The sequence below is a fragment of the Triticum aestivum genome, chromosome 1B, assembly GCF_018294505.1.
Source record: "Triticum aestivum cultivar Chinese Spring chromosome 1B, IWGSC CS RefSeq v2.1, whole genome shotgun sequence".
NCBI lineage: Eukaryota > Viridiplantae > Streptophyta > Magnoliopsida > Poales > Poaceae > Triticum > Triticum aestivum.
Window position 1 is genome coordinate 339,422,446 of NC_057795.1, and position 72,089 is coordinate 339,494,534.

Here is a 72,089-nt window from a genome sequence, read left to right on the forward strand (position 1 = left end):
CCGTGATCTGAAGACTTGTTACACTTGAGGACTGTGAATCCTCCAGTCGGTTAGGCGTCGAGTTCTGAGCATCCAAGAGTCATTGTGGATTGCCGGTGAAAGAAGTCTATGAAGGTTTGGAAGTCTACCACGAAGACTTACCAGAGTGATTGGGCGAGGACTGTGTGTCCTTAGCTCAAGGGGAATAAGGTGAAGACATGGCCTTCTAAGTTAAATCTCAGCCTCCCTAACCAGACGTATAGTTGTCACAGCAACTGGAACTGGTCTACCAAATCTTTGTCTTCGTCACGCTACTGGTTCTATCATCTACTCTACTTACTTTACAGTTGTCTTTGTGAAGTCATTGCTCGCCTGTCTGATCTGTTTGACTTCACACGCTGACTATTATCTGTTTAGCTTTGTACTATCTACCTTTCTAATCCTATCTACCTAGTTGCAATTAGTCTTCATGCTTTCATTATATTGTATGTTGGATTAATGCTTGCCCAATGTAGCTTCCATTCCGCTGCTTACTGTGTAGGCTCTGATTGTCTTCAAAGCCACCGTGTTTTGAAGACTTTCATAAAAATCACCTATTCACCCCCCTCTAGTCGATAACTAGCACTTTCAGCAATCCCTACTCACTCGCATTGGTATCTATTGATGGGCATCTCCATAGCCCATTGATACGCCTAGTTGATGTGAGATTATCTCCATATTTTTGTCTTCTCCGCAACCACCATATTCAGTTCCACTTATAGTGCTATATCCATGGCTCACGCTCATGTATTGCGTGAAAGTTGAAAAAGTTTGAGAACACCAAAAGTATGAAACAATTGCTTGGCTTGTCATCGGGGTTGTGCATGCACTACTGCAGGATGTTGCTGATGTGACACTACGATCAGAGACCCTTCGATGAAACTATGTGTGATGTAATAATCACAAAAGGTGGTGTAAAAACCCATCAAAAAGGGTGCAAAACATTTGCGATGACGGATGCATCAAACCCGGTTCAGATTTTTGTTGCGCGTGAGATTCAGGGCATACGGTTTAGTTCAATTAACTGTTTGCGATGAGGAGGAACAAAAGAAATGGGTTGCCAAATGAAGGTGTGTGTGATGTAGAGCATACGGTTCACTCGGGTGAACTATTTGTGATGAGGCAGAACAACAGAAACAGACAGCCATATGAAGGTGTGTGCGATATACGACATACAGTTCACTCGGGTGAACTGTTTGCACTTGAGCCAAGAGAACAGAAATGGTTCAACTTAACAAGATGTGTGTGATATGCGACAAACAGGTCTGTAATCAGAAATGTGTGGGAAGACCGATAACAACACAGACGATTCCTGTTAACAAGCCGTATGTGTTGTGAGCAAATGATTGCTGGTATAGAATTGTCAGTGATTGATGAAAATATCACCGACGGGTTCCATTATTTAGTCTGTGTGCGATGTGATTTGCTCTGTCTACAGAGCATCAACATATATACTTAAAAATATCGCATTGCATAACCAAATTAAGCATACAATTACACAAGTGACTACACACATAACATTTTCACACACCAAAGTAAGCAATTACATGCATACTAAACCAGGAGAAACGAGGATCTAATAATCTACTCCCTCTGTTCGGAATTACTTGTCGCAGAAATGGATGTATCTAGACGTATTTTAATTCTAGATACATCAATTTCTGAGACAACTAATTCTGAACGGAGGGAGTACTTCTTGTTGTGATGTCGCTTGCCATTGCTCTGCTTCCGGCTGGATCCCTGGCTGTTTTGGGGAAGGAGGCACTTCCTCATGTCAATGATCCGCCCATACATGTCGTAGCACGTGTACGCCTCCTTGGCCGCATACACAATGTTAGCTTTGTCGAGTTTCTCCATCCAGGCCGAGTGCCAGGCATGCTTGTCCTTGTTGCAGGAATCCTTCATTTCTCTCTCCTCCACATAGGTAAAATTGCCATGTAAGCAGGCTATAAGCCCACTATTGTAGTACTTGCTCTTAGCGGTGTGGCGGACCAACCGTGTGGAGTGCGAAGTGGCTTCGCTTGTGTGGGGGACGGAGGCCATCCCGCACTAGCTCCAGGTCTGAGAGGACGGCCTTGTCGTCAGTGTGTAATCTCTCTGTGGCAACTGTTCGCTCTCCACTAGCCTCTTCGTGTACCGTGGCAACCGTCCACCGCCTCTTCGCCTTTTCCTCTCTATTTGGAACTGCTGTCGCACGCTCTTCCTCCCTCCATTTGCCTTCACCCTTCCTTCTGCCATTGTTCGATCATCTTCTCCATGGAGGGAACAGGCCAGAAACGACCCCGTTATTCTTGCCCCGGTCTGAAGGAACTCATTGATCGGTGCGACGTCATCACCTCGGCTATCATGGCAGGTTCATTCAAGTCCATTCTCGACTCAACAAATAGGGTTTAGGAGTGTTTGATCTCCCCTATCTTCTTCACCATGACGCTGGTCGCCGGCATGGGGATGACGGAAGCCTCGCCTTGTGCAAATTGATGCCGCTTGATAATGATACGTGTGATGTTAAGATGTCATCGCTTTAGGGAAAGGCTTGGTCAGGCGCCAATGGAGGTTGGGTTTTTATATTGGGTATAACTACAAGTGGGAACTTGTGAATGTGTACACTTGTCACAGGGTTCCACTTCCAAAAATACAGACTGCCCTAAGGTTGAGCACACAGATGATGTAAGTACGTTCAAATATGATCATGGTGACTGTCGTCTATGGAAGATAGCAATTTGTCGAGTTCCCAACCGCTCTTGGGATTACAAGAACTATGAAGTTGTTGCTATCTTAGACAAGCTTGTTGTCGTCCTTACTTCCACGCCTCGATGGATATTGCTCAAAAATCAATTTATGTACATGGATGAGTACTGTGATGCAATTCAATACAAGGGTCTTGTGTTTTCTGCCACCACTCGTGGCACTATTTTTGCATGGAATCCTTATGATTTTGGTACTTTTGTCTTCCATCGTAATTATAATTGTTTCATCCACATGCATGCGGGTTAGCTAGTTTCGCTTTACTAATTAACCTTCTTGTGTTTCCAAGGTCCTGTGAACATTCCACCACCTATACTTGAAATTTTTTATAACCAAGGGGGAGATGACGATGGTGATGATCACGAGCAGGACCTATATACTCAGTGGCACCTGGCAGCTTATTTACATGGATCACCTATTCTTGTATGTATACAGGGCACTGCTGATGTTACTAACGAAGCAGGTGTTGTCTCCCATGGTCGGACTCTCCGGACCTATTCCAACATCTGTTGCAGGGTATTTGGGATGGATACTCGTGTGCTAGTGCCAACACCTTCTCCCTGCTTCAGTATTGATAGTCTTGGAGAAAACTCGCTCTTCCTTTGACAAAACTATCCAATGATGGTGAAGGCGATCCAGCTGCTGTTGACACAACATTACTACCGTTTATGAGACACAATTGTATCTATACCTCGGACATTGCTATGGTTCCCTACCCTCGCTATCACAATATGCATCCTATAGGCCGCTTCAGCGTGGATGATCGGTCCTGCATTGGTCTCGAGATTGACAATAGCAAGCCCTTCCGAGAGAATCAATTATGGTTCAAAGCAAGCGCTTCCAACGCCGAGGATTGGTTGAGCTGAAGTTCATTTCATCGCTTTGCTATTTGTTGTGTGAGAAAAACTTTAGTATTTACAAGAATGTTTTGTTGGAAATAATCTATAATCCAACATGTATCCTCGTTGTCATTGTGTGTTTATGACTTGTTGTATATAATCCAACGTATATTGTTTTTCAATTTGGATGATTAATGCTGCAGCTTTATTGCTTAACCGAAGCATGGCACGTATCCATTGTTGGTCTAATGCTCATGGTTCAAATAAATAATCCATTTGGGATATTGGTTCCCAATTATTAATAATCTCCCGTTTATAATTAGATAAAGATTACATCAAAACTGGTCTCAAATTTGACCCGAAAAAGTACAATGCAAATTTGTATTGGTGTCCATATGACAACACGATAAGTTTTATGAACTTCAAATAAGTTTTGGATGTACTAGAATTTAAAAATCAAGATTCTCATTGTTTGAAATTTGTTGCACGGGGAGTAAACATGCACCCAGTGAGACACATGGGTTTTTGCAATCCATTTAGGCGCACTGTCACATGTGCATGTAGCTCGAATTTGATTTTTGCACATTATACCCGTAGAAAATCAATCAATTAATGTACTAAAACGTATTAATGATCTCTGATTTTTTTCCAAATTAAAATGTCCCTCCTTTGGTAACATATATATGTTCACCACGGGATAATTAATTTAACATGCATTGTATTTGCGGTGGATTCGCGGTGTGTGTGTGGGTGTGTGCGTTTGGGGGTGGCGGGTGGCTCGCAGTACACTACGAGTTGTGAGCCACCGTGTGGGTTGGCCGTCTTGTTTGGCAGGCCAGTGCCATATCAGAGTCGTGAATTCGTAATTTTAAACATTACACAACCCTTTCATACGTACATGTTTTGGCCACATGTAGTCGATGGTTATCCTACACGACACTCGATACTCGCGTGTGACGCTTTTCTGTGGGCCCGCGAGGTCGTCGTCCATCACTTTGATGAACAACCGATAATGAGGTTAATTTAAAAAGCTGTTATCTCAATGTTTGCGGCCGAGTGACGGTGGCAGGGTGTTTGACATTCATTCACATTTCTTGTATGGGACCTAAACATGCAACCAAGGACACATATTTGAATTTTCAACCAATTTATATGCATTAGAGCATGTGCCTGTAGTTCAAATTTGAATTATCCACATAAATGCATTGAAAACTCAATTAATGTATAAAAATGTCCAAATGAACCCCGAAAAATTCCAAATTTTAAGACAACAGCCCTGTTGTTCTATGTTGACACTAGAGAAAAAATTGAAAGCAATAACAGGCAACGGATATCGTTTCGTCCCCAAAGGTGGCACGTTCCCTACTGAAACCATGATGCTCTTGTTGTGAGAAGCTCTAATTTATGATAAGCTTATACCCAAACCTACCCCAAATGGAACAAAAAAATTACCACGACATGTTGATGCCGCTCCATGATAGCATGCCAAGTTTCATGAATTTAAGAAGAGTTTTGGATTTACTAGAATTTAAAAAGCACGTATCTCAATTAGGGATGGCAGTTTTACCCATGGGTATGGGTACCCGTGGGTACCCTACCCAAAAACAGTGGACATGGGTGAGACTTTCTACTAGTTCATACCCATGGGTAATGGGTATCCATACCCAAAAAATTCATGGGTAGGGTATGGGTATGAAATTATACACAAGGATAACCCAGTGGATACCCAGAAAAATTAATAAAAATCAAACCCTGTAATATATGGGTAAACCTACAGTAATTAGCATCGCAAGTTTGCAAACTTGATTTTTTTCGAAGTTCATTTGTAATGGAGATTAAGACATTTGTGTGTCAATCGTCACTGTGAAATTTGGATGTAAGTGCAAACAAGATTGTGATGGCCGAGTACCTAACTTTAGTTTTAGGCCCTTTTCTTGTCTTACCTTTATCATGCCAATTCTATATATTGTACCCACCGGATACCCATTGGGTATAAGATACCCGATGAGTATGGGCATGTGTACCAATTTGTGCCCATGGATATTGAAATGGGTGTGTATAGAAAAAAGTTTTGGGTATGGGTTTGGGCACACAAAGGTCGTATCCGCCTATACCCTACCCATTGCCATCCCTAATCTCAATGTTTGCGTTCGAGTTACGGTGGCAGGGTGTTTGACATTCATTCCCATTTCTTGCATGGGACCTAAGCATGCAACCAAGAACACGGATTTGAATTTTCAACCAATTATTATGCATTAGAGCATGTGCTTGTAGTTCAAATTTGAATTATGCACATAAATGCATTAAAAACTCAATTAATATATAAAAATGTCCAAACGAACCCCAAAAAATCCTAAAACTAACACAACACTCATGTTGTTCAAGATTGTCACTAGAAAAAAAATTGAAATTAAGAAGAGGCAACGGATATCGTTTCGTCTAGAAAGGTTAAACGTTCCCTACCGTAACCATGAGGCTTGTTGTGAGAAGCTTATATACCCCAGCATGCCCCAAACGGGACAATATTTTTACCACTGCATGTTGATGCCGTTCCATGCTAGCGTGTCAAGTTTCATAAATTTCAGAAGCGTTTTCGATTTACTAGAATTAAAAAACCATGTATCTCAATGTTAGCAGCCGAGCGACGGTGGCAAGGTGTTTGACATTCATTCTCATTTCTTGCATGGGATTTAAGCATGTAACCAAGGATGCACATTCCAATTTTGAACCAATTTATATGCACTGGAGCATGTGCATGTAGTTCAAATTTGAATTATGCACATGAATGCATAGAAAATTTAGTTAATGTATAAAAATGTCCAAGCGAACCCCGAAAAATCCAAAAAAATGACACAACACTCGTGTTGTTCTATGTTGACATGAGAAAAATTTACAAAGTAAGAAGAGGCAACATATATCGTTTGTCCCCCAAGGTGGCACGTTCCCTACCAAAACCATCTGGCTTGTTGTGAGAGAAGTTCTTGTTTGCGAGAAGGTTATCCCCAAACCTGCCCCAAATGGGAAAATATTTTTACCACGGCATGTCGATGCCGTTCCATGATATCATGTCAAGTTTCATGAATTTCAGCCGAGTTTTCGATTCTAGAATTTTAAAACCATGTATCTCAATGTTAGCGGCAGAGCGACAGTGTCAAGGTGTTTGACATTCATTCTCATTTCTTGCATGTGACCTAAGCTTGCAACTAAGGACAAACATTTGAGTTTGCAACCCGCTTTTTTGGACTGGAGCATGTGCTTTAGTTTTGAATTGTGCACCTAAAATGGCTAGAAAACAAATTTAATGTATAAAATTTCCCAACGAACGCTGAATAATTCCATTTTTTGTACGACACACATATAGTTGCTTGTTCATTGCAGATAAAAGGTCTAGCAATTCAAACACCGTCCATTGCCGTTGTGACCCCATTATTTATTTCAAATGAAAATGAAAAATCAAGTAGATCCCATGCAGTTTATTATCACCAACCGTGTGAGATGCAGTACAAAATATCCTGGAGCATCGTCGGTGTATAGGACGCCTATGGCTTACGTGAGAATGTGCGTTGGCTATAGTCCACAACCGGCGTGTCAAGCACACTAGCTCGCTCCCCAAATACTCCCGCCTCTGCATCCCTCATAATCTCAAAAATATCTGCTCGCCCTTGATACAAATTTTCAGTAGCCCCGCCTTGTTACTCCCACCTAGTAAAATTTTCAGTTGCCGCGGTATTTCCTTAAACACCACCTTAACCCCCCCCCCTACACACACCACACACTCCCCAAAACCTCCACCCACCGACACACACCTTCCCCATAACCATTGGTACGTCGCCGCCATCGCCGCCTCCTCCATCCTCAACCTCTGCTTGTGTGCCGGGGAGCTCGAGGAGCCAATGGCCCAAGAGAGGTTTATCGTGGCCTCTTTGCCCGACGCTGGCAAGGTGGCCTCTGAGGTGTCCCCGTCGTCCTCCGTGGGCTCTTTATCGATCCGCCGTCGCATGTCCCCCGGTCCTCCTGCCGTCATGGGTCCCATGATCCGCCCGTTGTCGCGCCCCTATGCTGGTTCGAGGACTTTCCCGTCCTCCCTAGGACCCGGCAGCTGACGAGGTCCTACCTCGGGGTCCAGCAGCGGCGTGGGGGGCGTGGGTCACCGAGATTACAGATCGGGAGACCCACAAGCGCCAGTGGCTCGGTAGCTTCCACACGGCCGAGCTCACGGCCATGGAGTACGACCGCTAGCAGGTCCGCCACCACGGCGAGGCATCTAGGCTCAATTTCCCCTTCGGCACATGCCCGGTCCACCTCGTTCCGCCGGAGCCAGGGGTGGTGAGTGATACGTCTCCAACGTATCTATAATTTTTGATTGTTCCATGCTATTATATTATCTGTTCTGGATGTTTAATGGGCTTTAATATGCTCTTATATTATTTTTGGGACTAACCTATTAACCGGAGGCCTAGTGCCAGCTGCTGATTTTTTTTTGCCTATTTTAGAGTTTTGCAGAAAAGGAATATCAAACGGAGTGCAAACGGAATGAAACCTTCGCGAGGATCTTTCTTGGACCAAAAGCAATCTAGAAGACTTGGAGTTGAAGTCTGGGAGTCTACGAGGAGGCCACGAGGCAGGAGGGCGCACCCCCACCCTCGTGGGCCCTTCATAGCTCCATTAACGTACTTCTTTCGCCTATATATATACTCTTATACCCTAGAAACATAAGGGGGAGCCACGAAACCACTTTCCCACTGCCGCAACCTTCTGTACCCGTGAGATCCCATCTTGGGGCCTTTTCCGGCGATCTGCCGGAGGGGGAATCGATCACGAAGGGCTTCTACATAAACACCACTGCCTCTCCGATGAAGCGTGAGTAGTTTACCACAGACCTTCGGGTTCATATTTATTAGCTAGATGGCTTCTTCTCTCTCTTTGATTCTCAATACAAAGTTATCCTCGATGTTCTTGGAGATCTATTTGATGTAATACTCTTTTGCGGTGTGTTTGCTGAGATCCGATGAATTGTGGATTTATGAACTTGATTATCTATGAATATTATTTGGTTCTTCTCTAAATTCTTATATGCATGATTTGATATGTTTGCAAGTCTCTTCGAATTATCGGTTTAGTTTGGCCTACTAGATTGATCTTTCTTGCAATGGGAGAAGTGCTTAGCTTTGGGTTCAATCTTGCGGTGTCCTTTCCCAGTGACAGTAGGGGCGGCAAGGCACGTATTGTATTGTTTCCATCAAGGATAAAAAGATGGGTTTTATATCATATTGCTTGAGTTTATTTCTCTACATCATGTCATCTTGCTTAATGCGTTACTTTGTTCTTATGAACTTAATACTCTAGATGCATGCTGGATAGCGGTCGATATGTGGAGTAATAGTAGTAGATGCAGAATCGTTTCGGTCTTCTTGACACAGACGTGATGCCTACATTCATGATCATTGCCTTAGGTGTCTTCATAATTATGTGCTCTTCCATCAATTGCTTGGCAGTAATTTGTTCACCCACCGCAATATATGCTATCTTGAGAGAAGCCACTAGTGAAACCTATGGCCCCAGGGTCTCTTTCGTATTATATTACATCTCTTTTGTTTACATCGCATCTCATTTACTATTTTGCAATCTTTACTTTCCAATCTATACAATAAAAATACCAAAAATATTTACTTTACTATCTCTATCAGATCTCACTTTTGCGAGTGACCGTGAAGGGATTGACAACCCCTTTGTCACGTTGGTTGCAAGGTTCTTGATTGTTTATGCAGGTACTAGGTGACTTGTGTGTTGTCTCCTACTGGATTGATATCTTGGTTCTCAAAACTGGGGGAAATACTTATGCTACTTTGCTACATCATCCTTTCCTCTTCAAGGGAAAACCAACGCATGCTCAAGATGTAGCAAGAATGATTTCTGGCGCCGTTGCCGGGGAGATCTCCGCCAAGTCAAGACATACCAAGTACCCATCATAAACCCTTATCCCTCGCATTACATTATTTGCCATTCGCCTCTCGTTTTCCTCTCTCCCACTTCTAAAATGATTTTTGAAAACATTTGCCTTTTCTTCGCCCCTCTTCCATTCGTCTCTTTTCGCTTGCCTCTTGTGTGCTCGTTCGTTAGCGCGGGTTGTTTCCATCATGTATGAAACTGGGGAGGTTATCATTGAAAAAGTTAGTAGTGATTATGGGGGAGACTTTGATGCTTTTGATAATCCTCATAAAGAACCTACTATTTTACACACTAAAAAGTTTCGGGTGGGTAGTGGTAATATTATTGGAAAAGGAGTTATTCAAGATTTCTTTACTTGAGCCGGTGCTTTGCCAACTATGGGTGGGTCTATTCTTCATATAACTAGTAGTCTTGCGGATGCTATATCTTTGCTCGTACTTGAACTTGAAAGACAATTTATCCACATACATCCTTTCATACAAAGGATTTTTCTAGAGTTTTCTAATATTGAGCATTCTTCTGTTAAGCGAGCGGCCACTATCTCTTTAGCACATGAGTTTAGATTTATAATGAAAGAGGCCAATGAAATTTTTGCGCATTATAGGGTGGACGCCGGTCGGCCTCCCATAGAAGCAATTCTTTTTAATCAAGAAGACATAATGCGTTTACGATCTTTAGATCATGTTACTTATAATGAAAATCTTAGAAAGAGGGTTCCTACCAATGTTCTAGTCGATAGGATTTCTGAACTTAATGATAATTTTTCTATTCAGAACAATGGGTTAGGTTTTGCTCTCGAACAAAGACTCATGACTTTTTGCCAAAAGAATGCCTATAATGATGAATTGGTTGTACAATATGAAGGGCCAAAGGAGGAACCAATTCCTCCCGAGCTTGATCTTGGGGACTTTTGTCCCATTAAATTTAGCCCTTTTGATTACTTTTGCCTGCCACAAAGAAAACTTGCTGCTGAACGTAGGGAGTATGAGATGAGTTTTCGCGATTTTCCCTATCATTATTACGGCAATACCTAGATCTATTCTTGTTTTTATGCCTAGCTAGGGGTGTTAAACGATAGCGTTTGTTGGGAGGCAACCCAATTTTATTTTTGTTCTTTAATTTTTGCTCCTGTTTAGTAATAATTCATCTAGCTTCTGGTTAGATGTGGTTTTATGTTTTAGTTAGTGTTTGTGCCAAGTAGAACCTTTGGGAAGATTTGGGTGAAGTCTTTGCGATCTTGCTGTAAAAAACAGAAACTTTTGCGCTCACGAGAATACCTATCTTTTTTTTACTGGAGAGTGCTTTTAGGTTAATTCTTTTTGCAGATGATTAATAGACAAATTCCTCACATCCACCAATTTATTTCAGAATTTTTATAGTTACATAAGTATTCGCAAGTTATAGATTGCTAAAGATTGTTCTGTTTTTGAGAGATTCTGTTTTTCGTGTGTTGTTTGCTTATTTTGATGAATCTATGAGTAGTATCGGGGGGTATGAACCATATACAAATTGAAATACAGTAGGTTTAACACCAATATAAACAAAGAATGAGTTCATTACATTACCTTAATGTTGTGGTTTATTTTCTTATACTAATGGAGCTCATGAGATTTTCTGTTGAAGTTTTGTGTTGTGAAGTTTTCAAGTTTTTGGGTAAAGATTTGATGAATTTTGGAATAAGGAGTGGCAAGAGCCTAAGCTTGGGGATGCGCAAGACACCCTAAGGTAATTCAAGGATAACCAAAAGCCTATTCTTGGGGATGCCCCAGAAGGCATCCCCTCTTTCGTCTTCATCTATCGGTAACTTTACTTGAGGCTATATTTTTATTCACCACATGATATGTGTTTTTCTTGGAGAGTCTTGTATAATTTGAGTCTTTGCTTTTTAGTTTACCACAGTCAACCTTGCTGTACACACCTTTTGGGAGAAACACGCATGAATCGGAATTTGTTAGAATACTCTATGTGCTTCACTTATATCTTTTGAGCTAGACAATTTTGCTCTAGTGCTTCGCTTATATCCTTTTAGAGCACGGTGGTGGTTTTGTTTTATAGAAATTATTGATCTCTAATGCTTCACTTATATTATTTTGAGAGTCTTTTAGAACAGCATGGTAATTTGCTCTGATTATAAAGTTAGTCCTAATATGATGGGCATCCAAGATGGTTATAATAAAAACTTTCATATAAAGTGCATTGAATACTATGAGAAGTTTGATTCTTTATGATTGTTTTGAGATATGAAGATGGTGATATTAGAGACATGCTAGTAGAGTAGTTGTGAATTTTAGGAATACTTGTGTTAAAGTTTGTGATTCCCGTAGCATGCACGTATGTTGAACCGTTATGTGATGAAGTTGGAGCATGATTTATTTATTGATTGCCTTCCTTATGTGTGGAGGTCGGGATCGCGCGATGGTTAACTCCTACCAACCCTTCCCCTAGGAGAATGCGTGTAGTACTTTGTTTTGCTTACTTGTAGATTTTTGCAATAAGTATGTGAGTTCTTTATGACTAATGTTGAGTCCATGGATTATACACACTCTCACCCTTCCATCATTGCTAGCCTCTCTAGTACCGCGCAACTCTCGCTGATACCATACACCCACCATATACCTTCCTCAAAACAGCCACCATACCTACCTATTATGGTATTTCCATAGCCATTCCAAGATATATTGCCATGCTACTTTCCACCGTTCCGTTTATTATGACACGCTTCATCATTGTCATATTGCCTTGCATGAACATGTAGTTGACATCATATTTGTGGCAAAGCCACCATTCATAATTTTTCATACATGTCACTCTTGAATCATTGCACATACCGGTACACCACCGGAGGCATTCACATAGAGTCATATTTTGTTCTAAGTATTGAGTTGTAATTCTTGAGTTGTAAGTAAATAAAAGTGTGATGATCTTCATTATTAGAGCATTGTCCATGTGAGGAAAGGATGATGGAGACTATGATCCCCCCACAAGTCGGGATGAGACTCCGGACTAAAAAAAGAGGCCATAAAAAAAGAGAAAAGGCCCAAATAAAAATAATATAAAAAACAAAAAAATGAGAGAAAAAGAGACAAGGGGCAATGCTAATTTCCTTTTACCACACTTGTGCTTCAAAGTAGCACCATGATCTTCATTGTAGAGAGTCTCCTATGTTATCACTTTCATATACTAGTGGGAATTTTTCATTATAGAACTTGGCTTGTATATTCCAATGGTGGGCTTCCCCAAAAGTCTGGGACTCTACGACGAGGCCACGAGGGAGAAGGGCACGCCCCACCCTCGTAGGCCCCTCGTAGCTCCACCGACATACTTCTTTCGCCTATATATACTCTTGTACCCTAGAAACATCAGGGGGAGCCACGAAACTACTTTTCCACCGCCACAACCTTTTGTATCCATGAGATCCCATCTTGGGGCCTTTTCCGCCGATCTGCCGGAGGGGGAATCAATCATGAAGGGCTTCTACATCAACACCATTGCCTCTCCGATGAAGCGTGAGTAGTTTACCACAGACCTTCGGGTCCATAGTTATTAGCTAGATGGCTTCTTCTCTCTCTTTGATTCTCAATACAAAGTTCTCCTCGATGTTCTTGGAGATCTATTCGATGTAATACTATTTTGCGGTGTGTTTGCCGAGATCCGATGAATTATGGATTTTATGAACTTGATTATCTATGAATATTATTTGGTTCTTCTCTGAATTCTTATATGCATGATTTGATATCTTTGCAAGTCTTTTTGAATTATCGGTTTAGTTTGGCCTACTAGATTGATCTTTCTTGCAATGGAAGAAGTGCTTAGCTTTGGGTTCAATCTTGCAGTGTCCTTTCCCAGTGACAGTAGGGGCAGCAAGGCATGTATTGTATTGTTGCCATTAAGGATAAGAAGATGGGGTTTATATCATATTGCTTGAGTTTATCCCTCTACATCGTGTCATCTTGCTTAATGTGTTACTCCGTTCTTATGAACTTAATACTCTAGATGCATGCTGGATAGCGGTCGATGTGTGGAGTAATAGTAGTAGATGCGGAATCGTTTCAGTCTACTTGACACGGACATGATGCCTATGTTCATGATCATTGCCTTAGATGTCTTTATAATTATGCTATCTTGAGAGAAGCCACTAGTGAAACCTATGGCCCCCGGGTCTCTTTCCTATTATCTTACATCTCTTTTGTTTACATCACATCTCGTTTACTATTTTGCAATCTTTACTTTGCAATCTATAAAATAAAAATACCAAAAATATTTACTTTACTATCTCTATCAGATCTCACTTTTGCGAGTGACCGTGAAGGGATTGACAACCCTTTGTCGCGTTGGTTGCAAGGTTCTAGATTGTTTATGCAGGTACTAGTTGACTTGTGTGTCATCTCCTACTGGATTGATACCTTGGTTTTCAAAACTGAGGGAAATACTTACGCTACTTTGCTGCATCACCCTTTCCTCTTTAAGGGAAAACCAACGCATGCTTAAGAGGTAGAAGTGAGCTCGCTATGGCGCGGGAGGATCGCGAGGTGTGGGGGTGCCTCGAGGCCAAGGCCGCCGATGAGGCCTACATGCAAGAGCTCCACCGGCAGCACTCGGAGCTCGTGGAGGCGGAGTAGGGGATCTTTGCCGGCGTGGAGGCCGGCGAGGTTATGGCGCTCTCCTCTGATGATGAGGTCGAAGGCGGCGAGGACGGTGGCGCGGAGGGCGGCGAGGTTATCGCGCTCTCCTACTATGATGAGGTCGAAGTCGGCGAGGACAGCGACGTGGAGGGCGTCCAGGTGAGCGGCGAGGATGAGGAGATCAACGTCAACGACTGGAGGAGTGCCTTCCCCAATGACCCCGATGACACCGGCCCGGATCCGGCTCGTGGCACACCGTACATCACAAGGAAGGATTGCTCGACCTCTACTTCGACCGGAAGTAGTTTAGCTTGGTTTAAATTTATGTTTTATGTTCGGTTATGCAAAACTATCTATGTTTATATTTGAATGCATGCTACTTTCTGTTGAACCTGCTTTGAACTTGATTAAATTGAAGTTTACAACATTAAGTTTAGGGGATCGACTAGAAACGGCCAAAAATTGCTGGAGTATATCCCACATTTCTCATATACTAGCATGTGGTACTATGTATAATATTTTATTATTTTAAATATGTTCATATACTATATCTAAAATATTTCAAAACAAGTTACATGAAAAAATTGCATATAAGCCCATAGTTTTTGTTATATTTGTGAAATGCGTACATACTTGTATGTAAAAAAGAGCATACTCAAAAAATGGTACATACTACCTAAATGTTTTGTATATATACTACCTAATCATTGTTATATACTACATACTACACGTACACACTCTCGGTTTCGACAGATACTACATACAACATACAAAACGCAAGTGGTGGTAACTACCACTGCTTGTAGGGGAAAATCCATCCTACCACCCGGTGGTAGTTACCCCACATGTCTCATATACTACCATATGGTACTATATATATACTATTTTATTATTTTAAATATGTTCATATACTATATCTAAGCTATTTCAAAGCAAGTTACATGAAAAAATTGCATATGAGCCCATAGTTTTTTGTTATATTTGTGAAATACGTACATATTTGTATGTAAAAAAGAGCATACTCAAAAAATGGTACATACTACCTAAAAATTAGTATATATACTACCTAATTATTGTTATATACTACATACTACACATACATACTTTCGGTTTCGATAGATACTACATACAACATACAAAACGCAAGTATATATATATATATTATGGGCTTATTCTCCTAACACCCGTCGCCCACCCCGAAGCTACAGAACCACCCACCAACTCCCCTCTCTCCCCTGCCCCTCCCCCAGTTAACCCACCTTTTCCCGGTCAACCCCCACCTCTCTCCCACATTCCTCCCACTCCACGCCGCCCCCTGGATCCTACCCCGCGCCCCCCCCCCCCCCCCCCCCCCCCCCCCCCACCCACACCTTCCTCCGCCGCCGCACCACCTCCCGCCCCGCGCCGCCGCACCACCTCCGGCTCCTCTTCCTCCCCTGCTCCTCTTCCTTCCAGCCGGGGCCGCCGCGTGACCTCTTCCGCCGGATCGAGGCTGCCACAGGCCGCCGTGATGCCTCTAGCACCTCCCCTAGGACGGATCCGGCTGGATCGAGCTGCCCCTAGCTACCTTCCTCCCGGACCCAGCCGGGCCGCAACAGCGCCCACTCCCGCCGCGGTGCCCCCATGGCCGGATCCTGCGCCACCCCGCCCTCTCGCTGCCTCCCACCTGGATCCATGCGCCATAGCCAACCGCCTCCTTCCCCTCGCCGCATGCCGCCTCCACTACTTCCGTTCTCGCTGACCCCAGCCCAACGCAGCACCCGCTATGGCTGGATCCCGCGATGCCTCGTCCGGATCAAGCCGGGCCGCTCACCGCGCGAGCGCAGGTCGGGCAACAACGGCTTGGCAGTATGGCTAACAACGGTGTGCAGTTCGGGGACCAAGGGCCGCGCCGCCGGCCGCGTGCCTGGTGCCCTCCAGCCTCCTACCCCGGTGCCTCCCCTCCATCCCCTCTTCCCTTCTTCCCTGGACACGCGCATCCCTCCTCTCCTCTGTTTCCTTTTCAACCGGCATCGATGATCCCCTCCGCATGCTACGCCCCCTCCCGGATAGCTGTGCCGCTTCCCACGAGACTCCAAGTGGGACGCCGGCGCTCCACGGCCCCGGGCCTTCCCGAATCACCCACCCCCGCACCGACCTGGCAATGGATCACTGAGATCCACTCTTGGGTGACCCCCACCTCGCGTCGGTGCTCCTCTGCAATAAAAACAATTAGCATCAGCTCTCCCCCAAGTGCAGTTCACCCTTGAGTTCATGGATCCGTGGATGGTGAGATCCCATTGACTTCTTTGCTCAGCGGTGTCCCATCAGCTCGAGGCTGCACATTCGTGGACGCACAGAGACGGTGCTCCCAGGGCGACCCGCCTATTCTCCTCTACCTGGAAACATGGCGATGCCACCAGTGGCACATCCACAACACAGTTTGTGGTTCACCACCCTTCTGCCCCCCTCTTCCACCTCCCATCCTCCATCGCTGGAGAAGCACGGGCATGGTCGTGCAGTGCACTGCCACTCCTCATGTAGTGCAGATCAGGCATCATGCATCATTGTAGTTTCGGTGTGGCGGCTACATGCCAGGATGATTTTTTTGAGTCATTTAGCATTTCACTCGCTTGGGCGAGCGGTTATCGGCCGCATTCCGTGCAGTGCATTGGCAGGTTTTTGCAGTGCGTTGGCATATTCTTTCCAAGAAGCACCATCTATTTTCCTGTGCAGTGCATTGGCATGTTGTTGCAGTGCGTTGACATGTTATTTCCAAGGAAGCACCATCTATTTTCCTAGGCAGTGCCTGGCATGTTTTTGCAGTGCGTTGGCATGTTATTCGAGGACGCCGACGAGGTGGCCGGGGAGGTCGAGATGGAGGTGGAGGAGAGCCCCATCACGCCCGGGGAGGAGGTCATCGGCAACGACAAGACCAATTATTGTCATTACGTGATTTGGCTGGTGTAGAGTGCAGATTCTATATGCTATAAAACTCCTTTGTCTGCAGTGCGGTTTTCCGTTTGAAGCAGTGCATTCTTCTGTCCGGTGAAAGGTCCACTCGCTTGGTCAACGCACGGGCAAAATTAATAAATATGAAAAAATGACAACAAGAACTCAAGAGGTTCACTTTTGGTAGTGTTACGGGTCACTTTCGGAAGTGTTGTGGTCCACTCTCGTTCGAAAAAAAAGTTGAAAAAAAGACAACAAAAACTTGTGCGAGAAAGTTTATGCCCGACAAAAATAAATCATGAAGTTCTCTTACCCGTCTGATGCAGTGCGGTTTTTTGTTCGATGCAGTGCGGTGTTCAGTCGGATGAAGTACCCACGTCGATTTGGGTGTCGCGAAAAACAGAGTGTCCGCATTTCGGTAAATTCGAAATTCCTCTTAAATCGTAAAGAATTAGAGAGAGCGTTCTACATTAAAGAGTTGTGTATCGTCGATATCTTTTCAATGGCGTATCGTTTGAATCATTTCGATCAGCGGTTTGCAAAAAATTCGCCAAAAATGGCCGCTGCCACTCGTCGTCCGCCGCACGATTTTCAAAGTTAACTTAAAACCGTATGGAATTTCAAAAATATTTCAACATATGAAACTTGCGCCTCGTTCTTAGCTTTCCGACGGCGTATCACACGCCTTTTGTCGACAAACGGTTCAAAACTGGAGTGAAAATAGTACCGAAAATTTGAAAAAATTTGAAAAACAGAATTCCGCGATTTAGTAAATTTGAAACTGCTCTTAAACCGTAAGGAATTAGAGAAACATTTATATATGAAAAAGATGCGCCTCGATGATATCTATCCAACGGCGTATCGTTTGCTTCATTCCGACGAGCGTTTTAGAAGAAACCGCGAAAAAAACGCTCGCTGCCACTCGTCATGGGCCGCACTATTTTCAAAACTGCTCTTAAACCGTGTGGAATCTCGAAAGTGTTCAACATGTCGAAGTTGCGCCTAATCCATAGCTTTTCAACGGTATATTACACGCCTCATTCCGATGAACGGTTAAAGAAATAGAGCGAAAACAGTACTAAAAAAATAACACGTGCAGTTTTTTCCGACGAGAAGTTCACTCATATGAGTACTGCAGCACACTTGGTTCAAAGAATGACGTGCACTTGCGTTCAGCGTGCAGTGCGGAAGTGGTATGCAGAATAGTTATTCTGCTAATATTAGCAGAATAGACCGTCGTTATATATATATATACATATAGGTTTTAGTCCTTTAACTTCTAAAGGATCGGCTAGAGATGGCCTTATACCTTGTTTATTTCAGTTCTTCACAATGTGATGCTCTATATGTACAACTATTGTCGTGCGATTCAATTTCATCAATAACAGTTTCAACAATACCACTATGAATTACGATATTTGATTCTTGTGAAGGATATTGCAGTTAACATGCCTTTTCATTTTTTTAACAATAACTTGTGTACTTTAGAACTGCACAATACCAGTTTGAATGACTATTTGCTTGTTTATAAATGATATGCCTGATGTAGTTAATGCACCTTTGGACTTCTTGTTTTTCTTAACTAGCGTGCTTAAGCATGCACACTGAAGCTATTGTTTGTAGATTATGTTGTCTACTATGGATATATTTGGTTGATGTTTAGCCTGTTGTGCTTAACATGCCTTTATATGTACTCATACAGGATAATATTGAGAACAGTGATGTTTTCCATGGAGGTTAATTTCATCGCATTGCTTATATGTACTCACTATTCAGGATCTCGGTAGCTGGTACCATATAGCCTGGGGGCTGATAAGGGATTAATCATCGAATCAGACATTTCACTGAATATATCTGTAATCCATTTATCAGTAGGTTAACTAGGGCCATATTTAATATATCTGAGGCTACATAGCAACATGCATTGTACATAATAACTAAATATGCAATCCCAGGCTACATAGAAACAAGGAAGAGTGTTACCTTAATGTTCGTGTTACCTTAATGTTCTGATGATGTCTAGATATACATATATAAAATATTATATAATGGGGTGGAGGGAGTGTTTTACTACATCATTTTGCAATTGTTTTTTAGCTTCTAATATTAACTTGGTGCTTTTAGGTACACATGTCATTGCCAAAGATCCACACTTCGACCCTTTCTGCATATGGGGTAATGAGATATTCATGAACCAGCATCAAGTGAGGAAACTGATAAAGATTGTTATTAAAATGGGTCAAAAGATCCCAATCGAACTATTTGTTTACACTTTATGCAAGACAACAATGAACTATAGGATGGTAAGTAAGAACCCTATAGCCTTCTTTTTACTGCTCGTAATGAGTTGTGTTAGATGTCAATGTCTGAATCTTTTTTCCTTTGTAGTGGATCCTGAAGCAGTTTACTCAAGATTACCTCTCAAATTAAATGATTGGCGTCCGACCATCACAAGGGATTGGACTAGAGATGCGCGTGCCTTCTGCATCCAGGAGAGCACAATAGGACCATTTCGCTTCACCTTGTTCAGCAACCAGAATGTCTGTCGCCTCTTTCTTTACCATCTGTAATAATACAAGTATAGAACCCCAGTTCATCATTCTTTATTTGGTGCTTATGTAATTCTTAAACATATGTACCTATTAATTGAATAATGCATTGGCTGTTTGAACCTGATGGATATGAATAAAGCTATAGCCTACTTTCAAGTTTAAATTAGGTATAATTTTAAATAGCAGCAATTAAATTAGGGCGAAATTACGGCAAACACGGTTAATAAAGCACAACGTGTGCGATATACATCATAATCCGACACAGTTCACAGAGTGCAAACGTGTGTAACAATGCACACAATTGTTGTTTGCAAAGCGTGTGTGATGTCAGACACTATCACATACGGTGCGGGAACACTAAATGTGTGTGAATGTCTACCTATCGTACATGGTTTATAATCATGAACTGTTTGTGGTGTGTCAGGCATCGTAAACATAGAGCCAGTTTGGTACGTGCCTAGAAAACTCTCGTGCCTGGAATCTGCCTGGTTTTAGGTAAAACCACAAAACTCCGACTGTGATGGTAATGCAAGCACAAACGAGTAGAAAGGATGAAGCATTTCGGATATTCGAGACTTCGGAAACGGTTATATAGGGGCAACTATATGCATCATGGCTCCCTATCCATGATGGTTTCTGGGTCGTGTGGGTAGGACACCCCTATCGCCCACACTCACTTGGCGACGGTTCCAAATGCCGTCGTTGAAAGGGGTTAAAAACCGAACCAGTGATGATTTAATACTTTGTGTGATGAAGATAGAGCATAGCCAGACTATATGATTTTGTAGGGATAACTTTCTTTGGCCATGTTATTTTGCAAAGACACGGTTGCTTTATTAGTATGCTTGAAGTATTATTGTTTTTATGTCAATATTAAACTTTTGTTTTGAATCTTATGGGTTTGAACATTCATGCCACAATAAAGAAAATTACATGGATAAATATGTTAGGTAGCATTCCACATCAAAAATTCTGCTTTTATCATTTACATACTCGAGGACGAGTCCAGAGGGCACCACAATCTCTCAGGGCGCGCCCCCTGGCTTGTGGGCCCCTTGGGAGTCCGCCGACCTCCCTCTCAGCTCTATAAATTCACTAATATTTCAATATCAATAGAAGCGTCCAGCAAAATACTATTTCGCCGCTGTAACCTTCTATTCCCATGAGAACCCATCTTGGGGCCTTTTCCAGCATCCTGCCGGAGGGGGATCCGATCACGAAGGGCCTTTACGTCAACTCTATTGCCCTTCCGATGAAGCATGAGTAGTTTACTACAGACCTACGGGTCCATAGCTAGTAGCTAGATGGATTCTTCTCTCTCTTTGATTCTCAATACCATGTTCTCCTTGATGTTCTTGGAGATCTATCCGATGTAATCTTTGTGGTGTGTTTGTCGATATCCGATGAATTGTGGATTTATGATCAGTTTATCTATGAATATTATTTGAATCTTCTTTGAATTCTTATATGCATGATTTGATATCTTTGTATTTCTCTTCAAATTATCGGTTTGGTTTGGCCAACTAGATTGGTTTTTCTTGCAATGGGAGAGATAATTAGTTTTGCGTTCAATCTTGTGTGATTTCACCCAGCGACAAAGTAGGGTAGCGAGACCCGTATTGTATTGTTGTCATGAAGGGTAAAAAGATGGGGTTTTCATCATATTGCTTGAGTTTATCCCTCTACATCATGTCATCTTACTTAAGGTGTTAATCCGTTCTCTATGAACTTAATACTCTAGACGCATGCTGGATAGCGGTCGATGTGTGGAGTAATAGTAGTAAATGCAGGCAGAAGTCGGTCTACTTGACACGGACGTGATGCCTATATTCATAATCATTGCCTTGGATATCATCATAACTTTGCGTTTTTCTATCAATTGCTCGACAGTAATTTGTTCACCCACCATATTATTTGCCTACGAGAGAGAAGCCTCTAGTGAAACCTATGGCCCCCGGGTTTATTTTCCTTATTATATTTTCAGATCTACATACCAGAAATACCAGAAATACCTTGCTGCAATTTATTTACTTTTATTTTGTTTTACGTTTTAGTAATATTCTATATCTATCTCTATCGGATCTCACCTTGCAAGTGCCCGTGAAGGGATTGACAACCCCTTTATCGTGTTGGGTGCAAGTGTTTGATTGATTTTGTAGGTGAGTATATTGGGGACTTGCGTGTTTCTCCTACTAGATTGATAACTTGGTTCTTAACTAAGGGAAATACTTATCTCTACTTTGCTGCATCACCCTTTCCTCTTCAAGGGAAAAACCATGGCAAGCTCAAAAAGTAGCGGGTTCCTCATGGGCTCACTCTCCCGGGAGGCGGCGCTCACCTTGCGAGAGGGCTAATTTAGATGGCGATCGGAGACTGGCGCCTGAGCCCCACTGTCGGTGTCAAAACCGGCGGATCTCGGGTAGGGTGTCCCGAGCTGTGCGTCTAGGCGGATGGTAACAGGAGACGAGGGACACGATGTTTTTACCCAGGTTCGGGCCCTCTTGATGGAGGTAAAACCCTATGTCCTGCTTGATTAATATTGATGATGTGGGTTACAAGAGTAGATCTACCACGAGATCAAGGAGGCTAAACCCTAGAAGCTAGCCTATGGTATGATTGTTGTTCGTCCTATGGACTAAGGCCATGTGGTTTATATAGACACCGGAGAGGGCTAGGGTTACACAGAGTCGGTTACAATTGTAGGAGATCTACATATCCGTATCGCCAAGCTTGCCTTCCACGCCAAGGAAAGTCCCATCCGGACACGGGACGAAGTCTTCAATCTTGTATCTTCATAGTCTTGGAGTCCGGCCGATGATGGTAGTTCGGCTATCCGGACACCCCCTAGTCCGGGACTCCCTCAGTAGCCCCTGAACCAGGCTTCAATGACGACGAGTCCGGCGCGCATGTTGTCTTCGGCATTGCAAGGCGGGTTCCTCCTCCGAATAATTTATAGAAGATTGTGAACACCAGGATAGTGTCCGGCTCTGCAAAATAAATTCCACATACAACCGTAGAGAGAATAATATTACACAAGTTCAATCTGCTGACGTATTTTGTGGCGTAACGTCACACCACTACCAAGCCTTCAAATTGTTTTTATTGTTCCATCTCAGCGCGTTTAGCGAGGCGGTTTCCTTGGCACGTCTTGTCGAAGCAGAGATCGTGTTCCCCTTATTCCGGGATTCCCATCAATACGGACGTGGGTAACCCAACCGCGCCATTGATTGCGACGCTTGGGAGATAAGCGAGTTTTACCAGGCCGGTGGGGACGCGTGTTTCTGTCCGCCCATATAAGGGGATAAAGATCCAATCCTTTTACCTGCGCCTTCTTCCTCCTTGGCTTATCCATCTCTGCGAACTCGAGCTCTAGCGCCCAAGCCCGCACATCTCACCTCAACCTTCTCCAAATATGTCCGGAGCGGGAGGCAAGTGGATGGCCTCCTCCGTCACGGAGGGGCATATCCAGAAGCTGCGCAGCGCCGGATACTTGTCCAGCGACATCGCGCATCGGCTCCCCGACGAGGGAGAGCTCATCCCCACCCCAGGCCCCATGAGAGGGTAGTATTCCTTCCCCATTTCCTCCGCGGACTGGGCTTCCCACTTCATCCCTTTGTCCGGGGGCTCATGTTCTACTACGGCCTAGATTTCCATGATCTGGCCCCGAATTTTATTCTCAACATCTCGGCGTTTATCGTCGTGTGCGAGGCCTTCCTCTGCATCCAGCCCCACTTCGGCTTGTGGCTCAAGACCTTCAGTGTCAAGCCGAAGGTTGTGAAGGGCAGCCAAGCGGAGTGCGGAGGCGCCATGGTGGGCAGGATGTCCCACGTTACGTGGCTGGAGGGCACCTTTGTGGAAACCATCAAGGGGTGGCAATCGGGGTGGTTCTACATCACCGAGCCGCGTGATCCCGAATGGGCAGCGGCCCCCGAATTCAGATCCGGCATCCCCACACGGCTCACCTCCTGGAAAGAGAGCGGCCGGATTTGGGGCGATTCGGAGGAGCTGACCGGACTCCAAGCCTGCGTCCAAAAGCTGGTGGACAAGAAGCTCAAGCTTGTCAACGTAGTCCAGGTCATGCTCATCCGCCAGATTCTCCCGTGCCAACGACGGGGCTTCAATATGTGGGAGTTCGATCCGGCGCAGCACCAGACTTTGAATGGGCTCTTCGACACTACGTACGAAGAGGTCTGGAAGGTGCTGTTCAAGGGCGCCGAGGCTCCCGCATCCGCTACCGAAGATCGCGGATTCAGCTCGCAGCGTCCAGCTGACGAGGTAAGTGATATTGTCCTTTACGGGACGCTTGTTATTCATAGTTTGACTCTATGCGGGATCTAAACTCCCTTTCCTTTGACAGGACTGGCTGAAGAAGGCCGCACAGGCTATCTGTCCGGCCCCATTGCCAGAGGACCCAGCTGACGCCCGCCTAACGGGGCTGCTGGCTCCGGCACCCCACGTGGTGCCGGAGAAGAAGGCCAAGAAGAAGGCCACGGGGACTCGGAAGAGTTCCCGTTTTCAGGTGCTATCGGACGATGAATCCGAGGCCGACTCCTCCCACCAAGGCGAGGAGGAGAAGAAGAAAGCCTCTCCCCCAGCGGGGGGAGGGAAGAAAAGGAAGGCCTCCCCAACAAGGGAGGCCGAAGGGTCCAAGAGGGGAAAAACTCTTCCCCCGGACTGTTCCGCCAACGCCAGTGACGACGACGAGGACTGGCCTCCAAGGGCCAAGCCTCTGGCGAGATCGTAAGTATCCGGACTCCCGAATAACTTCAAGGTTTTCGTTTTCCGCCACATTATGTCTTTCTAATGCCGCATACAACCCTGCAGTCCGCCTAAGGATGATCTCCCCACTTCGTCGAGCGGGTCCTTAGGGGCGTCGGATATGGATTCTCTTCCGACTGCCTCCACCCCCCGTGATGCGGACGATGCCGAGGTGGGATCCCAGGAAGGGACCCACCAGGAGGAGAGGGCCCCGGAGGTGTCGCAGGACAACCTCCCGGACTTTGCACCGGACTCAGCCCCGGAACCCATAGTGGCTCCGGAGTCCGGCGGGCGACCCCTTCGTAAGAAGGGCAAGACCGCGACGCCGGCTGCCTCCGTCCAACCGGAGGTGCCGGATAATTTGCTGGAGGCGCTCAACGGCGCCTCCATCGAAGAGGAACACCGCACTGTTATGAGTGCGGTGATTCAGAAGTTCAGCTCGCCAAGAGCGGGCTGACCGAAGCCTGCAGCAGCCTTCTAACAGGCTTTGAGGTAAGAATTTCAATATATGTAAAATGGTACCGCATAGACAGTAGCCCCTGATGCTCGGTTCGGTGTTCGGAAAGAAAAGCCGGACTGAGGATCTTTAGAAAGATAAACGCAGGAGTCATGAAAATATGTCAATATGGGATTGCAGGCTGTGCTGCTGACCTCTGCCGCACTGACTGCGGAGGTCAAAACTTTGAAGGAAAACCTCGAGCGGTCCGAGAACGAGCTCGGCCATGCCAAGAAGCAGCTCGAGGAAAAAGAAGGTGAGTAATACCTTATGAAAATTGTACCTTACAGAAAAGGATTTGGTTGCAAGAAAAATGACAAGGATAACTGGGGTATTGCAGGGGCCACTAACGAGGTGGCGACCCTGAAGGAGGCGGTGGCCGCGGCCGAACGCAATGCGGCTGCGGAGCGCACCGAGCGAGAGAAACAGGAGGCGCGGGTGGCGGAGGTACAGCAAGAGCTCCAGGATCTCGTGAGGAAACATGAGAGCCTGGAGCGTGACTCGAAGACTCGAGAGTCTGAGCTTGCAACGGCTCTTGAGAGTGCCAAAGCCGCTAAGGCCGAAGCCTACAAGGCCCTCCAGGAGATCGAGGCGGTGAAGAAAATAGCAGCGGGTAAGGCATTTTTCATGCAAAGTAAGCATGTGAGTGTTAATTACCTGTCGCTTACCCGAATTCGGAGCTCTCCAGGAGCGTTCGCAGATCTTCCTCGCAGCGTGTCCGATGCTGCCGCATTCTACCGGGCCGAGGAGGGGAGCTCGACGGAGAAGGTCTTCTGGTCTCAGTATGCTGAGGCCGAACATCCGGTGCCCCTTAGCGACCAGCTGAAGCAGCTGGTCGAGCTCCACAAGGCGGCCGAACAGGCCATGAAGGGCCTCATAGTTCGGCTGTGGCCTAAGGAGGCCATGCCTGGGAGCTACTTCGGCCTGGTGCGGCGGCTGGTGGATGCGTGCCCGTGGGTTGAAGTCATCAAGCACTCCGCCTGTATTGAAGGTGCGCGTCGGGCCCTTGCCCGCGCAAAGGTGCACTGGGGCAAGATGGATGCCCAGAAGCTTGTGACGGACCCCCCACCAGAGGGCAAGGAGCATCGCACGCCCGAGATGTATTATAGGAGTGTGCTGAAGGGCGCCCGCACTATTGCGGGTGAGTGCTCCAAAGATGTAATATTTGAGTAGACTCGCATTTTGTTATCCTGTGCGCTGAAAACTTGGTTCATATGCGCTAAGCAACGCTTGTTAATTTAAAATATTACCTTCTGTGCGGCTGTTTATCAAATCTGAGAGATGGCAAGTCGTCGGCTTCAGCCCCCATGCCACGAGTGCTGGGGTGTTCGGGATAAACTCGAGCGCTCTTGTTCCCATTTTTGGGTCCATCTAGGGAGGCGCTCAACACAACGAACAAGGCAACCGGACTTATAATGCTTGAACACTCTCACTTAGCCATAGAATTCTATAATTTTAAATTTCGGCGAAGCCCCTAGTTTTCGGAAGGCCGAATTTGGGGCGCTATCCACGCCTTGGCCGGACAGAATCCGGCTCCTCGCTCGAAGCGGCATAAGTCTTTAGGGACTCGCAAAGAACCTCTCGAACAGCGACCAGCTCTCGCCTCATCATGACGGTCAGTTTTAGCTTTCTCCACTGAGGCGTTAACCCAGCTCAACTGGGGCGCAATCGCAGTGGTTCTCCCAGTGCTACCTTAGCCGATAAAACGGAACGTAAGGTACCAAAACATGGGAGCCGGGCAAACCCAACTATTGACCCAAGAACATGATTCGGAGCCGATGCATATAATGCTATAAGTTCGGGGTGCCGCACTTGTGAAAGTGTTCGGACTTATCACACCATAACGCGGGAAACATAAGCCCCTGGTGTATTTAGCCGTACCAAAACGTACGGATGCAACATGTCATAGATGAACATATGTGTAAGAAAGAAATGCAATTAGAAGCAAAAATGTGCTGCATTGCTTTATTCAATAAAAACTGCTGTAAGTGCAGGACGATACAAGTGGTGCGGTAAGCAAGGGATGGGACTGTTTAACATGTCCCCCTCCAGGGGTAGGCTACGGAATAATGCATAAAACAGATTTAATGCTCATGATGGAGACCACCTGGATTTTCGTTGTAGCCTTTCTCCTTCCCTGGCTGTTGCATCGTGGGTTCGGCATGTCTGCTGCCGGACAGGGCCTCTGACGAACGGAGTCCTGTAGGTAAAAAATAAAAGGAAAAGAAAAAGAAACGACACACTTAAGAGCCCCTGGTGCGGTTGAGCCGCAGTCTGGGCTTATCGTGGTCGAGCCCCTTGCCCCATGCCCATGGTATCTTCAGAGCGTAATGGAGTACGCGAAGGGTCTGTCTTAATGTTTTACAGGGGCTGGGGTTGGGGCCGCACTGCTACGCGTGCTCGGAACGTGCCAGGTGGTCGTGTTGTAGGTTACTCCGGGCACGCTTAGCTGTGTCCGGCCGCTTGGCAGCCGGACTCGAGAATTGCCTTAAAAGGCTGCTTTGTACTTCTGCCGCGAGAGCCGCTGTATGTTCCTCCGTTCGGAGGGAGCGTTCAGTGTTTCCGTTGACCGTGATGACTCCTCTAGGGCCTGGCATCTTGAGCTTGAGGTATGCGTAGTGCGGCACCGCGTTGAACTTTGCGAACGCGGTACGTCCGAGCAAGGCATGATAGCCGCTGCGGAACGGGACTATGTCGAAGATTAACTCCTCGCTTCGGAAGTTATCCGGGGATCCGAAGACCACTTCCAGTGTAACTGAGCCTGTACAATTGGCTTCTACACCTGGTATGACGCCTTTAAAGGTCGTCTTGGTAGGTTTAATCCTTGAGGGGTCTATGCCCATTTTGCGCACCGTGTCCTGATAAAGCAGGTTTAGGCTGCTGCCGCCGTCCATCAGGACTCTGGTGAGATGAAATCCATCGACGATTGGGTCTAGAACCAATGCGGCGAACCCACCATGGCGAATGCTGGTGGGGTGGTCCCTTCGGTCAAAGGTGATCGGGCAAGAGGACCATGGATTGAACTTCGGGGCAACTGGCTCCATCGCGTATACATCCCTGAGTGCACGCTTCCGCTCCCTTTTGGGTATGTGCGTGGCATATATCATGTTCACCGTCCGCACCTGTGGGGGGAAACCCTTCTGTCCTCTATTGTTCGGCGGTCGGGTCTCTTCCTCGTCGTCGCTATGTAGCCCCTTGTCGCTGTTTTCGGCAATTAACTTGCCTGCCTGCTTGAACACCCAACAGTCCCTATTGGTGTGGTTAGCTGGCTTTTCAGGGGTGCCATGTATCTGGCACAAGCGGTCGAGAATTCGGTCCAAATTGGACGGACCCTGAGTTGTTCTTTTGAATGGCTTTTTCCGTTGACCGGGTTTAGAGCCTCTGAATCCGGCATTGACTGCCGTATCCTCACTGTTATCGCCGTTAATGCGGCGTTTGTTTTTGTTGCGACGCGACCTGCCACTACGGTCCTTGATATCCGGACTGCCAGAATTTTTGTTGAGGTTGTTGCTGCGTGCTAGCCAGCTGTCCTCACCCGCACAGAAGCGGGTCATGAGTGATGTAAGGGCTGCCATGGATTTCGGCTTTTCCTGTCCCAGGTGCCGGGCAAGCCACTCGTCGCGGATGTTATGCTTGAAGGCCGCGAGGGCCTCGGCATCCGGACAGTCGACGATTTGGTTTTTCTTGGTTAAGAACCGTGTCCAGAATTGTCTGGCCGATTCGTCTGGCTGCTGAATTATGTGGCTTAGGTCATCTGCATCTGGTGGTCGCACGTACGTGCCTTGGAAGTTATCGAGGAATGCGGCTTCCAGGTCCTCCCAACTCCCGATTGACTCTGCTGGCAAGCTGTTAAGCCAGTGCCGGGCTGGTCCTTTAAGTTTGAGTGGGAGATATTTGATGGCGTGGAGATCGTCTCCGCGGGCCATGTGGATGTGGAGGAGATAGTCCTCGATCCAGACCGCGGGGTCTGTTGTGCCATCATAAGATTCAATATTGACGGGTTTAAACCCTTCTGGGATTTGATGATCCATTACCTCATCTGTGAAGCACAGTGGGTGTGCGGCGCCTCTGTACTGGGCGATATCGCGACGGAGCTCAAAAGAGCTTTGTCTGTTGTGTTCGGCCCGGCCGGACTTACTGTGTCCGGGGTGACGGTGATCGTCACGTATCGTGGGGCGCCCACGTGATCCATAGATCGATCTTGATTGTCTTGCCTTATCCTCCAATATGTCTCGCAGGTCCGGAGTGTTCCCCTGTGGCCTTGTGCTTTTCGAGCGATGCCGGGGTACGGGTCTAGTGAAGGGCCTTGAGGCCTCTCTGTCGCGACCACGGGGTGGTCGATCAGCCGTATTGTCTCCTGGTGAAGCGGGATCATATGCCTCCACCTCTAATCGGGGGAGCAGCTTACGTTTGGGGTAGCTTTTGGAGGGGCGTTCGAGTTCATGCTCTTCGGCCGCGAGGACTTCGGTCCATCTGTCGGCTAGCAGATCTTGATCAGCTCTAAGCTGCTGCTGCTTTTTCTTGAGGCTGTTTGCCGTGGCCATAAGCCTGCGTTTGAAACGCTCCTGTTCGACGGGATCCTCAGGCACGACGAATTCGTCGTCGTCGAGGCTTGCCTCGTCTCCGGAGGGAGGCATATAGTCCTCTACCTCTTCTTCGGCCGCTCTCTCATGAGGGCTGGCGTCCCCCTCCTCCTGTGCTGGATCTTGCTGGAGTGGGTTGTCTTCGGCGCTATCCGGTGTATTATTGTCTCCGGTGCCGGAATCCTCATTCTTGCTATGGCGGGATTTAGAGCGGCGCCGCTGACGCCGGGGCTTGGGCTGTTTCTTGGAGGGGTCATCCTCCGCTATTCCTTCGCCGTTCCCATCCTTTGGGATATCCACCATGTATATGTCGTATGAAGAGGTGGCTTTCCAGTGCCCGGTGGGCGCTGGTTCTTGGTCGTCTCCGGCATCGTCGTCCATACCGTCGATGTCCTCAGAGTCGTAATCTAGCATGTCGGTTAGATCGTCGACAGTGGCTACCAAGTGGGTGGTGGGTGGGCTCTGAATTTCTTCGTCGTCTGCATCCCAACCGTCCTGGCCGCAATCCGGCCAGGCCTCTCCTGATAATGAGAGGTACTTTAGCGAACTCAAGATGTCGCCAAAAGGTGAGTGTTGAAAGATGTCCGCCGCGGTGAACTCCATGATCGGCGCCCAATCGGATTCGACTGGAGGGGGCGCGGGAGGTCCGGAGTCCGGCAAGGAGTCCGGCACCTCGGAGTCACGAGCTTCATGGGGGACAAGATCGGTGTTCGGCTCTATCGCAGTAGAGGTTGCAGCCCCCGAGGCGGTGTCTAGCCATCCATCCTTGGTCTGCGCGGCCGGCTCTGAGTCGAAGATCGGAGCGGGTTCGAGTGCGGCCTCCAGGGTACTGTCCGGCTGCAGAGCTAAATCATGCCCATCGTGACAGTACGGCACGCTCGGCTGTGGCTCGAATCCGTCAAGGATCAAGTCCCCGTGGATGTCAGCCGTGAAGTTCAAACTTCCAAATCTGACCTGACGGCCAAGGGCGTAGCCTTCGATCTGCTCCAGCTGGCCAAGCGAATTGGCCCGCAGTGCGAAGCCGCCGAATACGAAAATCTGTCCGGGGAGGAAGGTCTCACCCTGGACTGCATCGTCGTTGATGATCGAAGAAGCCATCGAGCCTATTGGTGAAGACACAGAGGAACTCTCAACGAAAGCACCAATGTCGGTGTCAAAACCGGCGGATCTCGGGTAGGGGGTCCCGAACTGTGCGTCTAGGCGGATGGTAACAGGAGACGAGGGACACGATGTTTTTACCCAGGTTCGGGCCCTCTTGATGGAGGTAAAACCCTACGTCCTTCTTGATTAATATTGATGATGTGGGTTACAAGAGTAGATCTACCACGAGATCAAGGAGGCTAAACCCTAGAATCTAGCCTATGGTATGATTGTTGTTCGTGCTATGGACTAAGGCCATCCGGTTTATATAGACACCGGAGAGGGCTAGGGTTACACAGAGTCGGTTACAATGGTAGGAGATCTACATATCCATATCGCCAAGCTTGCCTTCCACGCCAAGGAAAGTCCCATCCGGACACGGGACGAAGTCTTCAATCTTGTATCTTCATAGTCTTGGAGTCCGGCCGATGATGGTAGTTCGGCTATCCGGACACCCCCTAGTCCGGGACTCCCTCACCCACCAAGGATGCACGCTGCCATACGGGGCTCATGGTAGCCCCCCAGCGCCCTCGTCTAGCTGGGCGAAGAGTGTGACAAAATGGTTGTAGAGTTTGCCTAGGAGGAGATCGTACCCTCTGGGAGGCTCATGAGCCAGGAGCACAGGACGTCTCCGAGGTCCATGGGGAACCAGTTCGCCATGACCTTGTCACCACTGCGCGCCGCCAAGATGCTCAGTCTGTAAAGCTGAAGGAACCTTGCGGGGCCGTGATGTCTGCTAGAACTACGTCGGTATTTCCCCAAAGAGGATGGGATGATACAGTATAGCGACGGTAGGTACTTCCCTCAGTGATGAGACCAAGGTTATTGCACTAGTAGGAAAACCTCCTAACACCACGTAAATAACACCAAGATTAGTAGACCGTGTTGGAAATATGCCCTAGAGGCAATAATAAAATGATTATTATTATATTTCCTTGTTCATGATAATTGTCTATTATTCATGCTATAATTGTGTTATCCGGAAATTGTAATACATGTGTGAATACAAAGACCACAACATGTCCCTAGTGAGCCTCTAGTTGACTAGCTCGTTGATCGACTGATAGTCATGGTTTCCTGACTGTGGACATTGGATGTCGTTGATAACGGGATCACATCATTGGGAGAATGATGTGATGGACAAGACCCAATCCTAAGCATAGCACAAGATCGTGTAGTTCGTTTGCTAGAGCTTTTCCAATGTCAAGTATCTTTTCCTTAGACCATGAGATCGTGTAACTCCCGGATACCGTAGGAGTGCTTTGGGTGTACCAAACGTCACAACATAACTGGGTGACTATAAAGGTATACTACGGGTATCCCCGAAAGTATCTGTTGAGTTGACACAGATCGAGACTGGGATTTTTCACTCCGTATGACGGAGAGGTATCTCTGGGCCCACTCGGTAATGCATCATCATAATGAGCTTAGTGTGAACAAGAATTTGGTCACGGAGTCATGCATTACAGTATGAGTAAAGTGACTTGCCGGTAACGAGATTGAACGAGGTATTGGGATACCGACGATCGAACCTCGGGCAAGTAACGTATCGATTGACAAAGGGAATTGTATACGGGGTTACTCGAATCCTCGACATCGTGGTTCATCCCATGAGATCATCGTGGAACATGTGGGAGCCAACATGGGTATCCAGATCCCGCTGTTGGTTATTGACCGGAGATTCGTCTCGGTCATGTCTGCATGTCTCCCGAACCCATAGGGTCTACACACTTAAGGTTCGGTGACGCTAGGGTTGTAGAGATATTAGTATGCGGAAACCCGAAAGTTGTTCGGAGTCCCGGATGAGATCCTGGACATCACGAGGAGTTCCGGAATGGTCTGGAGGTAAAGAATTCTATATAGGAAGTCCACTTTCGGCCACCGGAAAAGTTTCGGGGGTCACCAGTATTGTACCGGGACCACCAGAAGGGTCCCGGGGGTCCTCTGGGTGGGGCCACCTATCCTGGAGGGCCACGTGGGCTGAAAGGGGAAGGGAACCAGCCCCTGGTGGGCTGGTGCACCCCCTTGGTCCTCCCCTGTGCCTAGGGTTGGAAACCCTAGGGGTGGGGGGCGCCTCACTTGACTTGGGGAGCAAGTCCCCCCCTAGGCCACCGTCCCCCTTGGAGATGGGATATCTAGGGCCGGCGCACACCCCTAGGCCCCCTATATAAAGAGGAGGGAGGGAAGGCAGCCGCACCCTAGTCCCTGGCGCCTCCCTCTCCCCCCATACCACCTCTCCTCTCGCTGAGCTTGGCGAAGCCCTGCCGAGATTGCCGCTACTTCCACCACCACGCCATCGTGCTGCTGGATCTCCATCAACCTCTCCTTCCCCCTTGCTGGATCAAGAAGGAGGAGACGTCTTCCCCAACCGTACGTGTGTTGAACGCGGAGGTGTTGTCCATTCAGCACTAGGATCATCAGTGATTTGGATCACGACGAGTACGACTCCCTCAACCTCGTTCTCTTGAATGCTTTCGCTCGCGATCTACAAGGGTATGTAGATGCAATCCTTTCTCTCGTTGCTACATGAACTCCATAGATTGATCTTGGTGAAGCGTAGAAATTTTCTTATTTTCTACAATGTTCCCCAAAAGTGGCATCATGAGCTAGGTCTATGCGTAGTTTCTTTGCACGAGTAGAACACAAATTTGTTGTGGGCGTAGATGTTGTCAATTTTCTTGCCACTACTAGTCTTATTTTGCTTCGGCGGCATCGTGGGATAAAGCGGCCCGGACCGACCTTACACGTACGCTTATGTGAGACAGGTTCCACCGATTGACACGCACTAGTTGCATAAGGTGGCTAGCGGGTGTCTGTCTCCCCCATTTTAGTCGGAGCGGATTCGATGAAAAGGATCCTTATGAAGGGTAAATAGAAATTGGCATATCACATTGTGGCTTTCACGTAGGTAAGAAAACGTTCTTGCTAGAACCCTATTGCAGCCACGTAAAACATGCAACAACAATTAGAGGACGTCTAACTTGCTTTTGCAGCATATGCCTTGTGACGTGATATGGCCAAAAGTTGTGATGAATGATATATATGTGATGTATGAGATCATGTTCTTGTAATAGGAATCACGACTTGCATGTCGATGAGTATGACAACTGGCAGGAGCCATATGAGTTGTCTTAATTATTGTATGACCTGCGTGTCAATGATTAAACGCCATGTAATTACATTAATTTATTGCTAAACCATTAGCCATAGTAGTAGAAGTAATAGTTGGCGAGCAACTTCATGGAGACACGATGATGGAGATCATGATGATGGAGATCATGGTGTCATGCCGGTGACGAAGATGATCATGGCGCCCCGAAGATGGAGATCAAAGGAGCTATATGATATTGGCCATATCATGTCACTGTTTGATTGCATGTGATGTTTATCATGTTTTTGCATCTTATTTGCTTAGAACGACGGTAGTAAATAAGATGATCCCTCATAATAATTTCAAGTGTTCCCCCTAACTGTGCGCCATTGCGAAAGTTCGTTGTTTCAAAGCACCACGTGATGATCGGGTGTGATAGATTCTAACGTTCACATACAACGGGTGTAAGACAGATTTACACATGCATAAACACTTAGGTTAACTTGACGAGCCTAGCATGTACAGACATGGCCTCGGAACACAAGAGACCGAAAGGTCGAACATGAGTCGTATGGAAGATACGGTCAACATGGAGATGTTCACCGATGATGACTAGTCCGTCTCACGTGATGATCGGACACGGCCTAGTTGACTCGGATCATGTATCACTTAGATGACTAGAGGGATGTCTAATCTGAGTGGGAGTTCATTAAATAATTTGATTAGATGAACTTAATTATCATGAACTTAGTCTAAAAACCTTTGCAAAAATGTCTTGTAGATCAAATGGCCAACGCTCATGTCAACCTCAACTTCAACGCGTTCCTAGAGAAAACCAAGCTGAAAGATGATGGCAGCAACTATACGGACTGGGTCCGGAACCTGAGGATCATCCTCATAGCTGCCAAGAAAGCATATGTCCTAGAAGGACCGCTAGGTGAAGCACCCATCCCAGAGAACCAAGACGTTATGAACGCTTGGCAGTCACGTGCTGATGATTACTCCCTCGTTCAGTGCGGCATGCTTTACAGCTTAGAACCGGGGCTCCAAAAGCGTTTTGAGCAACACGGAGCATATGAGATGTTCGAGGAGCTGAAAATGGTTTTCCAAGCTCATGCCCGGGTCGAGAGATATGAAGTCTCCGACAAGTTCTATAGTTGTAAGATGGAGGAAAATAGTTCTGTCAGTGAGCACATACTCAAAATGTCTGGGTTGCACAACCGCTTGTCCCAGCTGGACATTAACCTCCCGGACGAGGCGGTCATTGACAGAATCCTTCAGTCGCTCCCACCTAGCTACAAGAGCTTTGTGATGAACTACAATATGCAGGGGATGGTGAAAACTATTCCTGAAGTATTTTCAATGCTGAAGTCAGCGGAGGTGGAAATCAAAAAGGAGCATCAAGTGTTGATGGTCAATAAAACCACTAGTTCAAGAAAGGCAAGGGTAAGAAGAACTTCAAGAAGGACGGCAAGGGAGTTGCCGCGCCCGGTAAGCCAGTTGCCGGGAAGAAGCCAAAGAATGGACCCAAGCCTGAGACTGAGTGCTTTTATTGCAAAGGGAAGGGTCACTGGAAGCGGAACTGCCCCAAATACTTAGCGGACAAGAAGGCCGGCAACACTAAAGGTATATGTGATATACATGTAATTGATGTGTACCTTACCAGTACTCGTAGTAGCTCCTGGGTATTTGATACCGGTGCGTTGCTCATATTTGTAACTCAAAGCAGGAGCTGCGGAATAAGCGGAGACTGGCGAAGGACGAGGTGACGATGCGCGTCGGGAATGGTTCCAAGGTCAATGTGATCGCCGTCGGCACGCTAGCTCTACATTTACCTACGGGATTAGTTTTAAACCTCAATAATTGTTATTTAGTGACAACTTTGAGCATGAACATTGTATCTGGATCTCGTTTAATGCGAGATGGCTACTCATTTAAATCCGAGAATAATGGTTGTTCTATTTATATGAGAGATATGTTTTATGGTCATGCCCCGCTGGTCAATGGTTTATTCTTAATGAATCTCGAACGTGATGTTACACATATTCATAGTGTGAATACCAAAATATGTAAGATTTATAATGATAGTCCCACATATCTGTGGCACTGTCGCCTTGGTCACATTGGTGTCAAACGCATGAAGAAGCTCCATACAGATGGACTTTGGAGTCTCTTGATTTCGAATCATTTGACACGTGCGAACCATGCCTCATGGGTAAAATGACCAAGACTCCATTCTCCGGAACAATGGAGCGAGCAACCAACTTATTGGAAATTATACATACTGATGTGTGCGGTCCAATGAGCATTGAGGCTCGCGGTGGCTATCGTTATGTTCTCACTCTCACTGATGACTTAAGTAGATATGGGTATATCTACTTGATGAAACACAAGTCTGAGACCTTTGAAAAGTTCAAGGAATTTCAGAATGAGGTAGAGAATCAACGTGACCGAAAAATAAAGTTCTTACGATCAGATCGTGGAGGAGAATATTTAAGTCACGAATTTGGTACGCACTTAAGGAAATGTGGAATCGTTTCACAACTCACGCCGCCTGGAACACCTCAGCGTAACGGTGTGTCCGAACGTCGTAATCGCACTCTATTGGATATGGTGCGATCTATGATGTCTCTTACCGATTTACCGCTATCATTTTGGGGATACGCTCTAGAGACAGCTACATTCACTTTAAATAGGGCACCGTCTAAATCCGTTGAGACGACACCGTATGAATTATGGTTTGGGAAGAAACCTAAGCTGTCGTTTCTAAAAGTTTGGGGATGCGATGCTTATGTCAAGAAACTTCAACCTGAAAAGCTCGAACCCAAGTCGGAAAAATGCGTCTTCATAGGATACCCTAAGGAAACCATTGGGTATACCTTCTACCTTAGATCCGAAGGCAAGATCTTTGTTGCCAAGAACGGTCCTTTCTGGAGAAAGAGTTTCTCTCGAAAGAAGTAAGTGGGAGGAAAGTAGAACTCGATGAAGTACTACCTCTTGAACCGGAAAGTAGTGCAGCTCAGGAAGATGTTCCTGTGGTGCCTACACCAACTGGAGAGGAAATTAATGATGATGATCAAGGTACTTCGGATCAAGTTGCTACTGAACTTCGTAGGTCCACAAGGACACGTTCCACACCAGAGTGGTATGGCAACCCTGTCCTGGAAATCATGTTGTTAGACAACGGTGAACCTTCAAACTATGAAGAAGCGATGGCGGGCCCAGATTCCAACAAATGGCTTGAAGCCATGCAATCCGAGATAGGATCCATGTATGAAAACAAAGTATGGACTTTGACAGACTTGCCCGATGATCGGCGAGCGATAGAAAACAAATGGATCTTTAAGAAGAAGACGGACGCGGATGGTAATGTTACCATCTATAAAGCTCGACTTGTCGCTAAGGGTTATCGGCAAGTTCAAGGGGTTGACTACGATGAGACTTTCTCTCCCGTAGCGAAGCTGAAGTCCGTCCGAATCATGTTAGCAATTGCCGCATACTATGATTATGAGATATGGCAAATGGACGTCAAAACGGCATTCCTTAACGGCTATCTTAAGGAAGAACTGTATATGATGCAGCCGGAAGGTTTTGTCGATCCTGAGAATGCTAACAAGGTATGCAAGCTCCAGCGATCCATTTATGGGCTGGTGCAAGCATCTCGGAGTTGGAACATTCGCTTTGATGAGATGATCAAAGCGTTTGGGTTTATGCAGACTTATGGAGAAGCCTGCGTTTACAAGAAAGTGAGTGGGAGCTCTGTAGCATTTCTCATATTATATGTAGATGACATACTTTTGATGGGAAATGATATAGAACTTTTGGACAACATTAAGGCCTACTTGAATAAGTGTTTTTCAATGAAGGACCTTGGAGAAGCTTCTTACATATTAGGCATCAAGATCTATAGGGATAGATTGAGACGCATCATAGGTCTTTCACAAAGCACATACCTTGATAAGATATTGAAGAAGTTCAATATGGATCAGTCCAAGAAAGTGTTCTTGCCTGTATTGCAAGGTGTGAGATTGAGCTCGGCTCAATGCCCGACCAAGGTAGAAGATATAGAAGAGATGAGTGTCATCCCCTATGCCTCGGCCATAGGGTCTATTATGTATGCCATGCTGTGTACCAGACCTGATGTAAACCTTGTCATAAGTTTGGTAGGAAGGTAACAAAGTAATCCCGGCAAGGAACACTGGACAGCGGTCAAGAATATCCTGAAGTACCTGAAGAGGACTACGGATATGTTTCTCGTTTATGGAGGTGACGAAGAGCTCAACTTAAAGGGTTACGTCGATGCTAGCTACGACACAGATCTGGATGACTCTAAGTCACAAACCGGATACGTGTATATTTTGAATGGTGGGGCAGTAAGCTGGTGCAGTTGCAAGCAGAGCGTCGTGGCGGGATCTACATGTGAAGCGGAGTACATGGCAGCCTCGGAGGCAGCGCATGAAGCAATATGGATGAAGGAGTTCATCACTGACCTAGGAGTCATACCCAATGCGTCGGGGCCGATCACTCTCTTCTGTGACAACACTGGAGCTATTGCCCTTGCCAAGGAGCCCAGGTTTCACAAGAAGACCAGGCACATCAAGCGTCGCTTCAACTCCATTTGTGAAAATGTTCAAGATGGAGACATGGATATTTGCAAAGTACATACTGATATGAATGTCGCAGATCCGTGGACTAAACCTCTTCGCGAGCAAAACATGATCAACACCAGAACTCTATGGGTGTTCAATTCATCACAATGTAACTAGATTATTGACTCTAGTGCAAGTGGGAGACTATTGGAAATATGCCCTAGAGGCAATAATAAAATGATTATTATTATATTTCCTTGTTCATGATAATTGTCTATTATTCATGCTATAATTGTGTTATCCGGAAATCATAATACATGTGTGAATACATAGACCACAACATGTCCCTAGATAGTCATGGTTTCCTAACTATGGACATTGGATGTCATTGATAACGGGATCACATCATTAGGAGAATGATGTGATGGACAAGACCCCATCCTAAGCATAGCACAAGATCGTGTAGTTCGTTTGCTAGAGCTTTTCCAATGTCAAATATCTTTTCCTTAGACCATGAGATCGTGTAACTCCCGGATACCGTAGGAGTGCTTTGGGTGTACCAAACATCACAACGTAACTGGGTGACTATAAAGGTATACTACGGGTATCCCCGAAAGTATCTGTTGAGTTGACACGGATCGAGACTGGGATTTGTCACTCCGTATGAGGAAGAGGTATCTCTGGGCCCACTCGGTAATACATCATCATAATGAGCTCAGTGTGACCAAGTGTTTGGTCACAGGATCATGCATTACAGTACGAGTAAAGTGACTTGCCGGTAACGAGATTGAACGAGGTATTGGGATACCGACGATCGAATCTCGGGCAAGTAACGTACTGATTGACAAAGGGAACTGTATACGGGGTTACTCGAATCCTCGACATCGTGGTTCATCCGATGAGATCATCGTGGAACATGTGGGAGCCAACATGGGTATCCAGATCCCGCTGTTGGTTATTGACCGAAGAGTCGTCTCGGTCATGTCTGCATGTCTCCCGAACCCGTAGGGTCTACACACTTAAGGTTCGGTGACACTAGGGTTGTAGAGATATTAGTATGTGGAAACCCGAAAGTTGTTCGGAGTCCCAGATGAGATCCCGGACGTCACGAGGAGTTCCGGAATGGTCCGGAGGTAAAGAATTCTATATAGGAAGTCCAGTTTCGGCCACCGGGAAAGTTTCGGGGGTCACCGGTATTGTACCGAGACCACCGGAAGGGTCCCGGGGGTCCACCGGGTGGGGCCACCTATCCCAGAGGGCCACGTGGGCTGAAAGGGGAAGGTAACCAGCCCCTGGTGGGCTGGTGCACCCTCCTTGGGCCTCCCCTGCGCCTAGGGTTGGAAACCCTAGGGGTGGGGGGTGCCCCACTTGACTTGGGGGGCAAGTCCCCCCCTAGGCCGCCGCCCCCCTTGGAGATGGGATCTCCAGGGCCGGCGCAGCCCCTAGGCCCCCTGTATAAAGAGGGGGGAGGGAGGGCAGCCGCTCCCTAGTCCCTGGCGCCTCCCTCTCCCCCCGTACCACCTCTCCCTCTCGCTGAGCTTGGCGAAGCCCTGCCGAGATCGCCGCTGCTTCCACCACCACGCCGTCGTGCTGCTGGATCTTCATCAACCTCTCCTTCCCCCTTGCTGGATCAACAAGGAGGAGACGTCTTCCCCAACTGTACGTGTGTTGAACATGGAGGTGTTGTCCGTTCAGCACTAGGATCATCGGTGATTTGGATCACGATGAGTACGACTCCCTCAACCCCGTTCTCTTGAACGCTTCCTCTCGCGATCTACAAGGGTATGTAGATGCAATCCTCTCTCTCTCTCATTGCTAGATGAACTCCATAGATTGATCTTGGTGAAGCGTAGAAATTTTTTATTTTCTGCAACGTTCCCCAATAGACCGACTCCTGCATGCATCTACTGCTATTACTCCACACATCGACCACTATCCAGCATGCATCTAGTGTATTAAGTTTATGGGAAAACAAAGTAATGCAATTAGAACGATGACATGATGTAGACAAGATCTATTTATGTATAAATAGACCCTATCTTGTTATCCTTAATAGCAACGATACATACATGCCGTTTCCCCTTCTATCACTAGGATCAAGCACCGTAAGATTGAACCAATCACAAAGGACATCTTCGCATTGCAAGATAAATAGATCAAGTTGGCCAAACAAAACCCAAATATCGAAGAAGAAATATGATGCTATAAGCAATCATGCATATAAAATATCAAATAAGACTCAAATAAATTTCATGGATAAAAACATAGATCTGTTCATAAACTCAAAGTTCATGGGATCCCAACAAACACATCGAAAAAAGGCTTACATCACATGGATCTCCAAGAGACCATTGTAATGATAATCAAGAGAGAGAGGAAGCCATCTAGCTACTAACAACGGACCCGTAGGTCTACAAAGAACTACTCACGTAGCATCGGAGAGGCACCAATGGAAGTGGTGAACCCCTTCGTGATGGTGTCTAGATAAAATCTGGTGGTTCGGGACTCTATGGCGGCTGGAATTGATTTCTGTCGACTCCCCTAGGGTTTCTGGAATATTAGGGTATTTATAGAGCAAAGAGGCGGTTCAGCGGGTACTCGAGGTGGGCACAACCCACCTGAGCGAGCTTGGGCCCCCAGGCGTGCCTGGTGGGTGCTGCCCCCCTCGAGGCACCCCCCAGGTGCAGCCCTGGCCCACTGGATGTCTTCTGGGCCAAAAAAATCTTGAAAAAGTTTCGCTGCGTTTGGACTCCGTTTGGTATTGATTTCCTGTGATGTAAAAAACATGCAGAAAACAGCAACTAGCACTGGGCACTATGTCAATAGGTTAGTACCAAAAAATGATATAAAATGACTATAAAATGATTGTAAAACATCCAAGACTGATAATATAACAGCATAGAACAATAAAAAATTATAGATATGTTGGAGATGTATCAGCATCCCCAAGCTTAATTCCTGCTCGTCCTCGAGTAGGTAAATGATAAAAACAAATTTTTTGATGTGGAATGCTGCCTAACATGTTCATCACATTTTCTTTTCTTTATAGCATGGACATTTGGACTTTTATATGATTCAAAGCAGTAGTCTAGTATTGACATGAAGACTTTAATACTCAAGCATACCAACAAGCAATCATGTCTTTCAAAATATCAACACTAAAGCAAGTTATCCCTAGCCCATTATGCTCAATCATTGCTCCATTCATGAAACACACTCGAATATTAGCTACACCCAATGCTCAAATACGATCATAGTGCCCCTTAGTTGGTGCTTTATAAGAGAAGATGGAGACTCAAATTCTAAATAAAAATTGCATAAGTAAAATAAAGGACGTTCATGGAGGGAAGTAGGGATTTGTAGAGGTGCCAGAGCTCAAAGATTAAAATGAGAGATAAAAATATTTTTGAGAGGCATACTTTTCCCACAACAAAAACGACTTAGAGATCCCAACAATTTCCACGCTAGATACATCATAGGCGGTTCCCAAACAGAAAATAAAGTTTATTCCTTTTTCCACCGTTACTTTCACTTTCCATGGCTAGCTAAATCCACGGTTGCCCTCCATACCAACACTTTCCAAGGAATTTATTATTTGACAACATAAAGTAAATTCATTTTTCATTTCGGGAATGGGCATCCCTGATACCTTTACCGTACTCTTGTGCAATGACAAGTGAATAAACACTCACCGTGAGAATAACACATCTAGCATGGAAAATATTGGTCACCCTTCACCGCCTCGCGAGCGGTAGAGCACACAAAAGAGAAATTTACTTTGAAAATTAGAGATGGCACATGCAAATTTGCTTAGAACTGCATGGAATTACCACATATAGGTAGGTATAGTGGACTCAAAAGGCAAAACTGGTTTAAAGGGTTTTGGATGCACAAATAGTGATCATACTTAGTGCAAAATGAAGGCTAGCAAAAAGATTGAGAAGCGACCAACAAAAAGCAAAAAATCTCTTACCCAAGCATTAAGCATAAGTAACACCGAATAATCCACCACATGTAGGATATAAATTTCATTGCATAACTATTTACTTTCGTGCTTGCATAGGGAATCACAAACATTATCATCAATATTCTTACTAAAACACAATTACTCATCAACATGAGTCACATATCATATCGTCATATCTCAAAACCATTACTAAGAGTCAAGTTTATTATGTCCAATGATCTTCATGAAAGTTTTTATTATATCCTTCTTGGATATGTATCACTTTGGGACTATTTTCACATGTTGCTTTTGATAATCTCAAACAAATGTAAGTGAGCATATTTTTTTCTTTTTATCAAAATAATCTAAGTGAAGCAAGAGAGAATTTCTTAAAATTTTACTAACCCCCAAATAAATCTAAGTGAAGCATGAGAGCATTTCTTCGAAAATAACAAAGCACACCGTGCTCAAAAGGATATAAGTGAAGTACTAGAGCAAATCCATGGCTCTAAAAAATTAAGTGAAGCATAGGAGCAAGCATAGCATAATTTTTGGATCTCTCAAAAAGGTGTGTTCAGCAAGGATTCAAGACTTATAACACAAAGCAAAACAATCAAATACTCATATCATACAAGACGCTCCAAGCAAAACTCATAATATGTGATGAATAAAAATATAGCTTCAAGTAAAATACCGATGGTTGTTAGAAGAAAGCGGGGATGCCACTCGGGGGCATCCCCAAGCTTAGTTGCTTACTACTTCTTTGTATATTATCTTAGGGTGCCTCGGGCATCCCCAAGCTACCTTTTGCTAATCCTTATTCCTTCATCCATCGTAAGATCACCCAAAACTTGAAAACTTCAATCACACAAAACTCCAACAAAACCTTCATGAGATCCGTTAGTATAAGAAAGCAAACCACTACTATAAGTACTGTCGTGGTTCTAAGCCTGACAGTAGAGTGGAGGGTAGGTATGGAGAGGCAAGGTCCTAGCTATGGAGAGGTTGTAAGCACAAAGGATGTACGAGTTCAGGCCCTTCTCGGAAGAAGTAACAGCCCTACGTCTCGGAGCCCAGAGGCGGTCGAGTGGATTATGAGTATATGAGCTACAAGGTGCCGAACCCTTCTGCCTGTGGAGGGGGGTGGCTTATATAGAGTGCGCCAGGACCCCAGCCAGCCCACGTAGGAGAGGGTTTAAGGTGAGTTAAGTCTGGGGCGTTACTGGTAACGCCCCACATAAAGTGCCTTTACTATCATAAAGTCTACTTGATTACAGGCCGTTGCAGTGCAGAGTGCCTCTTGACCTCCTGGTGGTCGAGTGAGTCTTCGTGGTCGAGTCCTTCAGGCCAGTCGAGTGAGTCCTCGTTGGTCGACTGGAAGGCGACCTCTTCTAAGGATGTCCTTGGGGTAAGTTACTTGGATCAGGTCCATGACCCTACCCTAGGTACATAACCCCATCATTAGCCCCCGAATGGATTGAGGCTTCGAGTGAAGAAGGAGTTGATGTCGTTTCCGATTAACCTTTGCGCTCTAGTTGTGCGCTGTTCTGGACCAAAGAATCTCTTCGTTGACAGGGAGCAATTTGCCTTCAGTCGACTCGATCCATTCTATTTTTGCGTCGAGTGATCTTTCGGGCTTCGACGATCTCCGAGCGACGGATCGCCGGAAACACCGCGTCTGACAGACTGATTTGTTGCTCGCGGATTCCGCGGGATGCGAAATTTGGGGGCGCGCGCGAAGCGGGGCGGACCGCGGCGTTCGGATGGGACGGGGCATAGACGCCTCGATCTCCGCGCCGCCTTTTTCGCCACGTATCCAGTCTGCATAACTGCTCCCAGATATGATTAGATCGACCGGGCCCACATGTCAGCCACTCGGAAGGGACCTTATAAATGCGCCCGGCGAGGATTTCTGTGCTGCGCCTCAGCATTCTCCCTCTCTCTCTGCTTCCTTCTTCCCTGCTCAGCGTCCTCGCTCTCGCCCCCGCACCACTTCCCTTCGCGCATCTCGCCGGCGACCATGGCCAAGGAGAAGACGGCGGCGCTGGAGCGTGCAAAGAAGGCGTCGGCGTCGGAGAAGGCAAAGGGGAGATCCACCAGCCGCGGAGGGTCCTCGTCCAGATCCCGCCTGCCGAAGGGCTGGGTCCAAGGAGACTGGATCCAGTCGACCATCACGGAGAATGACCTCCTCGACATGGCCAACGAGGGCTTGATCCCCCACGGAGCTGCGAGGCTTCCGGGGAAGGAGTGGCAGCCCCAGCCAGAAGAGGGTGAGTGTGTGCTTTTGGCCACCCATGTTGATCGTGGGTTTTCCTTGCCGCCGAGTGTTTTCTTTCGTGGCTTCTTGAATTTCTTCGGAGCGCAGCTCCACCACTTTACCCCAAACTCCATTGCCTATCTTGCTGCGTTCGTGTCCATGTGTGAGGGTTTCTTGGGCTGTCGACCGCACTGGGGTTTGTTCAAACATATATTCACGTGTCGATCTCAGACCGTGAAGAAGGCGAGCCCAGGTGATGAGAGAACCCGAGTCGTCCAAATGTGTGGGGGTCTGGGGATTCAGGTGAGGAATAAGAGCACCTTCCCGCCCATGACCTTTCCCGAGTCCGTCAGAGGCTGGCAGTCGACTTGGTTCTACTGCCAGGTCCAGTCGACGCCAGGGCAGTCGAGTGGACTCCCTCCGTTTACCATGGACCGAGTGAGCAAGCCCTCCCCTCTGAAGTTGATTCCGGAGGAGAAAGCTGACGTGAAGATGTTGATGGAGCGCGTGGTGCAGTTGGTTCGGGAGGGAGTGACGGGCATGGACCTCCTGGAGGTTTTCCTCAGGCGTCGCATCCAGCCTCTCCAGTTCCGGAGCCACTGCATGTGGTTGTACTGTGGGACCGAAGACGAGACTAGAGTCCATCCAGAAGCAGTCGACGATGTCACTCTGGAAAGATGGATGGCAGCCGTCACCGGAAACAAGGACAACCCACGCGGAGCCAGAAGGATTCCTCCACTCGACCACAACAGCGACTCAAACAAGGTACACTTGCTCTGCTCTCCACTGCGCCCTTGTCGTATTCATTTCTGTTAACCCTGCCGACTGGTCGACTGATCCTTGTCTGGGCATCTGCTAGGCCCTCACCGAGCTGTACTCGATGCCCAATGGGGCACAAGCTTCGACTGAGGAGGGCGAGGCGAGCGGGGGCGAGAGCCAGGAAGAGGAGGAATGGGACTCGGATGTTGCAGAGGATGATGACGACGATGATGATGATGACGGTGATGAAGACGACGTCGAGGACGAGGAAGAAGAGGAGGAGGAGGTCGTACCACCGCGCTCAGAAAGGCGGTCGAAGCTTGTCCACGACCCTTCGACCGAACGTGGTAAGGGGGTTGCGACCGCCACTCAGTCGACCAAGCGCCCTCGGACCACCTCTCCGGTGCCGACTGAAAAGGCGCCGAAGCAGCCCAGGGCGGCCTCGTCGAAGCCGATCAAGCTCTTGCCGAAGATGAAGGTGTCCATCCCCACCATATCAGGGTAACCGTGCTGCTCATATTTTCTTATTCTGTGTGAACTTTATCTCTGGTCGACGCTGAAGTTAGTCGACTGATCCTTTGGAGTTGCAGTGCTGCTACTTCTGAAACCTCGGCCCGGGCTGATGACCACGAGATGGAGGACGCAGCAACTTCGAACCCAGGTACTGTATTCTTAACACCGTTCTTAGTCGACTGACTCGCGATCTCTGATCCTGATTCTTCTCCGCAGCTCCACCCAATACTGTTATCAATCTCCCTGATGACGACGAGGATGAAGAACCACTGGCACGCAGGAGGAGTCGGAAAGCGTCCGCCAGTAAGGTGCCTCAGGATGTGACGGCGCCTGAGATTCTGACTGTGGAGGAAGAGAACACCACTCGACACACGGTGTCCTTCGCAAATCCACTGACGAGTGCTCAGCAGCCCTCCCTCTTCACGACGCACCACGTCCCAGAGGACCAAGCTGGCGCAGCGAAGGAGGCAATACGCCAGGCGGGACTCATGATGGAGCAGCTGAAGACCATCCGGGACGCGAGCCAGGCAGCTTATGACGCCAGCTCTGCCCTCCAAAGCAATGTCCAGGTCAGTCGACCGCTGTTTGTTCTGTTGGATATGCTACCAAAAACTTTTCTTTTCCGGAATTTATAGTAGTCACCCACTGGGTGTGTCGAATAAACTCCGTGTTAGCGGGGGCACGCTGAGTGCACCCGCTGGGTGTAGTCCCCAAGGCTAAGGTCGACTGCTGGCAGTCGGCCTTAGGCTTTATGATGTCAATCTTTCTGTCAGTCGACTGGTCGACTGGATTTCACAAACCGGTGGGGGCACGCTGAGTGCACCCACTGGGTGTAGTCCCCAAGGCTAAGGTCGACTGCTGGCAGTCGGCCTTAGGCTTTATGATGTCAATCTTTCTGTCAGTCGACTGGTCGACTGGATTTCACAAACCGGTGGGGGCACGCTGAGTGCACCCACTGGGTGTAGTCCCCGAGACTGTGGTCGACTGCTTGCAGTTGATCACAGTCTTAGAGAATGCATCTCGCACTTTTTTTTTGAGGTCGACTGGTCGACTTTGTCTTCAACAGGATTAGTGGGGGCACGCTGAGTGCACCCACTGGGTGTAGTCCCCGAGACTACGGTCGAATGCTTGTATTCGGCTGTAGTCTTAGAAACGTGTGTTTTTCCCTTTTTCACTCGGAAGTGAATTATATTTGACATTTAGTCGATTGGTTCTTCGCAGAACTCTTGTGATCTTGTGGCTCGCTACTCAGAGCTGGAACAAAAACATACTCAAGTCGAGCTGAGCTTGAAGCTGGTTCAGGAGAAGCTGACAAAGGCAAAGGAGGAGACCGAAGGTATGTTTGGTGAGACCCTGACGACTGCTTTTCCCCTTGCTTGTTTCAAAATCTGATCTTGCTGTAACTTGTAGGTAAGGTAAGGGAGGCCCAGCAGAAGAAAGACCTTGAGCTAGCTGAGAAGATCAAGCTTGCCGACGAGAAGTTAGCTTCAGTCACCAAGCTTGAACAAGACAATACCAATCTGAAAGCTGCTCTTGGGATTGCCAACAAGGAGGTCAGTCGACTGAAAACTGATAAAGCTGCCCTGACCGACCAAGTCAGCAAATTGACTGGGAAGAAAACTGATCTGGAGGCCTTCCTGAGTGGACTTGCCAAGAAGCTGTTTCTTATGCTTGAAGGTAAACCTCTATGCTTGGCAGACATTTCCAATTGTGATTTTTCCATTCGACCATCCCCTTGACTTAGTGATCACCCTTGCAGAATTTTGTCAAAACTTTGAAGAAGAAACTAGCCGGCTGGAGCCAAACCTCGACCCCGTCAATTCTCCGGTGAACGACGAAGTTGCCATGGAAGTTTTCCGACTGGAGTCCCGTGTTGCAGCTGTCGTGGACTATCTCGCAAGGCTGAAGGCCGCCACATCGCGCATCGACTCGACGCTCTGGCCTGAGGAGACACTTCAGAATGACCTTGAGTCGCTGATGGCCCGCTTGAACACGATCCCTGGTCGAGTGCAGGAGTGGAAGAAGTCCTCGGCTCGGTGTGGTGCAGATGTCGCTCTGTGTCTGGCCCGAGTCCACTGCAAAGATGTGCGAGAGGAGAAGCTGGCGGCCCTTCGGGTGGTCAATACCAAGAAGCACGACTTCAGGTCCTTTATGGAGACTTTCCTTGCAGCTGCCACTCGGATCGCCGACGGAATTGACCTTGATGAATTTGTTGCACCTTCCAGCCCTCCACAGGAGGGGTAAAAAACTTCTTCTGGCTCGACGCTTTAAATTTGCCTCGGTATGCCGAGTGGAATTGTAACCGACAAACCTTAACGGGCTTGACGCCTGAGCACTTTCGGTTCCTTTAGATATCGATTCAAACTTGAATTTGGCGCTTGAATATGATTGCCTTCGGCTCAGAATGTCTTTTGCAGGTTCAAAGCAAGGCGCCTTTACTGCAATCGGCTTATTCTTTAGTCCACTTAGGCGAGCACATGGCTGCAGCTAAGCCTCCAAGTGAGAAGTTTTACTCTTCACTCGGTAGGATTTTCATAACTTAGGCGAGCACATGGCTGCAGCTAAGCCCCCGAGTGAGAGGGTTGCTCTTCACTCGGTAGGATTTTTATAACTTAGGCGAGCACATGGCTGCAGCTAAGCCCCCGAGTGAGAGGCTTGCTCTTCACTCGGTAGGATTTTTATAACTTAGGCGAGTGCTTGGACTGCAGCTAAGCCCCCGAGTGAGAGGGTTGCTCTTCACTCGGTAGGATTTTTATAACTTAGGCGAGTGCTTGGACTGCAGCTAAGCCTCCGAGTGAGAGGGTTGCTCTTCACTCGGTAGGATTTTTACAACTTAGGCGAGTGCTTGGACTGCAGCTAAGCCCCCGAGTGAGAGGGTTGCTCTTCACTCGGTAGGATTTTTATAACTTAGGCGAGTGCTTGGACTGCAGCTAAGCCTCCGAGTGAGAGGGTTGCTCTTCACTCGGTAGGATTTTTACAACTTAGGCGAGTGCTTGGACTGCAGCTAAGCCCCCGAGTGAGAGGGTTGCTCTTCACTCGGTAGGATTTTTTATAACTTAGGCGAGTGCTTGGACTGCAGCTAAGCCTTCGAGTGAGAGGGTTGCTCTTCACTCGGTAGGATTTTTATAAACTTAGGCGAGTCCTTGGACTGCAGCTAAGCCCCCGAGTGAAAGTCTGGCTTAGCACTCGGTGGGATTTTGATAAACTTAGGCGAGTCCTTGGACTGCAGCTAAGCCTCCGAGTGGAAGGCTGGCTTACCACTCGGTAGGATTTTGATAAACTTAGGCGAAACGGATTCGCAGCTAAGCCTCCGAGTGAGAGTCTGGCTCACCACTCGGTAGGATTTTTACAAACTTAGGCGAAACGGATTCGCGGCTAAGTCACCCACTGAGGGGGAGTTTTATGTGGTCAAAAATAAAAAGTGACAGAAATTATGGAGGAACTATGACACTATTATTTTGAGGTCCATGAGCTACAGAAGTACTTTATTGCAACTCATCCGAGTGATAAAACTTAAGTGTAAAATGGGCGGAGTAGCTCCGCGTTCCAAGCTCGGGGCTCGTCGATATTATGCTCGACGTTGTAAAGACGATACGCCCCGTTGTGGAGGACCTTGGTGACGATGAAGGGGCCTTCCCAAGAAGGAGCAAGCTTGTGTGGTTTGTGCTGATCCACTCGGAGAACCAAATCCCCTTCCTGGAAGGCTCGACCTCTCACATTTCTGGCGTGGAAACGGCGCAAATCTTGTTGGTAGATGGTCGAACGGATCAGAGCCATCTCCCTTTCTTCCTCTAAAAGGTCGACTGCGTCCTGCCGCGCTTGTTCAGCTTCTGCTTCATTGTAGATTTCAACTCGAGGAGCATTGTGGAGAAGATCACTCGGCAAGACTGCTTCAGCTCCGTAGACCAAGAAGAATGGAGTTCTTCCGGTCGACCGATTAGGTGTGGTCCGCAGTCCCCAGAGTACAGAGGGAAGTTCGTCGACCCAAGCTCCAGCCGCGTGTTTGAGATCATGCATCAGTCGAGGCTTCAATCCCTTAAGAATCAGTCCATTAGCTCGCTCTGCTTGTCCATTCGACTGTGGATGGGCGACTGAAGCGTAGTCGACCCGTGTGCCCTGGGAGTTGCAGAAAGTTCTGAATTCCTCTGAGTCAAAGTTCGACCCATTATCCGTAATGATGCTGTGCGGGACTCCATATCTGAATATTAGTTCCCTGATGAAGCTAACAGCAGTACCGGTGTCAAGGCTCTTGATTGGTTTAGCCTCGATCCACTTGGTGAACTTGTCGACTGCCACCAGTACATGCGTGAAGCCACTTCGTCCTGTTCTCAAAGGGCCGACCATGTCCAATCCCCATACTGCGAAAGGCCAGACGAGTGGGATGGTCTTCAGAGCCGACGCAGGCTTGTGTGACATATTCGAGTAGAACTGACATCCCTCGCACTTATCCACTATCTCTTTTGCCATCTCATTCGCCTTGGCCAGTAAAATCCGGCTCGGTATGCTTTGGCCACGATGGTCCGAGAGGACGCATGATGACCACAGGTCCCCGAGTGAATATCATTGAGGATGAGTCGACCTTCTTCTGGTGTTATGCACTTCTGACCGACTCCAGTCGCGCTTTCTCTGTATAATTGTCCTTTGATTACGGTAAAGGCCTTAGATCGACGGACGATCTGTCGAGCCTCTTCCTCATCCTCCGGAAGCTCTTTCCTCAAGATATATGCGACATACGGAATCGTCCAGTCGGGAATGACCACCAAAACCTCCATGATCAAGTCGACCACCGCTGGGACTTCAACTTCAGTCGGATCTGTGGCACTCTTGGGCTGCGGAGTTTCTTCGGTGAAAGGATCTTCTTTGACTGACGGAGTGTGTATATGCTCCAAGAACACACCACTCGGAATGGCTTCTCTCTTGGAACCTATCTTTGCTAGATCATCAGCTGCTTGATTTTTCAGTCGGGGTATGTGATGGAGCTCCAACCCCTCGAACTTCTTTTCCAGCTTCCTCACTGCACTGCAGTATCCAGTCATGGCTGGGCTTCTCACGTCCCACTCTTTCATCACCTGATTGACCACTAAATCCGAGTCGCCATAGACCATTAGGCGACGGACGCCGAGTGAAATGGCCATGCGCAACCCATATAAGAGGGCCTCATATTCTGCCTCATTGTTGGAGGAATCAAAGTGAATCTGGAGCACATATCTGAGCTTATCTCCTCTGGGGGAAACCAGGACAACCCCAGCACCGGAACCATTCAACATCTTAGAGCCATCAAAGAACATGGTCCAATGCTCCGAGTGAACTTCAGTCGGCTGCTGCTGTTCAATCCACTCGGCGAGGAAATCTGCTATTGCCTGGGACTTAATGGCTTTCTTTGCCTCAAACTTGATATCAAGGGGAAGAAGTTCAATCGCCCATTTGGCCACTCGACCAGTTGCATCTCTGTTGTGCAAAATCTCTGATAGTGGAGCGTCGCTGACGACTGTGATGGAATGGTCAGAGAAATAATGAGCAACCTTCTTTGTGGTCATGTATATCCCATACACAAGCTTCTGATAATGAGGATATCTCTGCTTGGATGGAGTCAAGACTTCAGACAAATAATACACTGGGCGCTGAACTTTGAGAGCTTTTCCTTCTTCTTCCCGCTCGACCGTTAGCACAGTACTGACGACTTGTCCTGTGGCTGCGATGTAGAGCAACAGAGGCTCTTTGCTGATTGGAGCAGCAAGCACCGGCTGGGTGGAGAGCAGAGCTTTTAGCTCGGCAAACGCTGCATCAGCTTCTGGAGTCCACTCGAACTTGTCAGCCTTCTTCATCAGTCGGTAAAGAGGCAGTGCCTTTTCACCGAGTCGTGAGATGAATCGACTTAATGCGGCCAAGCATCCAGTAAGCTTCTGGACATCGTGCACTCGCACAGGGCGTTTCATTCGGAGAATAGTGCCAATCTTCTCTGGGTTAGCGTCGATTCCCCGTTCGGAAACGAGAAAACCGAGTAACTTGCCACCAGGAACTCCAAATGTGCACTTTGATGGATTGAGCTTGATATCATACCTTCTGAGGTTGGCAAATGTTTCGGCGAGGTCAGCGAGCAGGTCGGAACCTTTTCGTGACTTGACAACAATATCATCCATATAAGCTTCCACATTCCGACTGATTTGAGTGAGTAGACACTTCTGAATCATTCGCATAAATGTGGCTCCGGCATTCTTGAGGCCGAATGGCATGGTGATATAGCAGAAGCACCCGAATGGAGTGATGAAAGCTGTTTTTACCTCATCGGGCCCGTACAGACGGATCTGGTGGTACCCGGAGTAAGCATCTAAAAAAGATAACCTCTCGCATCCCGCGGTCGAGTCAACAATTTGATCTATGCGAGGGAGAGGAAAGTGATCTTTCGGGCAGGCCCGGTTGATGTGCTTGAAATCAATGCACATTCGGAGCGACTTGTCCTTCTTAGGAACCATGACGACATTAGCGAGCCACTCGGAGTGGTATATCTCTCGGATAAATCCTGCCGCCAACAGTCGAGCCACTTCTTCACCAATGGCTTTTCTCTTCTGGACGGCGGACCGCCGAAGATGCTCTTTGACTGGTTTGGCAGATGAGTCGACTCTTAAGCGATGCTCAGCCAGTCCCCTGGGAACACCTGGCATGTCAGCGGGCTTCCATGCAAAAATGTCCCAGTTCTCACGGAGGAACTGGATGAGCGCTTCTTCCTATTTTGGGTCGAGTGTCGTGGAGATGCGGGTCGGAGCTGCTTCGGGGTCGGTCGGGTGAATGTGAACAGGCTTCGTCTCACCGGACGACTGGAATGCAGACTCTGTGGCAGGCTTCTTGGATCGCAGCAAGTCACTCGGATCTGCGTTTTGCTTGTATTCTTCGAACTCGACTGCTGTCACCTGGGAATCGGCAATCTTGGAGCCCTTCTGAAAGCACTCTTCTGCCTTTTTCCTATCACCGGTGACAGTGATCACCCCTTTGGGACCGGGCATCTTCAATTTGAGGTACACGTAACATGGTCGAGCCATGAACCATGCGTAAGCTGGTCTCCCCAAAATGGCATGATATGCACTCTGAAAATCCACGACCTCAAACGTCAACTTTTCTTTGCGAAAATGCTTCGAATCACCAAACACTACGTCCAAAGCTATCTGACCGAGTGACTCGGCCTTCTTCCCTGGTATAACTCCATGGAAGCTCATGTTACTAGTGCTCAGTCGGGACATCGGAATGCCCATACCTTTCAATGTGTCTGCATACAACAAGTTCAGTCCACTTCCACCATCCATCAGCACTTTTGTCAGTCGAGTGCCTTCGACAACTGGGTCGACCACCAAAGCTTGCCTCCCAGGGGTGGCAATATGAGTCGGGTGATCAGATTGGTCGAATGTGATGGGTGTTTGAGACCACTTCAGATAATTTGCCTTTGCTGGGGCAACCATGTTCACCTCTCGGTTAATCACTTTTTCAGTCGACTTGTGCTTTCCACATCTGCAAAGATCATCAGAGTGGAGTTGATATGCGGATATCCTCCCTCACTGTCCTCCTTGTCTTCAGCCTTGTCCGACTCTTTCTCCTTGTCCTTAGACTGTTTTCCCTGAAACTGCTGGATCAGGAGTCGACATTGGCGAGTGGTGTGCTTTGGGTAGATGATATTCCCCTCTTCGTCTTTCTTCGTGTGAATGTGACATGGCATGTCCATCACGTCGTTCCCTTCTTTATCCTTCACCTTCTTGGGGTTCCAGGATCCTTTTGGTTTCCCCTTAAACTTTCCTTGAGTCACGGCCAAAGCCTCTCCAGGAACTGCCGGTTCAGCCTTCCGCTTCTGTTTCCGACTGGTGTTTCCTTTTTCCGACTGACTCGGCTTGTGCTTGCCGCTTCGGAGTCGGTCTTCTTCTTCGCCGTTGGCGTACTTGGTAGCAATCTCCATCATCCGACTCAAGGTCATGTCACCGGTTCGACCAAATTTCAAACTCAGTTCTCTGTTCTTGACGCCATCCTTGAAGGCGCAGACTGCCTGATGATCAGACACATTCTCCACAGTGTGGTGCAAAGTGATCCACCTCTGAATATACTCTCTGAGAGTCTCATTAGCCTTCTGCACGCAAACTTGCAACTCTGTCAATCCAGCTGGTCGCTTGCAAGTCCCTTCAAACATTCTGATGAACACTCGGGACAGATCTTCCCAAGTGTAAATGCTGCTAGGAGGTAATTGAGTCAACCATGCCCTGGCAGAACCTTCCAGCATGAGAGGCAAGTGCTTCATGGCCACCTCGTCGTTCCCACCACCAATCTGAACTGCCATTCGGTAGTCTTCAAGCCAAGTTTCAGGCTTGGACTCCCCGGTGAACTCGCTGACTCCTGTTGCCAACCTGAAATTGGGAGGGATAACTGCGGCTCTGATAGCTCTGCTGAAACATTCAGGACCAGAAACATGCAGTCGACTGCTTGTGGGTACATCTCTGTCGAGTGCACCTCGATGGGCTCTGTTCCGGTCGACCAACCCTTGCACGATAATGGATCGCGCGTCGAAGCCTGGTTCTCTGGGGTCAACTGGAACCCTACGCCCTGTACTGTACTGACGCCTATCATCTGGCTGCCGAGGAGCGTAAGACCCACCCCTCGGAGGGGAATAGGGCACTCGACGCCTATCATCTCGGTCGAGTCTGTCGCCATACTGATCTCGCCGATTCTCGCGCCCTTCGCGCCGCGGAGGCGATCTGGGGCTATGAGCCGACTGAACCGTATTCACAGTGACGGATCGACTGTGAATTCTGTTGCGCGACTGAGACACGGCGGAATTCTGATCTCCTGCTGCCCGGAGCAGATCCCTGATCTGCAGCAAACCTCTGCCAGCTTCCGACTGCGAAGGCTGGATGGACTCTGCTATACGGGTCGCAGCTGCTAAATTCTGAATTGGGGTTCGATATACCTGAGTCGGCGGGAAGAGTTGACGTCGATTGGTGTCGGGAACTCATTGCCGCGCGCGCTCGTCGAGTGCTCGCTGAAGATTCTCCAGTCGAGTGCGCTCGGCCAAATTGGCCAGACGCGCCTCCTCCAAGGCACGAGCCTCGGGGGTTTCTCCTGCGATGGGAATACGCAGGGGATCCTCGTTCCTGCGGCGAAGCTCCTCTCTTTGCAGAGGGTCGCCGCCGTCACCTGCTCCACCACCACGGGCGAAGCCAGGGGGACTGTGGGGCCCATCGACCATCAAGATTTCCGCCGCTGGATCACTGCTATGGCACTCGGATGCAGTCTCTACGGAGCCAGTCGACAGGTCGAACAAGCCGCAGAGAGGTTCGTCGGGCTCGATTGCCGCAACTTGGGTGGTGGCCGATTGGCGAGCCACCGCGTGCCTCACCCATCGCTGAAGCCTCGACCGGCCCGAGCGCTTGCGCTGGCGGGAGACCGGGAGGGTGGACGATGGAGGGGCCGACCGATACTGGGTCGACGGTTGCCGCAGCAGAACGCCGCGGACACATGCGCGAAAATGCGTCGCACCGCGGACGGGGAGCGCATCTACGTCGAGTGGAGCCTCCTGGAGCCATGCGGAGTCGTCGGCGATGAAGGTGAGAGTGCCGAGACGGATCTCTTGACCCTCGACCAAAACTCCAGCAGACACCATGATGAAAGTACTCGGAAGAATCGCAACTTCTCCACAAAATCGCTAAAACACCTGCCCCACGGTGGGCGCCAACTGTCGTGGTTCTAAGCCTGACAGTAGAGTGGAGGGTAGGTATGGAGAGGCAAGGTCCTAGCTATGGAGAGGTTGTAAGCACAAAGGATGTACGAGTTCAGGCCCTTCTCGGAAGAAGTAACAGCCCTACGTCTCGGAGCCCGGAGGCGGTCGAGTGGATTATGAGTATATGAGCTACAAGGTGCCGAACCCTTCTGCCTGTGGAGGGGGGTGGCTTATATAGAGTGCGCCAGGACCCCAGCCAGCCCACGTAGGAGAGGGTTTAAGGTGAGTTAAGTCTAGGGCATTACTGGTAACGCCCCACATAAAGTGACTTTACTATCATAAAGTCTACTTGATTACAGGCCGTTGCAGTGCAGAGTGCCTCTTGACCTCCTGGTGGTCGAGTGAGTCTTCGTGGTCGAGTCCTTCAGGCCAGTCGAGTGAGCCCTCGTTGGTCGACTAGAAGGCGATCTCTTCTAAGGATGTCCTTGGGTAAGGTACTTGATCAGGTCCATGACCCTACCCTAGGTACATAACCCCATCAAGTACTACTGCAAACATATTCTTATTTTGTTTTTGCATTATATCTATTGTATTCCAAATTTTCTATGGCAAAAACTCATCAAAGAAAACCATAGAATCATCAAATAAGCACACAATGCAAAGAAAACAGAATCTGTCAAAAACAGAACAGTCTATAGCAATCTGGATATTTCGGATACTTGTATAACTCCAAAAATCTTTTGAAACTAGGAAAACCTGGGTAATTTATATATTAATCTTTTGCAGAAATAATCAACTCAAAAGAATTTTTCTGTGATTTATGAAAACTATTTTCGTGAGTGCATAAGTTTCTGGTTTTTAGCAAGATCAAATCAACTTTCACCCAAATCAACCCAAAGGCCTTGCTCGGCACAAACACTAACTAAAACACAAAAAACACAATCATAACAGTAGCATAATTGTGCTAACACACAAGAACAGAAAGCAAAAATAAAAAATAAATTTTATTCATTGGGTTGCCTCCCAACAAGCGCTATCGTTTTATGCCCCTAGCTAGGCATAACGTGTAGGGTCTAAGTGTTGCCCTCGGTTATCTTTGCCACTCTAGTAAGGGTCTTTTCAAATCCGGGAGGCTCTTTGCGCTTCCCTAAATTTTCCGGAAAAGAAACCATCTTGAGATCTAAAATATCCAACCGTTTATTGCAAAGGGAAATCAAAGTGTTCATACGATTGATACTACCATTGAATTGAGAGGTTCATTATAATTTTGCAATTCAACCATATGTTTATGCAAATCACCGAGTTTGTCCAAAATTTGAACTCCCTCTGGGGTGAAAGAAAACCCTTTCTTTTGTGGAGGAACCCCCAAAATTCCTTCTAAAATTTCATAGGCAACATTGACATCAAGCTCGATTAAATTCCCTTTTGCGGCAAAATCTAAGAGTTGTCTATGATGCAAAGCCAATCCTACGTAAAAAATTCTAAGAAAATTTTTTGCATCTCCCTTTAGATTGCAAACATGGTAAGACTCCATAAACCTATACCAAGCATCTTTCAAATTTTCTCCTTGCCTTTGTTTGAACTATAGAACTTCAAAGTCTGGTAACAAAGGAGGAGCACCAAACTAGCCATAGTGAAACAAGAACACACTTAGAACTGATGAGAAAACAGCGAACAAGAAAGAGGGAATAAAACGGCAATTTCTTTTTGTGAAGTGGGGGAGAGGAAAATGAGTGGAAAATGGCAAATAATGTAAATTGCAAGGAGATGAGATTTGTGATTAGGGACCTAGTTGATGTTGAAGATCTTCCCTGGCAACGGCGCTAGAAATTCCTTTTGATGTCTGCAAGAACTACGTCGGTATTTCCCCAAAGAGGAAGAGATGATGCAGTATAGCGATGGTAGGTATTTCCCCTAGTGATGAGATCAAGGTTATCGAACTAGTAGGAGAACCTCCTAACACCACATAAACATCCCCTGCACACAAATAACAAATGCTCGCAACCCACGTGTTAAAGGGGTTGTCAATCCCTTTCGGGTATGGCGCCTCAAGATAGGCAAATAACGTGAGATAAAAGTGGTAGATAGGATAAATAGATCGTGGAACAAATAAATTGCAGCAAGGTATTTTTGTATTTTTGGTTTAAGATTTGAAAATAAAAGCAAAGGGAAATAGATCGCAAAGGCAAATATGATGAAAAGAGACCCGGGGGCCGTAGGTTTCACTAGTGGCTTCTCTCGAGAAAAATAGCAAACGGTGGGAAAACAATTACTGTTGGGCAATTGAGAGAACTTCAAATAATCATGACGATATCCAGGCAATGATCATTATATAGGCATCACGCCCAAGATTAGTAGACCGACTCCGGCCTGCATCTACTACTATTACTCCACACATCGACCGCTATCCAGCATGCATCTAGTGTATTAAGTTCATGGAAAAATGGAGTAATGCAATAAGAACGATGACATGATGTAGACAAGATCTATTTATGTAGAAATATACCCCATTTTGTTATCCTTAATAGCAATTTTACATACATGTCATTTCCCCTTCTATCACTGGGATCAAGCACCGTAAGATTGAACCCATCACAAAGCACCTCTTCCTATTGCAAGATAAATAGATCAAGTTGGCCAAACAAAACTCAAATATCAGAGAAGAAATATGAGGCTATAAGAAATCATGAAATAAGAGATCAAAGAAGACTCAAATAATTTTCATTGATAAAAACATAGATCTGATCATAAACTCAAAGTTCATCGGATCCCAACAAACACACCGCAAAAAGGCTTACATCATATGGATCTCCAAGAGACCATTGTATTGATAATCAAGAGAGAGAGAGAGAGAGGAAGCCATCTAGCTACTAACTACGGACCCATAGGTCTACAAAGAACTACTCACGCATCATCGGAGAGGCACCAATGGAAGTGGTGAACCCCTCCGTGATGGTGTCTAGATTGGATCTGGTGGTTCTGGACTCTACGCCGACTGGAATTGATTTTCGCCGACTCCCCTAGGGTTTCTGGAATATCAGGGTATTTATAGAGCAAAGAGGCAGTTCAGGGGGCACCCGAGGTGGGCACAACCCACCTGGGCGCGCCTGGGAACCCAGGCGCACCCTGGTGGGTGCTACCCCCCTCGAGGCACTCCCCATGTGCAGCCCTGGCCCACTGGATGTCTTCTGGCCCCAAAAAAATCCTCAAAAAGAGTCAGTGCATTTGGACTCCGTTTGGTATTGATTTCCTGCGATGTAAAAAACATGCAGAAAACAACAACTGGGACTGGGCACTATGTCAATAGGTTAGTACCAAAAAATGATATAAAATGATTGTGAAACATCCAAGAATGATAATATAACAGCATGGAACAATCAAAATTATAAATACGTTGGAGACATATCAGGCTGATGGCGCCGTCTTAGCGCGGGGGCGGCTCCGGCTTGAACTTCGCGGGGCAGACCACCTGACGTAGCTCGCTAGCGAAGGCCCGACAACCCATGCTGCGACAGGCGCCGCTCGAGGGCCCTCATTCGACAAGGGGCGAGGAGGCTATAGCAGCGCAGCCATCCGGCTGCGTGGAGGGGCGCAAGGAGGAGTCCTACTTCTCGTGGTCAGCAAGGTCGGTGGCGGCAATAGCCATGGCCCCGGCCGGGCGGGGGTGGTTGGTGCGGTCCACAGGCTCCGTCTGGGCGACGCAACCCGCCCACGTTTGGCGCACTATCGGCAAGGGTCGGCCATGGAGTTTGGCAGAGCAGAAAACGAAGCAGAGCAGAAGAACAGCGGTGCACCCCTACTCAGCATGCCAAATGTTGGAATCAGGGCTCAGGGGACCCAAAAGGTTCGAACTCTGGGGTGCTCGTTCCTACCGCCCTACTCTTCCCTGCTGCCAACCACGGCGAGGCTACGACGAGCTAGCGGGCTGGTGACATAGTAGCTACCCAGGTTCGGGCCACCTTGCGGTGTAAAATCGTACTCCTGCTTTTCTTTGGATTGCATTGGTGTGAGAGTGGGAATAAAAGGGTGGAGGGTCAAGTGGTCAACCTCCTCTACGGTGGCACCCTGCCCTCCTTGGCCCTCTTCCCCTTAAACATTGGCGGGAAGGCTTGCTACACAACGATAATTTGAAGGGGGATAGGGGCGCAGTCTATCCTGAAAAAAGGTGGTCTTCGCCTGCAAAGCCACCGTCCATGACGCGCTGGTGGGCTCGGTGATGACCTCCGCCCTGCGCGCCCACCATCTTGGTCTTCTTGCACCAATCAGGCAACCTTTGGGGGTTGCTTTGGGAACCAGCATGCTGGCCCTGCTCCCTTAGCACAAAAGAGGAAAACCTCCTCATTTGCGCCTGTTGGTACGGCCTCTGGCATTGTTCGTCGCTATGCGTGTCACCCACGTGAAGATTCAGGGCCGCGCGACCGGGCAGAGCAGGCCCTGACTTGTTCGCCTTCTAGAGGCTGCCTCAGAAGGCCGCCTTGCGAGCGCGCCCCGCGAGGCTCCTGGTGGCGCCTTTTGGTCCGCTTGGGACATCTACTGATGGGGGACTCACAGGGCAAGAGTGTCGGTGTCAAAACCGGGAGATCTCGGGTAGGGGGCCCAAGCTGTATGTCTGAGGATCGATGGTAACAATGATCAAAGGGACACGGTGTTTACCTAGGCCCAGGCCCTCTTAATGGAGGTAAAACCCTACTCCTACTTGATTATATTCGATGGGTAGGGGTTACAAGAGTTGATCTACCTCGAGATCGTAATGGCTAAACCCTAGCTTGGCTAGCCTATCAATGTTGTGATCCTGCCTCCGGTCTAAACCCTCCAGTTTATATAGATACTGGAGGGTCCTAGGGTTGTACAAAGTCAGTTTAACAGAAAGGAAATAGCATATCTGGATACCTAAACTTGCCGTTCACGCTTACGGGAGTCTCGACCGGACACGAAAGGTGGTCTTCTTCCTTGTATCTTGACAGCCCATTAGTCTGGCCCAAATCAAATAGACCGGACGCCCGAGGACCCCTTAGTCCAGGACTCCCTCAGTAGCCCCTGAACCAGTCTTCAACGACTACGTGTTCGGCACACAGGTTGTCTTCGGCATTGCGAGGCAGGTACCTCTCCTTAAATAATATACATCAACTTTCCTTCAAAAAAGAACCATATTCGGATTTGCACAATTAACACAACCCTTAGCCGTGAAGGCAGGATATATAAAAATAAGAACATTGTCTTTACTGACAACCTTTTCCGGCAAAGCGTCAGACTTGACTCTTCAATGTTTTGAACCATTTTCACATTCCATGTTCTGTGTTTCGAGGTCGAGCCCCCTTGGCCCGTCTTGTCAAAACAGAGATCATGCCCACTTATTACGGGATTGCTCATCAATAAGATTTAGGTAACCCAACTGATAATAGCGCATGCTCACATTGGGAATAGGTGAGTTTCAAGGCTTAAGTGGGGGGACGGTTGGCATTTTTACCGCCTATAAGAGGGCAACATATTCCTCCTTTCTTCCCCATGCCTTCTTCCAGCCTCTGCCTTCCAATCTCCCAAGCTCCAGCACCCGAAAAAAGCTTTCTTCCTCACCACCACCACCATTTCCAGCCATGGCTGGATCCGATTCCAAGGGCAAGTGGGAAGCCTCCTCCGTCACGGAGAAGGAGGTGAAGAATCTCCTGAGCGCGGGTACCTGGCTGCAGACATTGCGCACAGGCTCCCCGACGAGGGGCAAATCATCCCTACTCCAGCGCCCGACAAAAGAGTCGTCCTCCTCCCCCATTTCCTTAGAGGGCTAGGATTTTCACTCCACCCCTTCGTCCAGGGACTCATGTTCTATTATGGGATAGATTTCCATGATCTAGCCTCGAACTCTTTCCTCCACATCTCGGCATTCATCGTCGTGTGCGAGGCTTTACTCCGCATCCCACCACACTTCGGCCTATGGCTAAAAATCTTCAATGTGAAGCCGAAGGTGGCCTACGTGCAACATGCAGACTGCGGCAGGGCTATGATAAGCAAACTGCCCAACGCCACATGGCCCAAGGGGGCCTTCATCGAGACCATCAAGGTCTGGCAGCAAGAGTGGTTCTACATCACCAAGTCGCACCGTGCTAACCGAGTGGCAATTACGGAGTTCAGAATCGGACCCCCCCCACGAGGCTCACCTCGTGGACCACTAAGGGCCTCGACTGGGGGTCCCAGACGGAGGTGCAGACGCTGCAGACGGGCATCACCAACATGGTGGGCAAAAATGTTGGTCTCTTCCGCCGCATCCTCCCCTTCCAACGCCGGGCCTCCCCATGTGGGAGTTCAATCCGGATGAGCCGTGGACCCTAGAGTGCTTGTTCGGCACAACGCACGAAGGAATATGGAAGCTGCTCTTCAAGGCCCAGAAGAACTAGCCTATGGAGACCGAAGACGTCGGCCTCGACGTCGAGAATCTGGCCACTCCGGTAAGTATTGTCTTCCCGAAGATATGTCCGGTCTGCATTTTTGATCAGTATGAATCTTATCAGCCCACCTCTTTACAGGGCTGGACATAGAAAGCAGAGCAGATAAAGAGTTCGGCTCCGTTGCCCGAAGACCCAATCACTCCCCAGCTGACGGAGATGGTGGTCCCGGCGCTCTACCAGGCGCCGGAGAAGAAGGGCAAGGAAGGGCAAGGAGCCAAAGGGTAGGCCCCGCCACAGTGGTCCTTCGGACGCTATGTTCGGAGGGACCGAGGTTGCCTCCTCTCATGGGGAAGACGAGGACGAAGAGGAAGGGGAGGAGGAGGAGGTGGAGAGCGACTCCCCTTGCAAGTTGAGGAGGAAGAAAAGGACGGCCTCCGAGAACCCGGAGGGGGCATCAGCGAAGAGGAAAAAGATTACCCTCTTGGTTAGTTCAGACTTGGAGTCCTAACACAGCCCAAGGAGACCCTCCAGGGTGGAGCCCCTGGCCGAATCATAAGTATCAACATCTTACTTGTTCAGCTTCCGCTTACCTGCCTCTGCCATATAAATTATATCTTTGCTTGCTTTTCAGCCCTCCAGGTGACATCCCGAACACCACGTCTTCGTCGGGGAACTCTCTGGCGCCTGACGAGGCGGAGAGCGAAGGACCATCGCGGGCCCCCTCCCCCACTGCCATGAAGGACACCAAGGTGTCGTCCCAATGGATCTCTCCTAGCCAAGGAGGGGCGGACAAGGCCATCTAGAAGGCGCCCGAGGTTAATACCTCAGATGTCGCAGACCGGGGCACGACGAGCCCCAAGACCATCAAGGTTGGAGGGTTTCAATAGTTCGGGCCCCTGCCGAACACCGCCCGAGAGACCAATGCGGCTCCGGGTTCGGATCAACAACCCCCTTCGACAGAGGGGGGAGGAGCAGTAGCTCCATCGGTGGCCTCCGTTAATCCGGAGGCCGCTCATGCTCTGGAGGAAGTGCTGCAACGCGCTTCCATCATGGAGGAGCACCGCACCCTGATGGGTGCGGTTATGGAAAAGGTTCGGTCTACAAAAAGCAGACTGAATGAAGCCTTCAACATCCTACTCACGGGCTTTGAGGTATGCGACGTAATTCTCTATAAAAGGATGAACCCATGTATAGATAGTAGCCCCTGAGACTCTGTCCGGATTAGAACAATCCAGACAGAGGATCCCAAAACAAATTATTAATGTACTGTAATAATGTGTGGGACAGGCATCCATGTTGGCAGCTACTGCCCAAGCCGCAGAGGTTTCCGAGCTCAATCAGAAGCTTTGATTAGTTGATGAGGAGCTCAAGCGCATCAACAAGCAGTTTGACGAAACACAAGGTATGCGGAACTTACATACGAGAAGTTATATGTGTATTAATTCATTTAACTTATTGAATTTTATTTTTATAATCATAGTTGGAGCAGCCGAGGCTGAGTCACTCAAGACAGCGCTTGCCCAAGCCAAAAAAGAGGCGGAGGTGAATATGGCGTCCGCTGACAAAGCGGCGAAGGAGTTGGAGGCAAAACAAACTACCCACCAAAAACATGAGGCGCGGGTGGGCGAAGTCGAGCAAGAGCTCAAGGACGCCATTACTAAGTGCGAGTCCTTGGAGTAGAAGACTTCAGATCAAGCCTCTGAACTCGCCAAAGATCTCCAGAACGTGAAGGAGGCCCGAGTTGAGGCCCAGGGCGCTCGCCAAAAGATCCAGGAGTTGAGGTAGATAGCGGCTGGTAAGGCCTTTCTTTTGCAGAGCAAATTTGTAAGTAGGAGATACATCTTGCTGACCCTAGTTTGGAGTTCTCCAGGTGTGTTTGCGGATCTGCCTAGGAGTGTTTCTGATGCCGTGGAGTTCTTCCGAGCCGAAGAGGGGAGCTCAATGGAGAAGCTGTTCTGGTCGCAATATCTTGCGCCAGAGCATCCGTTGCCCCTCATCGACCAGCTGAAGCAGTTGATCGAGCTGCATAGGGTGGCCGGGTTGGCCATGAAGGATTTAATAGTCCAACTTTGGCTGGCTAAGCCCATGCCTAGCAGCTTCTTCAGACTCATGAAGCGGCTCGTCGATGCGTGTCCTCGGATTGATGCCATAAAGCGGTAGGCCTGCATAGAAGGTGCTCGGATGGCCTTCGCTCGCGTCAAGGTGCAATGGGCGAAGATGAAGGCCACCGAAATTGCAACCGCAGGGCCGCCTGAAGGCAAGGATCACCGAAGGCCGGAGAGGTACTTCAGCAAGGTCCTCGAGGGAGCCCGAATTGTAGAGGGACAATGTTCAAAGGATATCATATTTGAGTAATGGAGTTCGGGTTGTAAAAACCATGTAATGAACTCATGGTGTGAAATATTTATGCTTGCGCCTTTTGATTTTGTTAATTTATCCTCTTGTGTGGCCATTTATTTATAAGTATGAAAATTATCAGTCGTGGGCTTCTGCCCCCATGTAAATATTAGAGGGGTGTTCGGGAACGCATGGCCGCACTTTATCCAACGTCTTGGTCCTGTATAGGAGGTGTCCTGCAAGGTGAACTAGGAAATCATACTATGTGGTTTTATTACTTTCACTTAGCCATAGGAGTCCATTGGTGGGGCTAAGTACTATCCCTTGTTGCGTGAACAGAAATCCGGATTACGGTGCCTTTGCAACACGGCAGGTCGAATCCCAGCCCTTTGTATAACACGACATAAATCGCGAACGATTTGTAGTATAACACTAGGTCACCGGATCGCTGAACAGCTCTCGCATATCATGATGGTCAGTTTTTGGCTTTCTCTACTGAGCTACTTGACCGGATGAACCAGAAATACAATCACAGTAGTTCTCCCTTTACTACCTTAGCCGAACTTGCGGAACGTAAGGTGGCAAACACAGGATCCGGGCAACCCAACTATAGACCGAAGACATGATTCGGAGCCGATGCATATAGTGCAATAATCGGGACGCCGAAGAGTTCCCTATAGGTGTTCGGACTTTAAGAGTTTGCAGTGCCGAATACAGCCCCTGGTATGAAGGTCGTGCCGAAAACGTGTATGTCAATCGAAAGCAAGGAGGGAATACGGATTATGATATAAGTACCAAATCAAAAGGCGGTGATCATCTACTTCCTTTATATCCTTATCAGTATGTCGAGGCGTTTTTTGATGGACAATTCCATAAATATTGAGGTCATGTTACATGCCTAAAAATTTACATAAGGGAAAGTCTAGCATAGGGCCTCAAAGTAGCAGTTCGAAGACTCCAGTGATGCCCTGCCGCATGTCTGTGCCTTTTCTCCTTAGTAAAGAATCCTTTGACAGGGGTATTTGATGGTTATCCGTAAAGGAGGGAAAAGCTAGCCTTGAAAGGGTCCCTGATGCAACCATACAGTAGATAGGGCTCTTAATGAACCTGTAGTGAAAAAATGTATAAGGTCTAGATAGGGTCAAGCCATACTATGGACTTTTTTCGCAGTGTGCCTCCAGCGTCGCCCAAGATATCTTGAGTGCATAGTTATATGCGCGCGGGACATAAGCCGCAACCTTATGGGGCAATCGGCGGAAGCCGAACTGCTAATTGAGGTCCGGATCCGTCGAGTTATTGCAGTAATGCATGGACCGGACTCGTTTAGATATGCCATTGGCTTTGATGTCCAAACAATTATTTGGCTTGATGAGGCCGCCATACACCTCAGCTGCAAGGGCCGCGGTGTGCTCTTCAGTATGGAGGGAGCGCTCCATATTTCCATTGACTATAATAACGCCACATGGTCTGGGCATTTTATGCTTCAAGTAAGCATAGTGCAGGACTGCATTAAAGTGGGTGAAAGCAGTTCGTCCGAGCAGTGCATGATAACCACTGCGGAAGGGGATGATGTCGAAGATCAGTTCTTCACTTCAGGAGTTGTCTGGGGAGCTGAATACTACCTCCAGTGTTATTGAGCCTGTACAACGGGCCTCCACGCCGGGTATCACACCTTTAAAGGTAGTGTTACTAGGCTTGATTCTTGATGGGTCGATACCCATCTTGCGGATAGTATCTTCATAGATCAAGTTGAGACTGCTGCCGCCGTCCATAAGGACTCTAGTGAGATGGTATCTTGTAACAGCCCAAAAATTTAACCAAGTTTTTGGTATTAAAATTTTGCCAGGAGTTTTAAAATTTTTGCAATCTAGACTTTTCTGTGGATTTCAGAAAGAAAACTCTTCTTTTTACGTTAATGAGTTTTATTTTTCCCAAGTGGAGCTTTCCAAAAAATTTGGACTTCTATGCCATCTCATTAAAACAATTTCTAAATCAGTAGATTTATATATTAAATTATTTCACCCTGAGCTTTAATCATTAAAATGACTTGTTTGAATTTTGGAGCTCTGTTTGTACTGCAACCTGTTGATAACTTTAACTAATATTCCAACTAAAATTTGGAGACATCAAGTGAGGTCTCTAAATCATTTCTGTGCAATTATATATCTATTTCATTGCATATTAGGAGTTTTGTGCCTGTTTTTCTTCCCTGGTCCAGGGGACAGTTTTGCACTGCAACCCATTTAAATAAATCCCTAGAGCCTCCACCAAAATTATGGGATATCAGTAGTAGCATGCCATCCAACTTTATGCAAAAACATAGTGATGTTCTTTGGAAAATTTGAGTGCATCAACCTCTTTTTCATTCTGGACCAGACTTGTGTTTTCTACTGCAACCCTATTATTTCTTACTCTATTGATCTGGTGCTTTCTCATGCTTGTAGTCAACCCTGCAAAACCCCTAAGTCCAGGAGCATGCCCTCTTTGGAACATTATTGGTCCATGTAATGATGCCATCTACTCCGTGTCCAGAAGTGTGGTTTTGCAAAACTTGCACTAACAAGTTTCTCCTTTTTGCAAACCAACTTCACCACCCTCTCTTGCACCCATAGAGACACTGATCTGGAGATTTTGGCCACTCCAAGAACTACCTAGGTGCCCTTGGCATTTTGTCAAACACTCTGAGTGCACAGCCAGATTTGGCATGAATCCAAGTTTTCATGGTGAACTTGAGCCCCTGACCAATCCACCATGTCCCTCAGTCCCCTTGCTAAGCCTAGACTAGTCCTGTTAATTGCCAGCCTCAACCGCAGCCTCTAGGATGCCCTAGCATTTCGTCGAGCATGTCCCGGGCGTGCTCTGGGCGCGCCCAGAGCGTGCGTTTGGCACCCGTGCGCCCGAGACGCCGCGTCGCACCCCCGCACCCAAATCCGGCCCGTGACCGGTCCCAGCCAACACTCAGTGTTCCCCTGCACCGCCACACCACCCCGACCAACCTGGCACCCCACAGCGCCACCGTCAGGACGGCCGTGGCGGCTAGCTGGCGGACGCTTGCAGCCCCGGCCGTGTCGGCGCCGCCCAAGCCACCAGCGCTTGCCACCTGCCTCCTGGAGCAATGCGTGCTCATCCACAACTCCGTCCTCTAGCGCGCGTCGCCGCCACGTCGCCCTAGCTACAGAACGGCGGTCGCCGGCAAGCTTATCCCCGGCCGCCGCAAACCGACCTCCACCGCCTATATAAAGAGGCCCCGAGCTCAAACTCGCACGCAGGTAGCCTCACATCGTCCCACTCGTGCCCCCTTAGTCATCAATCGATGGGAGAGGGTCGTCTCCTTCCTCTCCGGCAACTCCAGCCGCCGTCACTAACCAGGCCATTCCGGCGCCACCAGGACCTCCCCCTCTCCACTCTCTCCACCAGGAACCCCCTCATCCTCCCATGAGCCCGTCCCCCTACTCAATCTTGATCGGGACTCGCCGCGGGCGATATTTCACTTTTTCCGGCAACCACCGTCCGCCGCGGAGCTCGCCGCCGGCAACTCCGTCCACCCCAGAGGATGAAACCACCACCGGAGTAACCGCCTCGACCCCTTGAGCCCGCGGGTGACCTCCGGTTGTTGAACGGTGCCGCCGTCCGCCGGCGAGCATCGCCGGAGTCCCGCCCCCTCTCTCGGGCGGAGGAAGAGGAGGGAGGTGGGCTAGTCAAACCTGACCAGTGGGCCAGGCGGGCCCACTGTCAGTGACTCAGGCTCAGTCCACGCTGGATTAGTGGAAGCGCATTTCAAGAATGCGCCTTCGACGTGTACGTATTTTCGAGACGTTTTTCTTTTCCGTTTTATTTTAAATAACAGATTTTTGACCAAACTTTGACCAGCTGTATCTTTTTAAATACAGCTCCAAATGAATTAATTCTTTTTCCTACCACTTTCAAATATTGTCTAGTTTATTTTAAGATTTATTTGAAAAAATTTCAAGACAACTTTTTGTGCTATTTTGTTTTTGTGTGTTAATGTTTATATATTCTTTAAATAGGATTTTTGAAGATTTCAAGATGTTTTGGATGCACCCTTCTTTTCCATGACCTGAAGGCAAGCATTCTGAACCCTGGTGTAATTTTTTGTGTGTGTTGTTTGAATCGGTGAGAACCCCACCCCGGCACGTGCGTGTGTCATTTCATGTGAGGATGTGATCCTATTCATGGGTGCATATTAATGAGTTTATGCTAATGAAGTTGACATGATTTGTAATGGGAATCACCGTCATACGTTTTTCATACATACCGGAAGGGAAGCCGGGAAGGCCTCTGTCTTGGGTAGACACGGTCTTGTCCCTAGCCCTCCGTCGAGACGGTCGTGACCGGTATGGCATGAGGGGTATGTCGTGTGATGTACCCAGCTGTTGTTCGAGATATATGCATTGTTATGCTAATCATGCAGGAAATATTACAACCTCCTGAGTCGACCATAGATCGAGTCTTGTGCCAGTAACCCCCATACTTGCTTCATACTACCACTCGTCTCTACAATAAGTAGGGTACGGTTCAGTAAGTTGTCAACCCCTTTCCTAGCACACACCGTACAGAGAGGCCATGGTGGAAGATACTGGAGGCATCCGGTAGTCATGCCACCGGGTCCGGGAGCATGGGTGTTTCGGTTGTAGCCGAAGGGGGTAGCTTCCCCAGTCTTGCGCGCGGTATAAATTTTGTGATCCCATGTTACGTCGAGGTTGTAGCCTCCCCACTTAGAGTTTTGCTTGACAGGTGTCGTGGGTGATTCCAGACATTGGTGAGTTAAGCTGGTGTGTGCAAGTTAGGTGTGTTTTCAACAAAATGATCATAGACGGAATTAGTCCCGATGGACTAATGGAATCCGTTACTCGTGGGTAAAGAGTACACCCTCTGCAGAGATTAAAACCTATTCGAATAGACGTGTCCATGGTTAAGGACTACAGTCTGGGATGGGTCAAGTGTCGGTCTTAGTGTCGGTCTTCGGAGGTGAAACTGTTAAACCAGAACTGGAATTACTACCTGTGACTTGTGATAATTATGATCATTATTATTGTTGACTAACCTGTGTTATTATTGTTATTATCGAGTATCTCTGGGATGGTTCTACCTCCGGGATATTCACTATGATTGTTTCTTGTAAAGCCCTGTATGTGGTGTCGCTCAGACGCCCGACTGTGGTATTTCTTTTAAAGCCCTGTATGTGGTGTCGCTCAGACGCCCGACTGTGGCATTTCTTTTAAAGCCCTGTATGTGGTGTCGCTCAGACGCCCGACTATGGCATTTCTTTTAAAGCTATGTATGTGGTGTCGCTCAGACACTCGTCTGTGGCATTTCTTTTAAAGCCCTGTATGTGGTGTCGCTCAGACGCCCGACTGTGGCATTTCTTTTAAAGCCCTGTATGTGGTGTCGCTCAGACACCCGACTGTGGCATTTCTTTTAAAAGCCCTTTATGTGGTGTCGCTCAGACGCCCGACTGTGGCACGTTTATTATTTATTTCATAATTTTAATATTGCTATGTTATTGCATATTCATATTTAATATGCTCGTACACATCAGAGTTTTATTTATCATTGGTGACTGACGTCATGTTCTTATAATATTTTCAGCACATCGCTGTCATATTATGCCTGTGTTCATAATGTTTGCGAGTACATTCAAAGTACTCACTGGCTTGTCCCTGGCTATTGTCTTGGCCATATTTTCTTGTGCAGAGAGGAGCGACCAAGCGGACAGTCCTAGAACTTAAGCAACGGTGATAGCAGTCTCGCGAAGATAGGAGTTAACCTGGTCAGCTGTTCCTGTGGAAACATGGAGTCCCATAGACATTGATGATCCACAAACTGCTTCCACCATCAACCACTAGAAACCATTTGTTGTACTCACAGGCCAGAATGGTCTTGTACTACATATTTTGTATTTTGCTTGGAATTTCTGTATCAAGTTGGTGCCTCATCAGCTAACAGTTATCCTGGGGCTGGTGAGCACAAGGGCCATTTTCTGGGAATTAATACCCGGAGAATCGGTCCCCACAGACTTGGTATCAGATCCAGGCTGACCATTGGCTAATCCTATCTTAGCCAGGTCGGATAACTTAGGAAAAACAACCTACCAGACCCTAACCAAAACCTCAGCCAAGCTTCCCATGCAAGATAGCCACACAGTGATCCCGACACTTTTGGCAGTCGGTGCCCAACCTATCAGCCTAGCCTATCAATCCCACACCAGTGACCGATGGCAAAAATGTCTCATTCGCAAGCGTGCGAAGGAAGACTCCGTTCCCTTTTCTATAAAAGGGCACGCTAGCCTCAACACAGCACAGCCTCTTCCCCAACCTAGCCACAATGCCTGGTCCCATAGTGCACAATGAGACCACAGCAACCAATCTTGGAGGTTTCGTGACCATACTCGCAAACCTCACCCGTCGTGCCTACGCGTTAGAAGAACCCCCAGAATATGTTGTGTACCAAGGACCCATGAGCGGTGAAGACCGCCAATTCTGGGCCACTGTGCACATCTACGGTAGGGGTTTGTCGCCAGAACGCCCCTACAGGTTCACCGAAAGAACAACTTCCTTCGAGCCACAAGCCATCCAGCTAGCCGCTCGAGAAGCTATAGTTCAACTCCGGCAGTTGTCGTCCAGAGTTAACTGTCGCTCGTTCTACTACTACCCCAGGCGTGAAGGGTATGGTAGACCACCCCAAGTTGCCAACGGAGATCAGGAGACGGATCCCGCATTGTTGCACCTAGTGCGCTATGTAAGTGCACTAGAGGCATTGTTTGATCAAATCACTATTGATCTGATCGCAGCTCGAGGAGAGCTGGTTCGCCGAGCCCCGGCAAGCAGGGAAGCCGAGTCCGACGCCGACAACCCAGTCGTCCTATTTGGACACCCGATCGAGACCCTGAGGTCAGCTCCAACCAGCGGCCAAGGTGTCTTGATGACCCCAGAAGTGCTTCGTCACCTTTTGGGAGCACACTCCAACGGGATTGTGGCCAACAATCCCCGCGACGGTCATCATCGCTACCTCGACCCTGCGGTTCCTCCGCCATCTCCGACCAATCCCGGCAGTGAGACACGTGGAGAAGCCTCGACATCCACCAGACACGCCCGTTTAGACGTAAACGAGGTAGACTAAGCTGTACGAGTAGTGCCGAGTCTCAGTGTATCCCCGCTTTGTAATCATGTAATCTTGTGTATTATCGCAGCCTGTTGTTGTGCCTCTGTTTTTATAGTAGCCTTGCGTAGTTTGTCAGCGCATAGTTGCACGTTTCCGGGCACAGCTACCAAAACCAGACCCGACGACACCCACAGTAACACGTCTCTTTATGAGATATGTGTATCTCTGACACTGACCACGACCTTTGGAGCTAATCTGGCAGATTTATTACCTTTCACCATGGTAAATAAAACCAGCCAGATGCTATATAAGAAGGCCACCTTGTGACCTTACTCAGCAACCCTCACCTCGTGCACCACTCCCACGACCATTTCTTACCATGCCGAGCCCTAGTATTTATCGGAGAACCCCAGATGCAACCCCAGGTAGCTTTGTCAAAATATTGTGGGACTTTACCTGCAGTACCATGGGTTCTACCCAGCCACCCCAGTACGAGCTGTTCAAATCGAGAATCACCCCTTCCACCTCGGAATATTGGGCAGCAGTACACATTCCTCCCGTAGACCCCAACCAAGATCCAACGGAGGTTTCCTTCGTGGGGAAATCTATGCCAACCCCACGTTTGGCCATAGAGGCTGCTGCGAACGAAGCAATTGCTCGTCTTCGATCCGCAGTGCCCTATGCCCGCGAGCGAGGATATTATTACTTCCCGAGCCGTGCAACGCCCGGGGGAGTAACATCTTTCCCCGGTGGGCGGATTGAGAGAGACCC